The 72089-nt window shown below is 38.4% G+C and overlaps 1 protein-coding gene across 2 annotated transcripts; it reads right to left on the reverse strand.

Annotated features, from left to right (window-relative positions):
- Positions 1-19966: 19966 nt before the first annotated feature.
- LOC140518555 (uncharacterized) lies at positions 19967-53131 on the reverse strand. 2 transcript variants are annotated; one of them, XM_072630836.1, is made up of 7 exons: positions 53026-53131; positions 45437-45775; positions 44396-44803; positions 25143-25183; positions 23641-23734; positions 21765-21804; positions 19967-20602 (listed from the first exon to the last, which is right to left on the reverse strand). In XM_072630836.1, the coding sequence occupies exons 1-7, from the start codon at positions 53072-53074 to the stop codon at positions 20515-20517; spliced, it is 1059 nt and encodes a 352-aa protein (XP_072486937.1). In that variant the 5' UTR covers positions 53075-53131; the 3' UTR covers positions 19967-20514. The 2 variants fall into 2 exon arrangements, 1 of the variants encoding a protein (XP_072486937.1); XR_011971953.1 differs by lacking the exons at positions 19967-20602; positions 21765-21804 and adding an exon at positions 34543-34669 and having other exon boundaries at positions 23692-23734.
- Positions 53132-72089: the final 18958 nt, after the last annotated feature.

The following is a 72089-nucleotide window of genomic DNA, read 5'->3' on the forward strand; positions in this document are numbered from 1 at the left end:
GGCCTCTTCCATACTAATAGGGATATTTAGGTCATTATCTTGTCTCTTCAGACCTTTTTTGGCCCGTTTATCAGCAATTTTATTGAACAAAATCGCTCACAAGTGCTAGATTCATGTAAAATTATGACATAGACCCAAACTTAATCCTTGATTAATTAACCACATTACTTCATGGTACAAAGCTCCCTTCCCTTTAGACTCTCTAGACATAATACCATTCAGTCTTGACATTGAATCGAAGCAAATTAAAATCCACTTGGGCCCAACTGAAATGTCCATATGTAATGCTTTCATAATTGCAATAGATTTAGGAGCCCAGATTGATGGTGGAAGATTGAACCAGGAAGATTTCTCTCTAATTTATATATCATGTTACAGAGTGTCTTATGGGAGCAAGGTTGTCTACAGAAGCAGCTCTGGGTCCAGACTGCAGACTATATGCCCCACTTGCAATGTTCTCTTCCTGTGCGTGGCATATTTTGGAAAAGGTAGTTGGCAGTAATACTGAATTGAGTACAGAAGCCACACATAGTGAAGGTTTACCGAACATCATTAACTCAAAAGAATGAGTCATGTGCTCAGAATCACACAGTTTTTGACTCTCTACAAACATTAATTTACGTGAAATGTTCGATCAGGAAAGGAGCTAGGACTGACGTTGTTAAATTGAAGGGTAACACATGAACAGTCTAAGGGCTGCTCTGGTATCCAAAAAATATTAACAAAACCAAAGATAAACTCCTGTTTTATTAGATCGATCCTCTAGGGAGCACTTAAGGAAAGACAAGGATGAGATGCAAAGGCATAATGAGGTATGATCTGTGCCAGTAAAGGGATTATCCATAGCAATGAGACAACAGCTCCATTAAAATCAGAGAGGTAAGATGATGATGATAAAATTCTACATGGATTTCTCCACCAGAACTTTGGGGTCTGGTTTGGTTTTGATGGGTTTAGAAAATGGGGTAGCAAAATAGAGCAGTGGGTTGAGTACTGGTCCTGGAATCAGGAAGGTTACTCTTCCTGAGTTAAAATCCAGCCTCAGGCACTTACTAGCTGTGTGACCCTGGACAAGTCACTTAACCCTGTTTATCTCAGTTTAATTATCTGTAAAATAAGAAGGAAATGGCTAACCACTCCAGTGATTTGCCAAGAAAATTCCAAATAACATCACAAAGAGTCAGACACAACTGAGACAACTGAACAACAAAGTTTAGAAGATATATTAATTATGCACCTACTGTGTACATAGCCCCAGACTTAGGCCTGATGGAAAGAAAGAACATATAAAAGAAGATGTGATCCTTTCTGTCCAGTTCCTAATCACATAGATAGGAGTTTAAGAAACAAATCATTTAATGAGATGTCACCATTTAAGGGAATTATAATCACCTAATCTTGGAATGTATATCATGAAATTATCTATAAACTGCAGAGTCTGAGAAATCCTAAGAACTGTCTTAGGTCAGAGCGAGTGTGCCGTAGGGTGAGCAACTGGGACTTTGTCTTAGGGTATTGCCATCTATAAGACATGCTTCATTGCTGTGGTGATCCAGAAGTCACCATCCCCAGGCCTCATATCTTGTATTCCTCCACAGGCCTACATCAAGCAATACATAATCTAACTCTCTTACTCAACCTCCCTCTTGAGGTCCAGTTGTCTCTCCAGATAACCACCTTCTCCCCACCATCCTCCAGCAAGGAAAAAGTGCAGCTCTCTGAAATATGGGCTGCCATATATCCCAACATGACTATACATGACTGTACCTTCAGTCTCTCTGTCCTCACCACCACCAACACCATCCTACCCAACTGTTTTTACCCCAAGTGGAAGGATTCCTAATAACAGCTCTAGTCCCTCTTTTTTTATCCATCCATCATTTTCAGGATCTAAATCATAAGATTCAAAGCTAGCAGAAACCTTAGAGATTATATAGGGCCTAGATTCTAGCCAGGAGTGGGAAACCTGTGGCCTCAAGGCCTCATGTGGCCCTCTAAAGCCCTCAAGTGCAGCCCTTTGACTGAATTCAAACTTCACAGGTCCTCAAGCACCTCAAGGGCTGCACTTGGAGGCCTAGACAACCACATATGGCCTCGAGGCCATAGCTTCCCCAACCTTGTCTAGGCCAACCACTTTCCTTTTAAAGATTATGACACTGAGGCCCTGGGAGATCAAATGATTTAAGTAAAATTATGCAGGCAGAAAGTAGCTGGACCAAAACTGGAACTCACATTCTCTGATTTAAATCCTGTGTATATCGTACCATACCAGGTTCTTTTTTAAGACTTGTCCCAACAAAGGCCCCATATGCATCTGAAACAAAACATTCCAACTACTCTTCTGCCAGCAGCCATCCTTGAGCTGTGCGAAGTGTCTACATCGACATTAACATTCATCTTAGGAAGGCTCTCCTTCCCTGTCCTTCGCGTCCTCCGAGTATTGAGAGCTATTAGAGATAGGTATTTCTTTTCCAGGCTGTAGCATGTTTACAAATTTAAAGAAAGCACATTTTCAGTCTGAATCTTTTTTTCTGTTTTCAAAGGTTTCCTCCTCTAGTTCTTCACTCCACCGGGAAGTCAGCTTCTCAACTTTCTGTTTTCTTTGGAGAAAGAAAGAGCCTCCCCAACCAGTTCTCACAGAACTTCTGTTAACCTTTCATTAAGTGGGATGACAGCTGGTATCAGTTCTTCATGAATTACTCGAACACATTTCCATTTAAATATGTCCCACCTGGCTTCATTAAAGCTCCAGCCAGGTTTTCTGCTTGCAATTTCCTTTGTAAATTTAAATCTGATTTCTGAGTAAATAATAGTGGGGGGAAAGGGGTAGAAAATGGGGAGAAGAAGCCAATAAGGAATCTAGGGTTGAAGAATGAGTCCAGCCAGGGGTTACAACTACTATCCTAGAACCCCACATTCCAGGCAAGTTATTCGATCATAGTTGCCCTGTTTGTTCCTTGTTGGTTTGTCTTAAGACTTAGAAAGAGGGAAAAAAAAGACTTAGCAAGGGTCCAGTCAACTGATGAACTTTAAGTAAGCACCTGCTATGTACCAGACCCTGTGCTAAGCACTGAAGATGCAAAGAAGAAAGTCAAAGTTACTCCCTGCTCTCAAGGAGTTCATAGTATGATAGAGGAAATAATCTGCTAACATCTATACAGAAGTAAGCTAATGCAGGATAAACTGTAAATTATCAATAGAAAATAAACACTAAAATTAAAAGTAGAATTCTAAGTGGGATGTGAAGGAAGGTAGGAGGTAGAGGTGAAAGCAGCTGGTTCTATTTCCAAAATCCCAGGCACCTTCCTGCCCTCCTTTCCAGGCACTAGCAGGGACCAACAAACAGCAGCCAGCCTGCCCACACACACACACCACACATGCACATGCACATATGCATGCACGCATGCACACACACGCATACCCCACCCCCATCAGAAAGGTGGGAGTCATGCCCTGTATCAATATTTTCAGTGGGACGAGTGGAAAAAAATCCTTCGGCTTCTAGGTTGGAATCCCAGCTCCATCACAGACCAACTGTATAAGAGTAAGCCAATCATTTACTTGAGTGTCACAATTACCTCAGTCACAAAATTATGTTAATAAGGTTTGTAGATGGCTTTGGGGTGCAGAATGAGACATATATTTTTTATATGCAGACTACAGGATTTTCTCTTGACTGTAAATTTCTTACATTTTTTACACTTTCTCAATAGCATGGGAGGAGGAGACGAAATAGATTTCTATTTGACATGTCATATACATTTTCAGATGAGGTCACTATATTATTAGTTTGACTTAAATGTTTTACTTTGTTGTAGGAAATCTTTCACAAGATGGGAGTAATCTGAAAATGTATATGACATAAAAACAAAACACATCAGTGTCTACCACATGGACCACTGTAAGAACAATGCTTTTATGAAAAAGATACAGTGCCTAGATTTGAAGTCGGGAAGCCCTGAGTTCAAATCCTACCTCAGACACTTACTGATTGACCCTGGGCAAGTTATTTAACCTCTATGACTCAGTTTTCTCAGCTGTAAAATGGGGGTGATAATAATAGCACCAACCTTGCAGAGTTTTTGTGAAGATCAAAAAAGATAACATGTAAAGAGCTTGGCAAACCTCACTATCATACTAGCTATTGTGAAGTACACATTGCTGTGTAAATGTGAATGAATATTATTATTCTATTTCTGTTTCTAATAAGTATAACTCCTCCCCATCCTCTTTCTCTACCATCCCTTTGATTTACCTCCCTACCTACCTCCTGCTTCTACCATTTCTGCCATCTCCGGTTCTTCTCCTAGTCATGGGCCCCTCCTCTCTCCTCTTCTCTTCCCATGCTCTTATCCCCAACAGGCTCAGTCTTCCTCTACCCTGGCCCTTTCAGTCACGTTCATCTCTTTATTTCTGTCCGTTCTGCTGCATCCTACACAGGCCTTGTCTGCGGTACTGTGTTCAACCCTGAGGGAAACAGTTATTTTAGAAGGATGTTGATAAGTTGGTGAGTGTTCAGAAGAGGGCAGCCCATGAGGTAAAGGGGTCCTTGACTACATCATAGGCTTGAGAATCAGCTGAAGAAACTTAACCTAGAGAAGAGAAGACTTCAGGGATCATGAAAGCTATCATCAAGTATTTGAAAGGCTTCATCTTCTTGGCCCCAGAGTCTAGAACCAGGAGCAGTGGGGAGAAGCTACAAAGAGATCAGTTTAGGCTCAATGTCAAGAAACACTTCTTAAGAATTAAAGCATCTAAAAGGAGAATGGGCAGTCTCCAGAAGTAAAGGGGTCTCTCTGGGCATCTACTAACAGAGTCCAGATGACCACTTGTCAGGACTGTTAGAGTAGGGTGGGCTATCATGCCCGAGCAAGACTGACCCCAAATTGTTGGGTCATCCATCTCTGACACCTGAGTTACCTGAGACAACCCTTACATAAGATTTGCAAGGTTTAGCACAAAGCATTGGAGATACCCTTTCCCAAATGTGAACTTAGCTACATAGCCTCTTTCCAAAACCACATCCCTTTGCTTTATTCCTCAAACCTGTTTTTTGTTCCTCTTGCTACCTGATTGGTGGGCTAGATGTTAAACACACATATTCTCCCCAGTAACTAAAACCCAATACAAGCCTCAGATCCCATACACCAGCCAGGGATGGGGAACCTGTAGCCTCAAGGTCACAAGTGGCCCTCTAGGTCCTCAAGTGCAGCCCTTTGACTGAATCCAGACTTAAAGATACAGTCAAAGGGCCACACTAGAAGACTTAGAAGGCCATATGTGGCCTTGAGGCTACAGGTTCCCCATCTTTGCACTAGGCTCTTCTTTGGGGCAGAAGCCCACTATAAGCACGGTCACTTTGTGTGCTACCCATGTGATGCCAAGGGTACCAGGAGGCACATGACCCCTGTAAACCTGTAAACCTAATTAATTAATTGCCTGCTCTGTTCCCACTGATCCCAACAGTTTTGGTTGGCACCTAGGTTGCTGCCTGTCATCGGATTCCTTTAGGGTGTGGGTTGAACTAGATAACTACTGTACTATCAACTCCCAAACTCTGCAATTCAGTAAATGTCAGTTCTATAATGAACAAACTCCTAAATCCCTGACTTTTTCTACAGTTGCCCCCTTCACCTTCTATCTCCATCTGAAACCTGACTTCTCCTAATAACTCATCTTTTGTTGTAAGTTTCTACAATGGTAGCCTCTCATTCTACTCTACTACTCCTCCCGACCCACAGAGAGAAGAGGAAAGGTCTAAAGTTCACCATTTCCAAATTATTGCCACCAACCTCTCCTCTTGAAATTCATATTGGCTTCTTATGGCTCTGTCTCCCCATCTTGGTTGTAGTTTGTAAGGAATTCAGTAGCCTTCCCACTCTGCTAAATTTAAAAAAAAGGCACATAGAAGCTAAAAACCCCTGAGTCACCTTGTCAGAGCAAGACCAGCAGCAAATTCCCAAAAGCCCCTTTTCCAAAGGCAGGTAGTCTGAATATCAACTAGAGGCCAATTTCCTAGGTGAACCCCCAGCATGAGTCAACACTAGTCTCAAACCTTGATCTACACCCAAGGATATGGTGACAAATGTTTAAGAACAGACTTTCAGAAAAATGCATATGATACACTTTTAAGTTTAATTTCTATTATTATTATTTTTCCAACCCTTTTTTAAGTCTGGACAATCAACACTGTTTACCAAAGTGTAAATGCTCACACAGAAAATTTAACAATGACCGTAAGCTAGTTTATCTAGTTCCAGTGTACCCCAAGTGTGCTCCCCAGGTACACCCCAGATGCAAGCGTCCTAGGCCTTAACTCCAATGCCTTGGTCCAAATAAAAGCTCTACAAAAACCTACCTCATTTCACCTATTTGGGGAGCCTAATTCTATCCAGGAAACCAAGTGCCCAGAGCGCCAGATCAGGAGTCAGGAAGACCTTAATTTAAACCCAGCCTCAGATACTTACAAGTTGTGAGACCCTGGGCAAGTCACTTAACTCCATTTGTCTTTTTCCTCAACTGTAAAATGAACTGGAGAGGGAAATGGCAAACCACTCCAGTATCTTAGCCAAGGGGTCACGAAGAGTTGGACAGGACAAAACGACTGAACAACAAGTTCCATACAGGAACCGAAGTGGCTGATCTAAGTCTATCATCCTTGACCACCCTTCCGTATTGTGTCTCCCCTCAGTAAAGTTACTTACTCTGCTTTCTCTCTGCACTTTCCTGTCTCATGCTGCATTTTGTTTTGTAATGCTCTGACTTGTAGATGAACCAGTTTTCTTCTTAGAAGCATCAGTTTGCCCAGGACTGGTCCAAACTACATCAGCAGTCATGTCTGCCTCATACTTCAATTTAGAAAGGCCTGGGGAACACAGGACAAGAGCTGGACTAGATAGTAGTTCTTCCTTCCTCCCAAACACCATGGCTGGACCTGGGGACCATATTCCAAATGACATGTCCCTGGGGCCTTTCCTTTGGCAACAAAAGAGATTGATCAGGGAGATTGTTGTACTTCCTTCCACTGTTGTTTAGGATCCTGAGTCTTATTAAATATGTAATAAGGTACAGTTCTCTACTGACCTCTAGAACATAACTCCTGCTTTTTCAGAGACTTCAATATCCAAATCAATGTTATTCTTTACTCCCTGTCTTCTGCTATCCATTCAATTAAATGCAAGACCCTGCTGAAGTGCTAGGGAAACAAACATAAGAAACAAGCTCTGAGGATGCAATTAATAAAAAGGAAATGGAGTACCTATCCTCAACTAGCTTACAATCTAAAAAGGGAGGCAACACACAAAGGAGACAGAAAAGCAAGGGGGAGGGGGAAATCTGTGAAGTTGAAAGCAGGCAGGGCAGCAGATGCAAAGTGGAATAATCTGAGACTCCTGTTTCTGCCCACTATAAAGGAAGGCGTTGGGTGGCATTTGGTATTTTGCCCTTCAACCATCCAAACGGAGAAGAGAGGAGACTAAGGGAGGTAGAATCAATCAAGGATTGGCTTAGCTGTATGGTGGTGAGTTAAGAAGTAATGGATTTATCCTAGGAGTAGTATCTTGTTCCATGGAAGTGAAACAAGGCAGAATAGCAGATGGAAAGTGTATGTGAAATCCCCAAATAGTATTTTGTGCTAGAGGTAATTGAGAACTTCTGAAGGTTTTTGAGCAAGGATGGAAGTGACATGGATGGACCTATACAACTACAATATACACAGGTGATCCTTTCAATTCCTTGACCTCATAGTCCCTTGTCACACATACCGCCACCCCATCACCCAACCCCTGCCTTTGACCTCCCTCAATTCCAATGACCTTTCCTTCAATTCTACTTCAACAATTTATTAGCAGGAGAACACCTTCAGTCTTTTCACTACTCTCCACTGTTTCTAAGTTCTTTAACTCTGAAATTTCCCAGCCCAGACCAAGATCTCTATCTCTTTCACATCACTCCCACTCTTACTGGATCTGCTCATCAAAACCTCAGGCTCTTTGATCTTTCCCAATTGTTCTCATCCCTCTTCTAACTTTTCCCACAACCCAGACTGGACCCCATAAGCGACTATCTCAACTAGCATATACCTCACTAATATTCTATTCTCCTGCTGCCTTGACATTACACAGTTCTCTTCTTGAAACCAAATTGCCAATATCAAAAATGAAAAGGGTGAATAAAGAGGAAATTAAAACAATAATTAGGAGCTATTTTGCCCAACTGTATGCCAATAAATTTGCCGGTCTTAGTGAAATGGACGAATATCTGCAAAAATATAAATTGCCCAGATTAACAAAAGAAGAAATAAAATAATTAAATAACCCCATTTCAGGAAAAGAAATCGAACAAGCCATCAATGAACTCCCTAAGAAAAAAAAACTCCAGGGTCAGATGGATTTACAATTGAATTCTATCAAACATTTAAAGAACAATGAACTCTAGTACTATATAAACTATTTGGAAAAATAGATGGAGTCCTACCAAATTCTTTTTATGATACAAATATGGTGCTGATACCTAAACTGGGAAGAGCCACAACAGAGAAAGAAATTGTAGAACAATTTCTCTAATAAATATAGATGCAAAAATTTTAAATAAGATATTAGCAAAGAGATTACAGCAACTTATCTCGAGGATAATGTACTATGACCAGGTAGGATTTATATGAGGAATACAGATATGGTTCAATATCAGGAAAACTATCAGCATAATTGACCATATCAACAACAAAACTAACAGAAATCATATGATTATCTCAATAGACGCAGAAAAAGTTTGTGACAAAATACAACACCCATTCCTATTAAAAACACTAGAAAACAGGAATAAATGGAGTCTTCCTTAAAATGATAGGTAGCACCTATCCAAAACTATCCTCAAGCATTATATGTAATGAGGATAAGCTAGAAGCATTTTCAATAAGATCAAGGGTGAAACAATGATGTCCATTATCACCACTGTTATTCAATTTTGTACTAGAAATGTTAGCTTTAGCAATAAGAGAAGAAAAAGAAATGGAAGGATTTAGCAGAGGCAAAGAAGAAACAAAGCTATCACGCTTTGCAGATGATATGATGGTATACTTACAGCATCCTGCAGAATCAAGTAAAAAACTACTTGAAATAAATTTAGCAAAGTTGCAGAACATAAAATAAACACAGACAAATCATCAACATTTCTATATATTACTAACAAAGGCCAACAGCAAGACATAGAGAAATTCCATTTAAAGTTACTGTAGACATCATAAAATATTTGGGAATCTATCTGCCAAAACAAACCCAGGAACTATATGAACACAATTATAAAACTTTTCACGCAAATAAAGTCAGATCAAATACTTGGAAAAATATTGGTTGCTCATGGGTAGGCCAAGCTAATATGATAAAAACGACAATCCTACCTAAATTAATTTACTTATTCAGTGCCATACCAATAAAACTATCAATTACTTTGTAAACCTAGGAACAAATAACAAAATTCATCTGGAAGAACAAAATGTCCAGAACATCAAGGGAATTAATGAAAAGAAATGCAAGGGAATGTGGCCTAGTCATACCAGATCTTAGATTGTATTATAAAGCAGAAATCATCAAAACTACTTGCTACTGGCTAAGAAACAGAGTGGTGGATCACAACTCCCTTTTTTTTCTTTTCTTTGGAAAACCAAACTCTTTTTCTTGGGGATTTTTTTTGTCTTTTTTCTTTCACAACATGACTAACAAGGAAATACGTTTCTCAGGACTGCACATGAAAAACCCACATCATAGTGCTTGCCCCCTGAATGAGGTAAGAGGGGAAGAAGGAAGGAAGGGAATCCAGAACACAAAATTTAAAAAAAAAATGAATGCTAAAATTATTTTCACCTGAGATTGGAAAAATAAAATATTTTTAAAAAAGGTTTAAGTAGTTCATACCTACTCACTGCCTATTTTCAAGTGAAGGTCAAACGACCACATGACCTATCACCAAATCATGTAAAATGAGTGTGGCAATGTTGGTACTGGGAAAAGTGAAACTAAAGCCAGAAATCATAAAGAGAGGTAAATAATAATAATAATATTTGTTTACTAAAAGGCTATATTCAATGTGACAGATTACAAATTTTACCAATTGCCAATTACCAATTTTAAATATATGTCCACCTAATATTTCTGCAATAAAATTTATAGAAGAAAATCTCAGTCCTAGAAAAAGAAATAACTGAAAAAGTCAATCATGGTGAGAAACTTCACCATGTTCACCATCCACATGTTAGGAATAGACAAAACTAACAAAAACTAAAAAGAAGGAAATTGCAAAGTTGAGCAGAGTATCATGGAGGCTTAATAATTATATAGAGTAATGTTGGAAAACAGAAAGAGTTAATATATTTCTGCCAGTAAAAATAGGATGCACACAAAAAATTGATTACCCACTGACCATAAAGAAGATAAAAATTATTATTAAAGCAGAGATTATTCTTTCATGTGAATAATAATAATAATATATGATTAATAGAAATAATGGTGAATTCTTTCCATTTCTATTTTCCCCTCTGATGGTAGAATATCAGGACAGTTTTCCTTGATAATTTCTTGAAAGATGATGTCTAGGCTCCTTTTTTGATCATGTCTTTCAGGTAGTCCCATAATTTTTAAATTTTCTATCCTGGATGGATTTTCTATGTCAGTGGTTTTTCCAGTGATATATTTCATAATATCTTCTATTTCTTCATTCTTTTTGGCTCTGTTTTATAATTTCTTGATTTCCAATAGAGTCATTAGGTTCCATTTGCTTCATTCTAACTTTTAAGGAATTATTTTCTTCAGTGAGCTTTTGGACCTACTTTTCCATTTGGCCAGTTCTGGTTTTTAATACATTCTTCTCCTCATTGGCTTTTTGGACCTCTTTTACCATTTGGGTTACTCTATTTTTAAGATGTTATTTTCTTCAGTATTTTGGGGGTCTCCTTTAGCAAGCTGTTGACTCATTTTTCATGATTGTCTTGTAATACTCTCATTTCTCTTCCCAATTTTTCCTCTCCTTCTCTTTGAGTTCTTCCATGACTTAAGATCATTTCATATGTTTCTTGGAGACTTTGAATGGAGAGACTTTGACTTTGTTGTCTTCTGGTTGTATGTTTTGATCTTCTTTGTCACCAAAGTAAGATTCTATAGTCTGAGTTTTTTTCTGCTCTTTGCTCATTTTCCCAGTCAATTAGTTGACTTGTCCCAAGTTTCAGGGGTTTTGTGCAGCTGTTTTCAGAGATACTTCTAGAGACCTGTAAATATTCAATTCTTCCAAGGTGGTATGATCAAAAGAAAAGTGTTTACTCTTCTCCTGGCCTGCGCTCTTCTCTGTGAGTGACCACAAGCACTCTTTTCTGCCTTGAAACTGTGAGGAGAATTCCCTCTCCATTGCACACCAGTATTCCTCCTCACTCCAGAACTGCCTCCCAGGACTGTGACCCAGGTGCAAGCATGGACAAAACAAGAGAATACTGCCTCAGTGCCAGCAAAGAAATCCCTGCAATCCTTCTCTGATCAGCTACTCAATCCCCCCCACCTGTGGGCCAAGAGCTCCAGAAGCAGCTGCCACTACTACACCACCACCTTGGGGCTGAAACTAGATTGTGCTCCTCTCTCACCCGGGTCCAACAGACCTTTCCTGCTAGCCTTCTAAGCTGTCTTTGTCATTTGTGGGTTAAGAAGTCTGGAAACCACCATAGCTGACAGTGATTCAGTCTCCTGGGGCCTACTCCAGGTTTGCTGGGGCCCAGTCTGTACTGGCACATTTTGCACTGGACTGTGCTCCTCCCCTAGACTGGTGCAATAGAACGTTCGTATCAACCATCCAGGTTGTCTTGGGCTAGAAATATGTTTATTTTGTCATTTTGCAGGTTCTGCTGCTCAAGAATTTATTTAGGGCAATTTTTACAGATATTTGGAGGGGTTTGGGGGGAGAGTTCAAGCAAGTCCCTGCTTTTACTGCTCTGCTGTCTCAGTCCTGCCCCCCACAGTTCCCTTCTTTCAATCACTTATCTCAGGTTGTTACTATGATCTGTTTTATCTGTTGAACTTTGCCACTGAAAGTCACAAAATGATGCCCATGGCAAACACAGGAAATCCACACCATTAAACCTAAGTTGAGCTATCCCTGAGGTTTAATAATCCTCTTCTCTTATCAGCTTACTATGGAATACTACATAGCCCCTACACCGGTTGCAAACTTTTACCACAAAGTATACTCCTGACCCCTCATTCTCAGCAAATGAACTTCCTACTTTCCTAAAAAGGACTAAAGCCACTCAATTATAACTCTCTCCTCTATATCTCCATACATTCATTCATCCCTCCTTTCCTCAAGTTTTGGAAGAAGGGTCACTTCTTTTTCCAAAGTTAATCACTTTACCCATCCCCTTTGCTCCTTTAGGACTTTTGTTTCTCTCTCACCTATATCTTCAACTTCCTCTTCATTAACTCCTTCCCTTTGCCTGTAAACCTCATATCTTCACTATCCTTTTAAGAAAATATCTTCTCTTGACACTGCTGTCCACCCAAGTTACCATTTCGTCCCCTTTGTCCCTCCCAGCGCCAAATGGTAAGAAAATAGTTCATGTGTGCTGTCTCTTCATCCTTACCACTTATTTCTGCTTCATCCTCTTTCAATTTGACTTACATTCTCAATACTCACTGGAGTGCTCTCTGCAAGGTAATCAACCAATGACTTCCACAATGCCAAATCCTCTCAGTTTCAATTGTTCTTAATCTCTCTATGGCATATGACACTACTGACCATCCCCTCCCCCTTAATTCTGTCTCCTCTCTTGGTTTTCAGAACAATGAATTCCTTTGATTCTTCTCCTTCTCTGACTCAACTATCCTTTTTCACTGTCTCTTTTTTCTTTTCTTTTTTTTTTCTTTTTTTTTTTTTTTTTGCTGTTTCCTTGCCCTCACCCCAATTTCTTAATGAAGATATTCCCCAAATTTCTGGCCTTGGTACTTTTTACCCTTCCTACATTTTCTTATTTACCCCTGTGGCTTCAGTAATTACCACTTAGCAAATGATTCCATTTCTAACTAATATACTATATACCAAACTATTCCAAATTAAAACTGTGTTTCTACCGAATCTACTATCCTTCCTACTTTCCCTATTACTTCCTTTCGTTTATCTGTCACATCTAATAAATCATGAAACCTGATCAGTTCTACCCCTGCATCATTTTTATCCATACCTTTCTTCCCATTTCCACCAACACACCAACCAAGGTCAGGTTCTTCTGACATTTTTATGGACTATTAAGTCCCCTATGAACTCCCAAATGTTCTTCTCACTTTCAGGCTTTCTCCTTCTATTAATTTCTGCACATATTTGCCAGATTAATGCATGGCACAATAAAGAGGCCAAAAACCTATGTTTAAATACCATCCTGACTGTATTACCTGTGCAATGTTGGAAAGTCACTTAATTTCTCTGGCCTGGTTTCTCATCCACATAAGGAGGAGGTTGTACTAGATAAGCTGTGAGGTTCCTCTCATTTCTAAATCTATGATCTAAAATGCTCAGGTCTGATCTTAGCTCTCTAATTCTCAAAAGCTTCGATGAGGTCTTTTAGAAGGAAACAGGCAAGCAGCACCACTGTGAAAATTACATATTGAACTTGTCACATACTTTAAAATTTTGTTTTTAAAAAGTCAGTTGTGTGATAAAGATTTGTAGGTTTACGTATGATCTCTTTTTGTTCTTCTATATATATGGAAATGTTCTTTTTCTCATTATCATCATCAACAATAAGCATTTATTAAGCACTAACTATGTGCCAGGACCTATGCCAAGTACTGGGGATGCAAGAAAAGGAAAAATGCGGTCTTTTTGTGTATTTCTTGGTGTTCATTAAAAAATAATAAAATTTAAAATAAATGAAACAAAATAAGAGCCTCATTGACTCTCTACTACTTGCTAAATAAAGCCCAGCCTCATTAGCCTGGCATTCAAAGTCCTCCACAATCCAGCTCCAATTCACCCTTCAGGGCTTCCTTCACATAACCTAAATTCTGGACTTTCTGGCCTGCTTGTCATTCCCCAAATATGCTCTGTCCTTTCTTACCTCTGAACTTTTGATCACAAGGTGCTCAATGCTTTGAATGTCTTCTCCTCCCTTACTAGTCAAAACCCTTAAGACTTAGTTCATATGTCAGCTCTTCTTAGTAGCTACCCCCAATCCATAGCTGGAGGTCATCCCTGCCTCTTAAGAATTTGAATGACATTTGTACCTGAATAGGCAATGTGGGTATTTCTTTGCTTGACTATAGATGTTTGTAACAGGGGAAAAAATGCTTTTTGAAGTTGTTTTTCCTTGATTTTGTGTTTACAGAAATTATCCTCCTGATTCTGCTCACCTTAGTCTGCATTCATTCATTTTTTTAAATTCCCTGTGAAACTGACCATTTGCTGATTTCTTATGTTCCTCCACATTCATACATCACAATTTTTTCAGGCATTCCCCAATAGGTAGGACCCCTTCAGTTTCCATGTTTTAACTAGTACTTTCATTTTTGCCTAAAAGCCTTTCATTACCTAGAAAAGGGCATTTGTAGGTACTAAATAAAGGCTGGTTAAATTTAAATTGAATATCAGATAAGTGAGTCTATAAAGCCTCTGTATTTGTACCAAATGAAAAGAGAAGGTTATGACCCATGATCTCTAAAAGTTTCTGTTCTAGGTATTTCTGAAACCATGTTCAGATACCTTCTCAGACAGGATATCTTATGTTAAACTCTGAAAGAATATAATTTGAAATTTTAAAATGTATTATCTAATATTAACATAAAGTCAGAGCCATTAGTTGTTTTCTTTAACTGCAGTAAACAAACTACACAATCAAAGCGTATAGGATTCATGGTCCTTCCTACGGGGTCTAGGTTGAATTTTTTCTTTGTTCAGCAATCCCCTTCTTCACAGAGAGCACCGATTAATAGTGCATAGATGAGCACAGGGGAAGATGTTTAAAATCTTTAAAAAAAAAAAAACAGAGACTACTTCAAGGACCCTTAAGTGCTTCAGAAACACTATATTACATAAAAATAATTGTACATGCCACTTTCAAATCATTATCTATCCATCAAATCAGGTTTCCCAAAGACTACTAAAAGGTAACACCACCATTCCAAGTAGCTATGTGTTATAGAATTTATAATGATTTACTTTGAATCTACGATGTAGACCAACATTATTCCCTCACCTTTCCCCCCCTCCCCCCACGCACACATACACACAAAGGCCCACTACAACCTCTGATCAGGGGACTGATTCCATAGCAAGGCAATAGGATACCAAGATCCCAGGGCCAGCTGCCCAGTAGCTCATCAAAGTCAGGCCTAATGGTAAATCCCACTGAGTCTAAGTACCCTTATTCCAGGATCTGGGGTCTTATTTTGTTCCTTCTGACTGAACCTAATTTTATACTTCAGTTCCAATAACTGGCACTTTAGTCTGATTCCTTAGCTACTCTCCCAGATTTTCAAGAATTCCATTCAACAAGGACTTATTCATTGACTTCTCTGTTTAAGACCATAATAAATTCTGAGCATACAAAGATAAAAAAATGAAGCAGATTTTTCTCTCAAGGAATTTTTATTTTCCAGAATCTCAGATCTATCTCTGCCCTCATCTCTTCTAAGAACTGGAGTCATGTCTACAAAAATGAGAATTGGGTCTCATATGTTACTAAAAATTTTGTGACCTTAGTGATATGCCTTTCTGTGCCTTCACCTAATATGTGTTACTATGACATCCCTCAGTTGCTTGCAGTACTCCCAGGGACCTGGCTGCTCTTTCGCTAACATCCATGCCCACTTTATGGGTCAGCTAACTGACATAATGGATAGAGAACTGGACTTGGAGTAAGGAAGACCTGAATCCAAAATATATCTCAGGCACTAGCTGTGTGACCCTTGGCAAGGGTACCTCAGTTTCCTCTTCTGTAAAATGGGGATAATAAAGCTCCTACCTTTGCAAACTGCTTTGCAAATCTTAAAATTTTTATATGAATAGTAGTCATTTTAGCATATCTCCCTTAACTTCTAAGAGTATGTCAGCCTGAAATAGCATTTGACCCATTGGTATCCTTTCTAGAGAGATTAGGTTTTTCTCTAAAACTTGCCTCTAGCTGATTTGTCAGGTACATATGTATTGGTGACTTCAAGTGATCAGAGATAAGTCACTAATATGTTTGTTTGTTGGTTGGTTGGTTGATTTTGTTTTGTTTTCTTGGTTTCTGAGCATGTGTGAGTCTGCGGCTAGGCTCACCTATCCTCTACCCTGCCTCTTAGTCTCTTGCAGTATATGAGAGTTCATCCTGTGACAAAGTAAAGTGACTTAAGGTAAAGATTAATCACATGACATAAAACCCAACAAATGAATTTAATGTTAATTTGGACAGATCAACCATCATTTAATGAGATAAATAAGTGAACTCAGAACACCCCTTTCCAAAGTACTCCAGAAAGTATCTCCAAAGAGGGAGAGTAGGGTTTTAGACAAACTGCATGATCTGCATGAACTAGTGGTTCACTCTATTGCCCTGTCTAGGCAGGTACATAATCACCAGCTGCTTTGGAATGAGGGAGATGTACTCAGAACTACCTGTCCCACAATAATTAGGGGGGGAAAAGGTGTTCTCTAAAGAAGTTTCTTTAGTGTACAAGTCAGTTGAAGGAACCAGAGGTAGTGAGCTTAGAGAAGAAAACTTATGGAGAAATGAGATGGCTCTCTTCAACTATCTAAAACCCCATAATATGAAAGAATTAAATTTGTTCTGCTTATCATGATTGCCTCAGAGGACAGAACTGGGAGAAATGAAAATTGCAGAGAACAAGATTCAATTCAACGGGATGGAAAATTTCCTAAGAATTAGAGCAGCTATAAAAAAATTTAAATATAAAAATAATAGCTACAATTTATATAGCACTTTAAGGCTTGCCCAGCACTTTATAGATATTATATCATTTAATGCTCGTTAGAAAGTCCTGTGAGGTAAGTGTTATTATTATCCCCATTTTACAGTTGAAGAAACGAAAGCAGTCCAAGGTTAAATGATTTGCCCTGGGTCACACAGGGAGGAGGGATTTGAACTCAGGGCTTCCTGACTCTAGATTTAGTGCTCTGTGCCAAACTAGCTGCTATTCAAAAGTTAAGGAGATTGCCTCAAACATCAGTTGGCTCCTAAAAAATCTTTCATCAAAAATTTGATGGCTGTTTCTAAGGGGTATTGTAGAGGGTATTCTTGGTCAGATACCAGGGAACCTACAAAATCCCTCATACATCTGGGAGATGCCAGGATGCAGCTGTAAAATCCTAAAACTAGGTTGGCACTGATGCAGAATGAAGCTAGCAGAGCCAGGAAAATAATGTACATAATGACAACAATGTACACGTAAAGAACAACCACTACAGATTATTCAAAAATAAATGTTGCAAATTACAAAGAACAAGCTTAGCCCCAAATAAGAGATATGATATTCCACTTCCCTTCAGGACTTTGCAGAGGTAGGGTGTCCTTGAGTGTGGAGCACCACATAGGTTGTCAGATTTTTTTTCAGTATATTGATCATTTTTGTCAATTTTTTCCCTCTTCTTCCTCTATTTTTTCTCTTAAAAATTTCTTGACAAATAGGATGGTTTTCTGAGAGTGAAAAGGGGAAAGAATACAAAGAGAAATTTAGCAAGGTAAAAATAAAAGATATTAATAACATTTTTTAAACTATGTCAGAATTTATATATCTAAATGAGATGCATTCTCGAAAGTGGTCACCTCAAGCAACCACGTACACAATTCCCATGATGGAGTCACTCATTGCTCAAAGAACTTATGAAACTCCTCTTTAGGAACTGCTGATCAAGGACAGGTTACTTCATACTCCTTTCTCAATTGTGTCTGTGCCAGTCTTGTCCATCTAGGTATCTTTTGAACTTCTGGTTCATTTCTCAAAAACAATCCTTGCGGTAAGCCTCATTGTGAAGCAGAGTTTCCATGTTACCTTCTTTGAACTAGCAAAACCCAGCTTGATTTGGTTCAGTCCTGGCCTCCAGGAAGCATGTATGCTAAGGCTTAAGCAACCTGGAAATTGGTTGCTATTTCCACCCCACCATGAGCCAATTGTTTGCTGTGGCACAGTTCAAGTTAAGTTTCCTAGCTCTTTGTCTCCATTCTTACTAAGCAATTCAGAGAATACCTTCATACTAGTGACCCACCCTTCACCCACTGCTTCACTTTATTGATGTCAAGGAAGTTTCCTATTCGTGTCAACTCAGCTCCTTGTTTAAAATCTCTAATTTTGAGTCCTAAGTGGCCTAACACCTGTGCTATTCCCTTTGGCATCTGTTCTCCTCTGACTTTTGTGATTAAAAAAATAAAGTTATTTTAACCTCCACTCCCAAGTGACTCTGTCTCTCATTGTCCAAACCACTCTATCCCCTTTCGAATTTTCCATTCTAGCTTACAGATCACACCACAAAATCAAGCTCTTTATTTTACACCCTTACCTCATATTATAACAAAAACAGTATTCCCTAGCTTGTCGCCAGATTTAGCTTAGAATTTGAGCTCTTTCCAAAAATAGAATATGCCCTTAAAGGATGAAGTATTTCCACCAGTAAAATCACTCATCAGGTTCTAAGGAGAATTTCCAAATTGGAATCATGAAATGGTAAGGGAATTTGGAGACCATCTATTCAATCCCATTCTTTTTATAGATAGGAAATTGGGGTCCAGATAAATGAAGGGGCTTCCCTAAGCTATAGACCTAGGAAGACCCATGCCATCTATGTAGAAGATCAGAGGACTACCAAATGTAGAGTCAGAAGGAAATTTAGAGATCATCTTATTAAAAAAACATGCTCCTTGAAAGTAAGGACTTAGTTTTGTCTTTGTATGTCCATTGCCAAGCACCGTAACTCTTACAAAGTAGGCACTTAACTGCTTGTTGAAATGAGTCTAGTCCAACCCTCTCATTTTACAGATGAGGAAACTGAGTCCCAGAGAGCAAAATAAACTTCTCAAGGTAATACACATAAATATCAATGTAATCATTGTGGATTTTGTGCCACAAATCCTTGTGGCAGCCAGAAACCTGTATCTGGCCCTAGATTCCTAGAGCTGCTTTCTTACTGAGGCAGTCTTTTGCAGGGGGTTCCTGGATCCAGTCCCTGGAATCAGGAGTTTTCCCAAACCAAACCAAAAGCTACCACCAGCTTCTGCCTTCACCCTTTTGGGTCCATATTCTATGCATCTGTAGGGCATCATTTATTCATGATATAATGTAATTGTATCATTACTAAAGAATATTATATTACTTTAAGGACAAGAATATCTAAAATAGGAAACAAAAATGAAATGAGCAAATATAACAAAGCAAGCTGTTTTAGAGCTTATAGTACGGGGTTGATAACATTCTCAATGATCTGAGCCCTATGCTATCTCTCCCATAGATCTCCTACTCTCTTCCTCTGATTGGTTGGTTCTTCCTAGAACCTCCATTTTACAGGAAAATGTCCAAGTCAAATATGTCTTCATTCGTCTTTATTCTTGACTCGCTGGACATTTTCTATCATGCCCCAAGTGGCTACCTTCCTTCCCTTCCACCACTCTTTTCACCTTCCTTTCAGCTGTCGTCTTCCCCTAATGGAATATAAATTCCTTAAGGGCAGGAACTGCCTTTCTGTTCATATTTGAATCCCCACAGTTTAACATAATGCCTGGCACAAGGTAATAATAAATATTTGTTGACTTGGCTTCTTTTTAACAAATTGACTCCACAATATGTAGTTCAGTTTTGATCATTCAATTTCTGCTTACAAATAGAATGTCTACTTCTGGAAAGTCTCTAAGCCTCAGTTTCCTTATCTCAGACGAATAATAATATTTGTAGCATCTACTTTACCACGTTCATAGAATCACAGAGTTAGAAAAAGAAGACCTTCAGGGTCATCTAGTCCAATCCCTTTATTTTACAGATAAGGAAACCGAGGCACAGAGAGATGAAGGGTCATGCCCAGGGTACAAAGTAGTTCAAGACAACAGGTCACAGGTATATTTAAGCCCTAGGCCTCTGAATCCAAATGCAGTGCTCTTTGTTTTCTGCTACATCATAAAACTTAAATGAGATAATGGGTGTAAAGTATTTTACAAACTTTAAAGCCCTATATAAAGTCAGTTACTACAACTACTTTCTACTTACAGCAGTTACTTCACGATTTTAATGAATAAATGAATGTATGTCTTCATATCTGTGAAGCTTATGCTCCAACAACATATATAATCCTTTGAAAACAATTTTCTTATGACTTTGACCTGAAACGTTATAAGCAAATGGAAATATTGGAGGAGTAAGTATGATTACTTTGAATTTCATTGAGTTCCAGTATATTTTTTAAAAGCATACTTAAATCAATTTATTATCAGATCTCCAATATCATACACACACACATACACACACACACACACACACACACACACACTTTTCCAAAAGAAAGCTCTTAGAGGTTGAAAAGGCCTTCTTCGTCTTCTTCTGTCATACTAGGCAGTGTGCTAAGAGCACTTCCAATGTCTTCAGAATTATTTGACCTTTAAAGAAAAACAGAGATTGTTCATGAAGAAGCTGGGCCTAAAACATAATGTCCCTTTATGGCAGAATTGTATAAATTTTGAACTAGAAGTCTAACCTCACTCATGTAACCAACCCTTTCCATTTATGGGCAAGTAAACTCCAAGCCTGGTAGATACAAAGCTGGATGAGAGTAGGTAAGTGGCTAGGTGGATAGGGTGCTGGGCCTGGAGGCAGGAAGACCTGAGTACAAGCCTGGCCTCAGACATTTACTAGCTGTATGATCCTGGGTGGGTCACTTGACTTCTGTTTGTCTTAATTTATTAGAGAATGAAATGGCAAACCATTCCACTGCCAAGAAAATCCTAGGGTAGGTATTGGCATACTATGGTCCAGAAAGTAATGAAGAATTTGACATGACTGAATGACTGAACAGTAGCAAAAACTCCAGACCAAAGAAGGAATTCTTTCCATAGTCCATGATCTTGACCTACGTATTTATAGTGAGAAGATTGAAAGTCTGTGTAAACAGAATGTGAAGCATTTATCTGAAGGTGAATACAAAGAATTTGACCATGTGATGATAAAATCTTGTATCTCTAAATTGATCCTGGGAGATTGAATTTTATGATTTCATTGGTATAGGGAATGCCCTTTACCAATGCACACAGCACCTTGTCTGCAATTTCTCATCTTTGAGAACTGCCTAGAACACTAATAATGTAAGTGATTTGCTCGGGGTCTCACAGCCAGGATAAGTCAGAGAAAGAACTCAAACCCAAGTCTTGCCTTCAAAGTTAGTTTCTCTAGCCACTGACCATGGTATCTGCTGAAAATTCACAAAATACCCTGTTCTCCTCTCAAATAATTTCAGAGGGGGAGAGATGGTCAGAAACCCCTTTATGTGATATTTTAAGTATTGTTCAGATCAAACTGATCATAGTTGTAAAAGGGCAGAAAAGCAAAATCCAAGGACTGGAATTCTATTTTCACCCAACCCTGAAGTGGCCCATCATTTCCAACGTGCAGCTGGAAGCTGAAAGGCAAGGCAGGCCCATTTGCAACTAGTCAGAGGATAAGGAGTCATTAAGCTATTGAGTTTAATGAGTGTAATCATCACTAAAGAACTCCTGTAGTCATTACCACACACACATCAGCAGAGAGGCAGGAAAGATAGATTACCTTTTGAATGTAACTGAATAATTCTTTCTTCTGATTTTACCTAGAAACAAACAAGGTTACAATATGAAATGTGGGTAAACAAGAAAGCCAACTTCAGTAAGAATCCCAAAGTAACACTGGACTATGAGTAGAAAGAACACAGATCCAAGGGCTACCAGATTGGCCTTTGAGGATAGGGAAAGGGGGAAGGGATGGAGAGTCAGTGCATAAGAGCATTATTAGTTCTTGGAGGACCGACGCCTCAGAGGTATGCCCTCTTTTAAAGTATAACCATACCTCCCATAGGTCACCAACCTGTTCTGAGCCTACTCTAGCAGTTGAGTCCCCTACACACACTTAAAATCAAATACCCACGTTTGAAACCACAGTCATTTCTTTGTTATATCTATACCAATGCAAACATCTAACCATCTATTTGTGTAAGGTCTAACCTAAAATAGCTCAATATTTTCTTTCTTATCAACTATAAACGACTTAGAGATTCCCTGCAACACAACGATCCAAGACAATTTCAAAGGATTCATGAGGAAAAGATGCTACTCACATCCAGAGAAAGAACTGATAGAATTCGAATACAGATTGAAATATACTATTTTCACTTTTTTCCATAGTTTTTATTTTCTTTTGGTCTGTTTCTTCTTTCACAACATGGCTAATATGGAAATAAGTTTTATATGATTATACATATATGACCTGTGTCAAATTGCTAATCATCTTTCAGAGGGGAGAAGTAAGGAAAAGAAGGAAATCTAAAACTCAAAAAATTGAAATGTATGTCAAAATTTCTCTTTACATGCAATTAGAAAAAGTAAAATATTATTAATTTTTTCTCTTAATTACACATAACAACACCAAGGAGTATAATGAGATAAACAAAGTAACGCATGTAGATATTTTTGCTTATAACCAAATTAAATAAGTATTTGTTCTATCTCCTCCCCTCAAAACTTAAAATTATTTTATTCAGTTTACACTGAGTGACCATTCTCTATTCCACATACAGAATGGGAAACCATGTTATTATATTTAGCTTGAAGTCTAAAGTTTGATTCAGGAATCCACTCTTGTTGATGGACAAGCAACCTGGTATTGTGGAAAACAGACTCGGCATGCTATTAGGAAAAGCTGGGCTCAAATCTCAGTTCAGCTACTTACTAACTGTGTGACCATGGTCAAATCATTTTATCTTTCTCAGTATCAAGTTCTTCATCTGTAAAATGGGGGTCATAATCTACCCACTTCAATGAGTTACTGTGAGATTCAAATGAGATAAGGTATGAAAAGTACTCCGAAGACCTTAATTCACTATATAGATGGCAGTTTGTTGTTATTGCTAGAGGGCCACACTGTATAGCAGACAGGGAATGTGGCATCCCTCCTCTCATCAATTCACCAGAAAGGAAAGGCAGAATTTGGGTTGACTTTGGGGGTAAGTTGCATAAGTAAATGCCAAATGATATGATTTGAGAATTGAAAAGAAAATCTCTTTTTCCATATCTTCCACCTATCAGCTACCCATTATCTAAAATTCTATATTGAGAGACTCATTCCCTTTGATTTAATATTACCTTGTCTTCCTGGAATTAGCTAAAATGCAAATACTCCTCGAAATTACCATAAACATAGTATGAGGGAATCTATTAGATTTCTTTTCTACCAATTAAAAAAATAAAGAAGGTAGAAGAAGTTCAGATAACTTTGGTGAGGGGAATGAGATGCTAAAAGGAGGAAAAGTACTGTGTCCCCAAGAAAGGGGATGTGGTACTCAGACAAGATTGTCTGCCTATTTTTTCATCTCTTCTAGATACAGATTTAGCTAATGTGTTTATCATTCATTCATAAAATTATGAACATCATCTAATTTTGTCCTCCTTACCTCTCAAAATAAAAACCAGTAGCATCACTAGGATCAAAAACCCCACCAGTGGAATAATGATCATCAGTAGTTCAGGGTCTCCAGAAGCTCTCACCTAAAGAGACACAGGAAAGCAGAACAGCTCATGCTCTCAGCTAGATATTGTCTCTTAAGAGTTTTCCTGGCCCCCTTTCTAGTGTGTAAGGCACTTACCATCAGACAGCTGAGAAGTCAAGAGCTTTACTGTCCTCAAAACCCATCCCCAAGGATATCCCTTTTGTCATTCTACTCTGTGTTTCAGAATCTTTCTAAAAATCTGAGCTATAACCTGAATGAGTGAAGTTTTCAGATAGAGACAAAAGCTCTCTAAAACCTGAACTCTTTGGTCAACCCATCATATGGTTCCTAAAGTTTCATCCAGGAAATGTCTGGTGTTAGGAAATAGATTCAGGAGGTTGAATCTCCTACATGTGTAATTTTCCATTATTCCACCCCCATACTCTCACCTCCCACCCTACCCCAACTACTAGTGATTCTCAAAAAAAAAAAAAAAAAAAAAAATCTCATGTCTATGCATTTTCTCGAACTTACATGCATCTGTTGTCCACTCCCAATCAAATATAAGCTTCTTAAAGCCAAGGAATGTTTTTGTCTTTATGTACCCAGGGCTCAACAGAGTACCTGGTGCAAAGTAGGTGCTTAACAGGTAAATAAGCATATATTAAGGACCTACTATGTACCAAGCACTTTACTAAGTGCTCAGGATAGAAAGGAAAAATAAAACGGTCCATACTCTCAAGGAGCTCACAGTCTAATGAAGGAGACAATACTCAAATAACTGCAGATAATGTCAAAGGGAAGACACTAAGGTTAATGAGAACATGGAAAGGCTTTTTGCAAATGAGACTTTAATTGGGACTTTAAAGAAGCCAGAGAAATCTAAAGACATCCAGTATCCACCACTGCATCTGAGAGTTCCCATTTTTTCATCAACATTCTTTCCTGAGATCTTCCTATTTGTTTTCACCTAGACCTCCTCATCAGTGTGATAACATTTGAGGGGGCTTACGTTTCTAAAAGAAGAGTTAGAATTCAATAGAAACTTCTAGCAAGTGCAGGGATTCTAGGCTCAATAGTCTTGGAAGTCACCATATTCTCGTCACGACAAAATCAAGGCCAGGTTTGGTGTTGTTTAGTTTTTTCCTTTTTTTGGACCAGACTTAGGATTTCATGGGTATAGACAATTTCCAATGAGAAAACTCCTGTCAGTGCAGCTTGGAACCTGTTCTGCATGAGTTTAGAAAATTGCCAGAGTTGTATAAGGAATCACTTCCCCTTGCCAATCCCCCTCTCCATCTTACCACATCTATTTTGCCTCAAAAGATAGGTGAAATCTTAACTGGGTTATTTTTGTCTTTTGGGTGATGGTGATGGTGGCTGTAGTGGTGATGGAGGTGAGTGTGTATGTGTATGTCTTTTTAATTAAAATAACATCCCATATATTCCGTGATCGATTGCTTTACCTCTTCGAATTCAGAATCATTTTTCGGAAAATTTGTTGTTTCTGGTGTCCAAGGGAGACAAAAAAAGAAGACAAAAAGAGAAGAAAATTGTTATATTTCCTATGACAGTTAAATATAAGTTTCTGAGATTACATAAAGGTTAAAAAACCAGTCAGGAAGTTCAGAGAGCATACTTAATTTTTTTTAATTCACCTTTTTCCTTTCATCTTTATTGGTTATCAGTAAGTATGCATTTTTATATACTCAGTTCCAAAACTCATCTGCTTTTCATCATTACCTTATGGATAAATTGAGGCTTTAGGAGATGGAATGGATTTGTCTAAGGTTTCTTCAGACCATAGCACTGCAAATGGGCTTTTTATCAGGGAAAGGGGAGCATCAGAATGGAATAAGGAACCAAAAGGGAAATTCAACATATCTTAATATTCTGCAGCTAAGTATTTTTTTCTCTCTCTCTGCTAAGATCCCCAGGAGCCGGAAATTGTAGGTAAGACTAGAGAATTCCTGTCCCTGCTCAGTTAGAATCCTGTTTGATTACAATCATTTCAGAAGGATGAGCCTGAAATTGAAACCATCAAAGAGAAAAGCCAGCCAGGGCAGCTTTTATCAGGGCTAATATGTGCTTTAAATTGGAAATGTCTAATGTGAAAAATATTGTCCCACAAATGCAAACAATCCCCAGTGATATCAAATTATTCCCATTTTTTCTTCAGATAATAGTAAGATCCCAAGGAACAAGTCATTAGGAAATAAGGTTCTTTGTATTATAGCAACAAGAAAATGCAAATTATTGGACCTTATCCTTTAGTTTGTGAAAAGCAACAGTGTTTGAGTGACAATCAGAACCAGGTGTGACCAGCAAGCTTTACCAAGCATTATGAAATTTTTTCATCTCTTTCTATTGCTTCCCCTAGTTATTAAAAGGTAGGATTTGAAGTTAGAAGGAAGATTAGAGATCATCTACACTAACCCCCTCATTTTACAGAAAAGGAAATTGAGACCCAGAAACCTTAAGTAGCTTTCCAGACGTCATTTAAGCTATCAAACAGAAAATCGGCATTGTGAGTAGTGAATAGAAAGTTGGTTTCAGAGTCAGAAAGACCTTGGTTTGAATCTTACCTCAGATAATTCTTAACTGTGTGACCCTGAGCTAGTTACTTAACTTCTCTGAGTCTCAGTTTCCTCATCTGTAAAATGAGAAGGGTGAGACTCTATAACCTCTGAAGTCTATTCCAGTTCTATATATATGCTATGAATACAGGCCACACTGATACCAGGATCTGGTGTACTTTCCGTTACGCCATATAAATTAGTTTTTTAAAAAATAAAATTTATTGGTCTCTTTTGTTATGACATTACCTAATTTTCTTGCCGTGTGCTCTCTTGCCCCTTGTACCCTCAGTGCTTAGCAGAATGCCTGACACAGAGGAGGCACTTTAAAAAAATTAAGAGAAAAAAATCAACAAAAGTGATTACTCCATTCACGACAATATATACAGTGTTCTATACCATGAATCTCTTGCCTCTGCAAATGAGGTAGTACACCATATAAATTGTAATGGGCTTTAGGGCAAGTCAAGACCCATTTCCTCTTCTGGAAACTGCATAGTTGAACTAGATATATTGAGGTCTATCCTAGCTCTAACAGATTCTGATTATATACAAAGTTAAAAATTAAATATTCATTATCTGAATGGTATGAAGGGTGTGCCATTTTTCTCAAGCATTACCACAGAGACATTTAAAGTGGAACCCAGATGACGAGCATGAGAAACATATTAACCACAGGAAAAATACCACAGGATGAATGTATTCTCAGAAGACCCAATGAGTCAACTCACACCAACCTACATCAAATGTATGCATTTGAAGGAGAACTACCATCATTAAGCTCACGAACCTAGAGCTGGAAAGTACCTCAGAAGTCATCTCTTCCAACTCCCTCATTTTACAGACTTGGAAACTGAGTCTCAGAGAGGTTAAGGGGCTTACCCAAAGTCACTCAGATAATAAATATTTGATGTAGGATTCAAACACAGACCTTAAAGTCATTAGTCTTTGCACTGTCCCACAAATGGTATGAGTTACCTACTTATGTGTAAATAACTTTGAGAAATAATTTACCATAATTAAAAGTTTACTAATCTGGAAGAAACAAATTGAACTCCACAAATCATAGCCCAATTCACTTTTGGGGCATAGAATCCTAAGACCAAACAGAATCCTAAAATGGAATAGAATCCATTAAAAAAGGATCTCCAGAGGTTGTCTGATCAACCTCTCTTGTCTCCAAAAAGACCTGCCCTCAAACAGGACAGGAAATGGTCAATTTGGTATTCAGCGTCTTTCATAACCTAGCCCCCTATCATCTTTCCAATCTACTTATACCTAATTCCCCAACATGTACTTTTTGGTCCAGCAACACTTTCCTTCTACTTGTTTCACAAACAAAACGTTCCGTCTCTCAGCTCTGGGCATTTTCTCTGGCTTTCCCCCATTCCTGAAATGCTCTACTTCCTCTGTTCCTCCTGCTGATCTCTCTGGCTTCCTTTAAAGTCCCAACTAAAATCCATCTTTTACTGCAAGCCTTTCCCAACCCCTTAGGTCCAATCTCTTCCATCTGTTAATTATTTCTTGCTTTTCCTGTATATTGTTTGTTTTACGCATATTAGTTTGCATGCTGCCTCTCCAGTGGATCATAAGCTCCTTGAGGGCAGGGACTCTCTTTTGCCTCTTTTTGTACCCTCAGTGCTTAGCAGAGTGCCTGGCACAGAGGAGGCACTTAAATGTTTATTGATTGATTGGAAACAGTTATGGAAATTGAACTCTCCTTTGCTTCAGAAAGACTTCTGAGAGAATAATAATTAAACTTATTTTAAAACATAAACATCCCCAGGGTATTTAAATTCACTTAACTAGTGAGATTCAGGGAAGGATCTGGTCCAAATAAAATGCCTCCAAATTGGCACTATTATTAAAAATCCTATCACACTTTGTTGGCAAATCACTGAAATCACAGGCAGCTGAGCTTAACAGTTTAGAGCTTGGAAGGAACTTCAGAGATCATGTAATGAAACCCCATTATTCTACAGAGGAAGGAACTGGGGAGAGGAATCAACTCTGGGTACCTAAGGTCACATGGCTAAATGTCAGTTTTAGCATTGGGACCAACCACTGCTTCTCACTTTCCCTCAAATATTGCTGACAATGGATCCTGGCTGACTTCTAGCTGTCTGTTAACCCCTCTACATTTTGCACGCAAAATTTATTCTAGAACAAGTTATGTCAGTGACACAATCAGAACACAGACATACAATAAAAATATTTGACACCGACTCCTTTCCTTGTCTCCCTGTCTTACCCTGACCCCTGCTGGATAATCTGTGATAGGATTTTGTTGAAAGAAAAGAAAAAGGAGACAGAGAGACAGAAGAAGGAAGGAAGGAAGGAAGGAAGGAAGGAAGGAAGGAAGGAAGGAAGGAAGGAAGGAAGGAAGGAAGGAAGGAAGGAAGGAAGGAAGGAGGGAAGGAGGGAAGGAAGGAAGGAAGGAAGGAAGGAAGGAAGGAAGGAAGGAAGGAAGGAAGGAAGGAAGGAAGGAAGGAAGGAAGGAAGGAAGGAAGGAAGGAGGGAAGGAGGGAAGGAGAGAAGGAAGGAAGAGAACAGAGGGAGAAAATGCCATTTAATCAGTTATAAGATGCTACAAATGTTTCGAAAGGCTTGGAGATCATCAGTCTAACCCCCTTGTTTTATAAATGGGGATACTGAAGCCCAGTGACAGGAAATGATTTTCCCAATATCCCATATGAAATTGATGACATACATTGACAAATCTTGGCTGCTAGTCAAGGCCTTTATATGAGGCACTACAGTGCCCTGTGAGCAGCTAGGTGGCACAGTGGATAGAGTCAGAAAGTGGATAAAATCAGAAAGACTCATTTTTAAGTCCACTTGTGGGGTATACACAGAGAGTGCTATGTGAAATTTGTCCATGTGATTCCTGACACTTTCAAGAGCAGTCCTAGGAAATCATTCTTTCTGAGATCGAGGACACAAGCAACCATTTGAAAATGACTAATAGTGGGGCAGCTAGGTGGCGCAGTAGATAGAGTATCCAACCTGGAATCAGGAAGATTCATCTTCCTGAATTCAAATCTGGCTTTGTGACCCTGGGCACTTAACCCTGTCTGCCTCAGTTTCCTCATCTGTAAAATGAGCTGGAGAAGGCAATTGTAAACCACTCCAATATCTTTGCCAAGAAGACCCCCAAATGGGATTTGTTTTCTCTATACGAGGGGAAAAGAGTACCTACTTCATGTGGTTGTTGCAAGAGTCAAACAACAACATATTTAAAGTACTTTTAGAACTTCAAGGTACAATATAAAAGTTGGCTAAAATTAGAGAGTATCTTAGTCCAAATTCCTCCTTTCACAGGTAAGAGAAATGAGGGCCAGAGGGATTAAGTAATTTACCCAGTATCACATAGGAAGTAGCTAATCTGGAATTGGAACATAAGATTTCCTCATCAAACTAGCAAAAAGTATTTATTGAGCAACTATTTTGTTCAAAGAACTAGCTTTGGGACATGTTCATCCATAAAGCCCAACTGACAAGAAGAAAGGACATATGGAATATTAGTGTTTCAAGAGACCTTAGAAATTGTTTAATTTAACCACCATCACCACCATCCCCATTTTGCAGATAAAGAGCCCTAGACCCAGAGAAGGAAATGACTTGCCCAAGGCTGAAAAAAGATAGGAAATAGCAAATTTTGGATGTGAAGCCAGATCTTCCAATGTCAAACCCAAGACTCTCTCTACAACTTGCTGCTGGGAAGATTTCATTGATTTAGTGTCAAATATTTGTTTAGTGTCTGCTATGCACAAAGAGCTATGTTAGGAACTATCAGAGAAAAGGAGGAGGAAGAGGAGGAAGAGGAGGAGGAAGAGAAGAAGGATAAGAAGAAGATGAAGGAGGAGGAGGAGAAGATCTTCCTTACTCTCATGGATCTTATAGTTTACAAAGGGAATAGCCTGCAGGAAGATAATTATAACTTCCTTCTTCAAACTGTTCCAGTTATGTGACTAGATAAGAAAATTCATAAGAAACCTAAAGTCCTCTCACATAAGGCTTCTTTTTTAAGTAATCTAACTCCTAGAAGTCAGCTGTTTAGCACAGCTTTCCCTCAGTAGAGCCTGCCCATTGAAGTCAAATCTGATAGTGGTACATATGGTCCCAATCTAGTAAAACACTTCATTTACCCAAATTTGTGTAGTGATTAACTATAAAAAGAAATCCCATACCTGTCAAGATTCTCAAGATCCTCTGTCCTCAAGCTCCTCATTTTATAGAACAGGCAGCTGAGAGGGTCAGAGAAATTCAGTAATTTAACAAAAGTCAGAATAGGTAAAATAAGTGACCCAGAGAGGCCTAGAAACCTCCTCCTCCTCCTCCTTCTTCTTCTTCTCTCTCCCTCCCTCCCTCTCTCTCTCTCTCCTTTGTCTTAGCATTCTCATCAGCTGTCATCTCATAAAACAGAAAGAAGCAATATAGAGAAAACAAATTTATAGTCAACTTGGCGAGAGACTCAAATAAGCCATATCTTCCCTAGAATATTTAAGATAAAAGTGGAAGGAGAACAGATCTAAAAAGAAAAAAAAAATGAAAGCATCTGCCAATATTACCACAATAATTTTTTTTCCAATGACAGTGAAGCTATCACATTTGGACTTTAGAATTATAGTACCCAAGGGTGGTACATGAGAAAGTAGGAATGATACTAATGAGAACAAAGATGCTAAATTGCTAGGCAGCAAAAATAAAAATGGCACAAGCAAAGGAGCCAAATCTGAACATGCACAGAGATATATGACATCCTGCCAGAGATGATATGATGTTGAGGGTGTCAAGGGATCAATTCTAAAGATATCTGAAATAAGCAAGGATTCAAAAACCTTGGGGGAAATTGTAGACATCATTACTGTGTTTAAAAAGCAAATCAGGAGAACAACAGTGACTGCTAACCCATATGTCTACTTTCTTTTCTCTACAAAATCTTCATGAGATTATTTTCACATGAAACAATATCCTTGAGAAAGGTTTGAGAAGCCGGATTTTCACAAACGATATTCTTCACAGACCAAATCTTTGCTGTGACAAAATTGCATTGAAAAGTACAGCAAAAACATGATCCTACTGTGCCTATTTATTCTTCATAAAGAATGTTAAACGAGAAAGAAATATTCGATTTGGTATAGCAAGGAACAACATGACAGGATGTTCTCCAGTAAGTTGTCTGCCATCCATATGTTAAAATTATTCAAGTTTTCTTGAAAAATACAACACATATAACTTGGGTGATTCTCTAATTATTAATATCAAGCAATTAAAGCAGGGAAGCTCATGTCCTCCAAAAGCATTTGCAGCTATTACGGGGAATGTTTAGCAGAGTATGAAAGGAAGAGAAATTCCCTATATATTGTGAAGTCCTCCTGACGCTATTCTGTTTGCTAATGGCATTTTGGTGATGGCAAAGCCTCAGGAATGAGAATGATAATTACTCAAAGGAATTCAGCCAAACTATCCACACTAGGAAAGCCAAGTGGATAAAGAAAATCACCGTGAGCAAGATAGAAAATCAACTATAACTCACAAAAGACATTGGCTCTGAAATTAATTGCGTCTTATTTCATTCTGACTCTGGTTTCAAGTGAAAACAGGGATCTTTCTGCTGATTTCCTATCTTCCTTCTGCTTATCTTTCACCTAGAAGAATCATTCCTCTTGCGATATAATGCCCTTTATAAAATTATTCACTAAAATATTATTTTTCTATATTAGTTTTTGCATTTTTAAAAGCAGCCAATTACATTAGATAAACAACAACATGAGATTAGGGTCTAGGAGCCCTATATTCTAGACCCAAGCCTGCCTTCAGGATTCTGGGCAAGTCATTTCCTTTGTCTGAGCCCTGTTTTCATCAGTTATAAAAATGAGGGGGTCAAACTGAATGATCCCTTAGTTCTGATCCAGTTCAATGAATTTATCTCCATTTAACAAAGTCAAATTGCTTAGCTCCCAACTTCTCTTTCCAAAAGAATTCTCTTCTGAAAAATCAAAAAGCACTTTATGTTATTTCCATGGGTCCAAAGAAAACACCAAAGTGACAAAAAAAAAATCCTGACTTCTCTAAGTGATCCCTTTACATTTCATTAATGCATTTTATTCTTGGTACCAGAATCATTTCCCAATAATCTGCCTCCTCCCTCTCGTCCTGAAAATCTTTAAATGATCCTTTTAAACCCGGGAAGGACTAATATATTTGACATTCTGAGCCCTAAAATACTGTCTAGATTTACAAAAAGCCAGGACACAAGAAGGAAAAGTAAATTTCCTGAAACTGTCCCTCAGAGGCCCAGAAAAGGCTGTGGTAAGTATCTTCGGGAAAAGATGGATGTTATTACAGGCAATGTTCATTTTGTCCAGTTTTGCTGAATTGATCAAGAAGTCTTCATCCTTCTGTTTATGTCCATTTAAATTGGAAATCAGTCTCCAGCTTGAATTAATGCCAATGACAGGATAATGATTCATTTGGGGACCTGCGTCAAAATCTTTCTGAAGCTAATAAGACAATCTGTCCTTTTCCAAGAAGTCCTGTATTCATATCTGGACCATTTCATCCTATTTTTAAAAATCATAGAGATATGACATTCTATTCTTGTCAATATCAAAGACTTTCTTCAGTAGCAACAGAGACCTTTAGGGAACCATCAAGGGCCTACTTTTGTAACTTCTACTATTGTGCAAAAAATTACATCATAGTGTTCTGAAAATCTGACTCCTTAAACATCCAACTTACTACTCAGAAGGGCTTTGAAATGGGAAGAGAAATTGGTTCAGAAGATATTTTTCCACCAAATGATGAACATCCAGATGTGTCTCTCCTGGGCTGCTGAGAAACTTGGGAAGTGACTCTTACAAAGTTTTTTCTGGGACTACAAAAAGGCTTTGACTCCAGAGTTAGAGAATCAAGGTTTGGATTTTACTTCTGCCATTGAGGAGATTATGTGACTTAGGGCAAGTCTCAGCCTCCCTGGATCTCCATTTCATCATCTATTATATAAGGAGGTTGAACTACATGGACTCTGAGGTTTCTTTCATGTATCGATCTAAAATCCTATGATTTCTAAGGTCCCTTGCAGCTGTAAATCTATGAACTTATTATCTTAAGTTATATGAAGTAGACAAAAATAATGCACTCTTCCCAAGGACTGATGACCAGTGACACACATATCTACAGATGACACAAGAGCTCATTTTCAGGGACACAGAATACCAGAACATATAATCTTCCTACCACTTTCTCCAGTTCCTGCTTGATTGCCCATGTTCACACTTTCCCTCCCCACACAGCCCTCCACAGTCAATATAATTCAATTCCTGATAGAAGAAAAAGGACTCAGAACCTTGATATCATAATCTAAACCAGAGGAGCCAAACACACAATCTGGGTGTTGCAATACTCCAAAGTGCAGCCTGATCCAGATTAAAACATAATTGGGAAATATTTGATAAAACAAACAAAAATGCAATAGAACATGGATAATGTTAGTATGTAATTTTCTACATCAATATGTAGCTGTCAGGAATCTTTATATAAGTGTGATTTAGTGGTCCCTTTTCTTATTGGAGTTTGATACCACTGGTCTAGACTCTCCATCTACAACCAACTGTCTAACTTTAGCCAAGTTACTAAAACTCTCTTGGCCTCCATTTTGCAGATGACTATGTTCTAGTGTTCAGAGCTCACCCACCAACCCTCATTTGTCTCTTCTAGTTTCATTTCTGGCCCTCACAGATAATTTCCAATTTCTTACTCTTACTGTGGTTGTTCAGTCATGTCCAACTCTTCACTTCTCTATTTGGGGTTTTCTTGGCAAAGGTTATGAAATGGTTTGTCATTTCCTTCTCCAATTCATTTTACAGATGAGGAAACCGAGGCAAATGGGGTTAAGTGTCTTGCCCAGGGTCACACAGCTAAATGTCTGAGGCCAGATTTGAACTCACAAAAATGAATCTTCCTGACTTCATGATGAAAGATGATATTCTACTCCTTAAAAAGAGTTGACAGATTCAGGGGTACAGACAGAGACATATTTTTGGACATGGTCAATGTAGGAACTGGTTTTTCTTAACTTTGCATATTTTTTACAAGAGTTCTTTTTCCTTTTTTTTCCAAAGAGGAGGGAAGTACAAGAGAGATAAAATAGATTTTTGTTAATTGAAAAAAAATTATATTTTGAAAAAAACTTTATCCAGCATAAAATGGATAGAAATACCTAGTAACAATCTGCCTCCACAGATATTTAGTGCATCAAAAAAAAAAAAAATCAAGGTGACCTAACCTGTAGAGAGTGGAAGACTACATCAGGCCTGAAGAAAAGGAATTAGCATCCAAAATGGGTCAGTGGAAAGTGAATTCTCCATTGTAATAGAAGATCGAGGCAGCTTTAAAGTCCATCCTTGGTGGACCTGCCATCAAAAGGAAGAAATGAGAAAGTGAATGATAAAAGAATATATGGGGAAAGTAAGTTAAAATCACCAAAGATCTCAAAAGAAAGAAAACTCAATTAAAAAATATGAACACAAGCAGGTAAATCAACAACAGCAATAATAAAAAATAGAACAGAAGTAAAGATGGTCTCCAAATTACCTAAATGAATCCAAACATCTTTGAAGAAATTTTTCGAGATGAAGGAAAATGAAAGAATACCTGATAAAGCAGAAGATCCTATGGATTTCCAAAAGAGCACAAAATCTCAAGAAGATGTTCCAGAATGTTCCAATAGAAAAATAAGAATTATGGAAGCAAAATTTATGGTGTATGCACCAGAAGTAATTGGCAGAATAGAAGAATTAGAATCCACAGAGGTGATTTTTTCCAGAGAAATGGAAGAGAAAGCATCAATTTTGGAACAGAAATACAAAGAAGCAAAGAACAATCTGGGGGGAGGGAGAGAGGAAGGAACAATAATGAATGTTTTAAAAAAAGAATATGTGATCTCTTTATGAGAAAAATGTTGATCTCAAGGTCAGGATGTATAAATACAACTTAAGGATCATAGGTCACTCAGAAGAACATGACAAGTCAAAAAATCTGAACATCATAATGCAAAAAATCAAACAAGAAAACTGTCCAGGATTTCTGAACGCAGAAAACATGACACCAATCAGAAGAATGCATAGGTTACCTCCAAAAATTCTTTTTTAATGCAGCAGACTCAAGATGTAAAGTGGTTAAATAGACCAATTCCAATAAGAAACAACAAGTTCTACAAATAACCAGGAGAAAGATCTTCATACATAAAGGAAAGGAAATTTGAATAGCACAAGATTATTTGGTACCCAGAAACCACAGAAGGGAATGGAATAATGTGTCCCAAAGAGCAAAGGAGCTCAAAATGCATCCCAAGGAATACCCCCACCAAACCTGACACTAATGGTTAATTAAAAAGAAATGTTCACCAAAAAAGTTGCATTTGAAGCATTCTTTCTCCCTGCAAAACATACACACACACATATGTATACACACATACATAAAAAAATTTGATCTGAAACATCCCTAGAGAACAGAAATATAAGAAAAATAAATGCATCTACCCAGAAAAGTACAAGTGACAAAACAAATTATCCCAGAAGAAAAATTAAGGAAAAAAATCTTAATTGAAAAAGATGCCAAAGGAGTTAAAAATAACAGAAACAACAAGGCAACAACATAGGAACTATTAAGAAATTTCTCTTTAAAACTGCACAAGGAGATAAAGATGAACATGGAACATAAACAAAAAGTGTATTGGTGCAGGAATAGGTCTAAAACATCATGGGTATAATAACACCCTTCCCACAGATGAAACAACTTGTTGGATTTGGGTTTGAATTTCGGTGGGACTAAGCTACAGAATAGGAAAAGACATGACTGGAGGAGAAGTGAGGCTGGTGACCTGCACAGCCCTCCCTCACTCAAAACAAAGTCAAATGCAAGTCATATCGTTATTTCTCTGATGGTGTGGTCTTCTTCGGCAATGAAGGATGAATACATACATACCATTTGTCAGATTTATGGAGAATGGAGAAATTTTTGACCAAACAAGAGATAGAAAACATTATGAAATGCAAAATGGATAATTTTGATTACATTAAATTGAAAAGTTTTTGCACAAACAAACCCAATGCAACCAAGATTAGGAGGGAAGCAGAAAACTGGGAAAGAATTTTTGCAACTAGTGTCTGTGATAAAGGCCTCATTTCTAAAATATACAGAGAACTGAGTCAAATGTATAAGAATACAAGTCATTCCCCAGTTGATAAATGGTCACAGGCTATGAACAGGCAGTTTTCAGAGGAAGAAATTAAAGCTATCTATAGTCATATGAAAAAATGCTCTAAATCACTATTGGTTAGAGAAATGCAAATCAACACAACTCTGAGGCACCACATCACACCGATCAGATTGGCTAACATGACAAAACAGGAAGATGATAAATGCTGGAGAAGATGTGGGAGAGTTGGAACACTAATTCATTGTTGGTGGAGCTGTGAGCTGATCTTGTGTTATGCTTTGTTTTGTTTTGCTTTATGATTTCACCCATTCATTTCAATTCTTCCATGCAACATGACTAAGGTGAAAATGTAGTTGATAAGAATGTATATGTAGAACCTATGTAAGATTGCACACTGTCTCAGGGAGGGAAGGGGAGGGAGGAAGGAAAGAAGGGGAAAGAGGAGGAAAAAATCTAAGATGTATGGAAGTGATTCTAGAAAACTGAAAACAAAATAATTTTTAAAAAAGAATTGTAATACATGAATGTGATGAAACACTACTGTACAATAAAAAATGAACATAATGAATACATTAACCACAAAACACAGTAAAATGTTGAAAATTTATAAGAAACAAGCTTAGCACCAAAGAAAAGATATGAAAAGATACCTCTTCCCACCTCCACCAACACCATTAAACTCTCTCCATTCCTTTCTAGAAGTGGAGAAGAGGAGGTTCCACAATTACGAAACATTACACGTAACATTAGAATTTTTCAATGTGTTCTAAATTTTACTAAATATTTTGTGTTACTTTTGTCTTTCTTTTCTTTTTTAAAATTTATTTGTTATAACCTAAAGCTTCTTGAGAAAGGGATCAGGAGGAAAAATCCTGGCAAATCTAGGTGATATAAAATTTTTCAAAGTAAAAATCTGGTTTTTAAAAAGAAAATTTGGGAAAAGGACCCACATGTACGAAAATATTTATAGCAGCTCTTTTTGTGATGGCCAAGAATTGGAAATTGACCAAATGCCCATCAATTAGGGAATGGCTAAACAAGTTGTGGTATATGAATGTAATGGAATGCTATTGTGCTATAAGAAATGACAAAACAGTCAGATTTCAGAAAAAACTGGAAAGACTTATATGAACTGATGCTGAGTGAAATGAGCAGAACCAGAACATTATATACAATAACAGCCACAGTGTACAAGGACTATTTCTGACAGACTTAACCCTTCACAGCAATGCAAAGATCTAAAATATTTCCAAAGGACTCTTGAAGCAAAATACCATCCACATCCAGAGAAAGAACTATAGAATCAGAAGTACAGAATGAAGCAGACAATTTTCTTTTGTTTTGTTTTGATTTGGTTTGGTTTTTCTCATGGTTTCTCCCATAAATTTTAATCTGTCTGTGCAACATGACTAATATGAAAATGTGCTTAATAAGAATATATTGTAGAACCTATATAAGATAGCATGCCATCTTGGGGAGGGAGAGGGAGGGGGAGAAAATTTAAAACATAGAAGTGATTGTTGAAAACTGAAAACAAATAAATTAATTAACTTTTAAAAAGAAAAAAAGAAAATGTGATTCTTCCTTCTCTGGTTCAATAGAGAAAACTCATGTCTCCCCATTGAATGGAAAAAATATATAGCCTTCCTTGGTAGAAAAAGGGTAATAAGAAAGATGTGAATATAAATAATCAGAAAGAACATGGCTTAAGTATATGTGACTGTCTCAATCCAAGTGTAACCAGCTCCAGGAAGAAATGTGAGGGGCAGCTGTAGCAGACTATGAGCTGCTCCACAGTGAATGGGAAAGAACCCACATCAAGGACTTCAAGTTGGATGGAACTCCACTCATCCTCTTTCACAGCTTCCTGGAAAGCTGAACTGAGAAGTAAAGTTGCCAGTCCTTTGAAAAACAGAAATTGCTTCACTGTCAACTTAAAATATAGAAAGTGGACCACTGAGTTCGGTCACCTCCATGCTAACACCTAAAAAGATGCAATGAGATGAGGGAAGTTATGCTCCTTAAGAGCATCAATAAAAGGGAATTACAGAAACTTAATTTCCAAATTCAATGGCTTCTTTTAGTCTTCATCTTTGACCTCTCTGCACGTTTTAACACTGCTTATCATTACTCCTTCTTGATACCCTCTCCTCTCTTAAATTCCATGGTGCTTCCCTTTTCAAGTTCTCCCATTTGTCTGACTTGTTTCTCTTCTGTCCCTTGCTTTATTCCAACTTCCCAGCTTCCAAGTGTAGATGACATCTAAAGATCTGTCCTGAGAATTCTTTTCTCCCTACATTCCTCTTTTCTGACCTTGGGTCTTATATTTTCAACTGCCTATTGGACATTCAAATTGGATGTCCTATACACATCCTAAACTTAACATGTCCAAAACTGAACTCATTATCTTTACCTCAAAGCCTTCCCCTCTTACTAACTTGCTTATAACTATCTAGGGTAACAGCATTCTCCAGGTACCATCCTTGACTTGTTGCTTTCTCTCTCCCATCTATATTCAATTAGTTGCCAAGTCCCGTTAATTGGACCCTCTTTCTTCTGACACTGCTGCAGCCTGGTGCACGCCCTCATTAATTCAAACATGCACCGTTAACATACATAGATTCCACAAGTCTTTTCCCCTCCCAATTCATCTTCCACTCAGATGTCAAATTGTTCTACCTAAAGCATAAGTCTAACCATGTCATGCCCTTTTTTGCAATAAACTCCAATGGCTTCCTATTTCTCCTGGGATCAAATATAAAATCCTCTCTTTGGCTTATAAAGTCCTTCATAACCTGACACCTTTCTACTTTTCTAGTCTTCTTACATTTCATCCTTTTTATACATCTTCTACAGCACTATATGATATTGGCCTCTCTTAACTGGTGCTTTTTCATTCACTGTCCCCCATACCTGTAATGTTCTCCTTTCTTGTCTCCACCTTCTGGTTTCCCTAGATTTCTTCAGTCCTAAGCTAAAACCTCACCTTCTACAAGAAGCCTTCCCTGGGATCCCTCAGTGCTAGTACCTTTCCTCTGAAATTACCTCCAATTTACCATGTATATAGCTCATTAGCACAGTTATTTGCACATTGCTTTCCCCATTCCATATTCCTTGAGCCTTTCCTTGTAGCCCCAGAGCTTAGCACAGTGCCTACCATATTTTTTTGTTATTGTTCAATTGTTTTTCAGTCATGTCCAATTCTTTGTGATGCCATTTGGGATTTTCTTGGAAAAGATAAAGGAGTGGTTTACCATTTCATTCTCCAATTCATTTTACAGATGAGGAAACCAAGGCAAACAGGACTAACTGGCCTGCACAGGATTACACAGCTAGTGTCTAAAGCCAAGCTTGAATTCAGGAAGATGAGTCTTCCTCACTCTAGGCTGGCATTCTATATGCTTCACTGTGTAGCTGCCACTATTTATTAAGATAAATGCTTGTTGGCTTCTCGTTGACTTCCTTGGTGATCTTATCTACTGTCATCAACAGGATTTATCAACTTTATTCAGACAGTTCTCACAGCCAACCATATAGCTTTTATTCTACCCTGATCTTCACCCCATATTTCCAACTCTCTCTTCCACAGGACAAGTCTCTATATTCTAAGAATGACAAAGAGAGCAGAAATTGGTATCTTGACCTAAAGACAAGAGCACACACCCTGGGCAACTTAGCATGGAAAGTTGCTCTAACTGGTGGTGACTCAAATACTTGCTCTTTCTTCTAAGGCTGGTACTGGATTATCTTCACGACTATCTCTTTTGCCTGTGTTCCAGCAATGTTGGCCCAGTGGGCACTTTATTCACAACTTAGAAAACCAAAGTTCTTGCAGCAAAATGCAGACCAATAAGTTAAAGAAAGAAGAACAAGACCGTTAACCAAACTAACTCCCCATCCAGCGTTTTGGCAATAGTTGCTTATACTTATAATAGCATAAGTTATTTAAGGACCATGTAGGGTAGAACAATTCACTAGGGCAGTTAAGTGGTACAACAGACAGAGCACCAGACCTGAAATCAGGAAGACGTGAGTTCGAATATGGCTTCAGACATTTAATAGCTGTGTTACTTAACCCTGTTTGCCTCAGTTTCCCCATCTGTAAAATGAGATGGAGAAGGGAATGGCAAGCCACTCCAATATCTTTGCTAAGAAAACTCTAAATGGGTTTACTGAGAGTTCAACATGACTGAAAAACAATTAAACAGCAATTCACTGATTTTGAAAGAAAGGGGAATGAGTTTTGTCATAGTTCAACAAGAGGAATGAATAAATAGTGAATACACTGGAATCAGAAGAGAAGTTAGAATTCTGTAATCATCTGACAACCAGGATTAGAAAGGCGTTATAACTACCAAATATGAGCAAGACATTTAACATACAGTGTAAGAGATATCCTCAAGGATATTTGTAATCAAAAAAGGAGGTAGGATAATCAAAGAACAGGAGTGGATCTTAAAGCAGTATGTGGATAGTCCAAGGGTTTCATCAATATCCACAAAATATTAAAAGAACTCACAGATGATCTCTAAAGAATTGGATGGGGGGGAGGAGCCAAGATGGAGGAGTAGAAAGATACACATATGCTAGCTCCTAACCCACAGCCCATAAAATACCTGTAAAGAACTCCCAACAAATTCTGGAGCAGCAGAAGCCACAGAACAACAGAGTGGAGGAGATTTCTGTTCCAGAGAGCCCTGAAAAGCCGACATCAAAGGTCTGTCATGCACCAGAGTCGGAGCAGAGCCCAGCCCCACCTTGGCCATCAGGCACTGAGGGGAGCAGATCCAAGCAAGCTTCAGGGGCAGAATCTCTAGCAGCAGCACAGATTCCCCCACCCACAGCGCCAAAGGTCTGTGAGAGGGTCGTGTCAGCTTGCCCAGAGGGGAGCGGGGTGTCCCCATAACTCAGGCCCCCTCAGGAGGCAGCAGCAGGAGTGTCAGCAGACAGGGGCTCCCAAAGCAGGCAGGAGTTCAGATCCATTGTTGAAGGTCTCCACATAAACACCCTGAGGGAACTAAGCCCCCACCTGAGCACCTGAACTTAATCTCACACTGAAGAGCAGCCCCACCCCTGCCGAAAGCCCTGAGGCTGGGAAGCAGCATTTGAATCTCAGCCCCCAAGCACTGGCTGGGCAGAACTGGAGGCGAGGTGAGTGTGGAGAGGAAACTCAGAAGTCAAGTAACTGGCTGGGAAAATGCCCAGAAAAGGGAAAAAAAATAGACCAAAGAAGGTTACTTTCTTGGTGAACAGATATCTCTTCTCATCTTTTTGGATGAGGAAGAACAACGCTTACCATCAGGGAAAGATATGAAAGTCAAGGCTTCTGTATCCCAAACATCCAAAATAAATATTCAATAGTCTCAGGCCATGGAAGAGCTCAAAAAGGATTTTGAAAATCAGGTTAGAGAGGTGGAGGAAAACTGGGAAGAGAAATGAGAGAGATGCAAGAAAAGCATGAAAAGCAGGTCAACACCTTGCTAAAGGAGACCCCAAAAAATGTTGAAGAAAATAACATCTTGAAAAATAAGCTAACTCAATTGGCAAAAGAGGTTCAAAAAGCCAATGAGGAGAAGAATGCTTTCAAAAGCAGAATTAGCCAAATGGAAAAGGAGGTTCAAAAGCTCAACAAGAAAATAGTTCTTTCAAAATTAGAATGGAACAGATGGAAGCTAACGACTTTATGAGAAACCATGAAATCACAAAACAAAACCAAAAGAATGAACAAATGGAAGATAATGTGAAATATCTCATTGGAAAAACAACTGACCTGGAAAATAGATCCAGGAGAGACAATTTAAAAATTATGGGACTACCTGAAAGCCAGGATCAAAAAAAGAGCCTAGACATCATCTTCCATGAAATTATCAAGGAAAACTGCCCTGAGATTCTAGAACCAGAGGGCAAAATAAGTATTCAAGGAATCCACAGAACACCGCCTGAAAGAGATCCAAAAAGAGAAACTCCTAGGAACACTGTGGCCAAATTCCAGAGTTCCCTGGTCAAGGATAAAATATTGCAAGCAGCTAGAAAGAAACAATTCGAGTATAGTGGAAATACAATCAGGATAACACAAGATCTAGCAGCTTCTACATTAAGGGATCAAAGGGCGTGGAATAGGATATTCCAGAAGTCAAAGGAACTAGAACTAAAACCAAGAATCACCTACCCAGCAAAACTGAGTATAATACTTCAGGGGAAAAAGTGGTCTTTCCATGAAATTGAGGACTTTCAAGCATTCTTGATCAAAAGACCAGAGCTGAAAAGAAAATTTGACTTTCAAACACAAGAATGAAGAGAAGCATGAAAAGGTAAACAGCAAAGAGAAGTCATAAGGCACTTACTAAAGTTGAACTGTTTACATTCCTACATGGAAAAACAATATTTGTAACTCTTGAAACTTTTCGGTATCTGGGTAGTTGGTGGGATTACACACACACACACACACACACACACACACACACACACACACACACACACAAACACACACACATAGCACAAAGTGAATTGAATAGGATGGGATCATATCTTAAAAAAATGAAATTAAGCAGTGAGAGAGAAATATATCGGGAGGAGAAAGGGAGAAATGGAATAGGGCAAATTATCTCTCATAAAAGAAGCAAGCAAAAGACTTTTTAGTGGAGGGAAAAAGAGGGGAGGTGAGAGAAAAACATGAAGTTTACTCTCATCACATTCGACTACAGGAAGGAATAAAATGCACACTCATTTTGGTATGAAAACCTGTCTTACAATACAGGAAAGTGGGGGAGAAGGGGATAAGCAGGGTGGGGGGGGGGGTGATGGAAGGGAGGGCAATGGGAGGAGGGAGCAATCTGAAGTCAACACTCTTGGGGAGAGACAGGATCAAAAGAGAGAATAGAAGTGATGGGGGGCAGGATAAGATGGAGGGAAATATAGTTAGTCTTACACAACACAATTATTATGGAAGTCATTTGCAAACTACACAGATATGGCCTATATTGAATTGCTTGCCTTTCCAAAGGGAATGGGTGAGGAGGGAGGGATGAAAAGAAGTTGGAACTCAAAGTTTTAGGAACAACTGTCAAGTACTGTTCTTGCAACTAGGAAATAAGAAATACAGGTAATGGGGTATAGAAAGTTATCTGGCCCTACAGGACAAAAGAGAAGATGGGGACAAGGGAAGGGAGGGATGATAGAAGAGAGTGCAGATTGGTGATAAAGGCAATTAGAATGCTCGGTGTTTTGGTGGGCGCAGGGGACAAATAGGGAGAAAATTTGGAACCCAAAATTTTGTGAAAATGAATGTTAAAAGTTAAATAAATAAATTTTAAAAAAAAGAATTGGATGGACTTTTATGGTCAAGAATTTCATAGGACAAAGTTTTGTTTGGTGAGAAGTGTAAGAGCAAAGGAAAGTATTCACACATGAGATCACAGATGCGTTGACTTATGTCAAACATTTAAGTTGGCTAGTCACTCTGAGGCAGGGTAAAACTTGTAAGAAATCTTTTGTATTGTCATATGAGCATTTTTTCAATGTTCTCAAACCAGCATGAAATACCAAAACATGATCATAGCTTTGAAATAAATCCTCTCAAAGCTACAGAACCTAAGAACTGAATACTCCAAAAGATGGTAGAGATGAAACTTCTAATCAGTTCAAGAAGAGCAAAGATTATAGATGATAGAAATGTAACAGAATCTAGTGATATTTGGGAACCTCCATACTTAGGCTTTTGAGATATATGTCATAGAGGAAAACCATATCATCCCATAAACTATCCCTCGTTCTTTTATGTCAGAAACAACTCTGTCTCCATAGACCATGGCACTAACAAAGAGGCATTTCTAAGTTTCCTTAACAACAGAGTCCTTCTGGATTCTTCCTAGTTCAACCTAAAAAGAAGAAAGGAAGATTTTCTGGTCATGTTGTATACCTGTAGTCGCAGGGGCCATTTCTGTCAGTGGGAGAGTGGTCAGAGCTGGAGTTATCATTTGATTAGAAGCTGATTTCTGAGGAAGAGATGCTGTTGTCGATTTGAGAGTGACTGTAGTCAACTGGTGTGTCACTATAGTTGTTAGGTTAGGAGTGGCTGAAGTGGTTATTTGGAGATCTGTTGTGACTGTTGTAGTTGGACAAGTTGTTGCAGTCAGATGGGTAGTTGTACCAGGAAGAGTAGTTGTAGCCAGGTAAGTTGTAGCAGGAAGAGGAGTTGTAGCCAACCAAGTAGTAGGTTGATGAGTTGTAATTGGATGAGTTGTTGTAGTTGGAGGAGTTGTGGTAGTCGGATGAGTAGTTGTAGTTTTACGAGTAGTTGTAGTTTTACGAGTAGTTGTAGTTGGAGCTGAAGTAACCAAATAAAAAATACGTCTGACACCAAATAAAGTTCAAGAGAAATACAGATTTAAAAATAAACACAAAAACAGAGAATATACTTAGCTAATAATGTCAAATCTTTAGTCCTAGAAGATTCCACTATGTAAAACATTAAGATCTGATTAAACTGGCTATGATTTTATAATATAGACCCAGGTTTTTATTACATGTGTAGATTTTGCCTAGCTCTAGTAAGCTAAAAGGGCTAAGCTTATTTTTAGTGAACATGGAAAGTGGTACATCAACTGCTGAGATTAGTAAGTGAATTCAAAATTTGCAGTGGTATACTCAATATTAGTTGAACTGCATACTTTACCCTACATACTATAAGCTCATATATAAGTAACCTATGTATATACTTAAAAATACAAATAACCAAAATTGCAAAAGATATGAAAGTGAGAAAAGATTTATCAGGTGTAATTTTGTCTCAGGAAATTAAACTATGTCTCCTTCGAAAGTATACTTCAGTTCAGCGCTAGTCTTTGCTACTCCATATTTAATCTTCATCTCCCACTGTTTCTTAAGAAAACAATCTCTAGCAACACTGCATTTCATAAATCTGAGAATCTCCTTTCCAAACACACAAGTTTGGGCTTACCTTTCTCCAGCCGCAGAAATATTTCCTTTTTGATATCATTAAACCAGCCAGGTACCTCTATCCTGCAGCAGTAGGTGCCAATGTCACCTATATTTGTGTTTTTGATTGTCAGGGTCACATCCCCTCTCCCAAGATTTCCTTGAAGTTGATATCTTGAAGACTTCGACCATGTCACTCTACTTCCATCAGTTGTGATAATCTGTGCACCACATTTGCTATTGGGACATGCATCCATTCCCCAGCACATCGCATGAGTCTGTCTGTTTCTAACACTGTAGGAACAAGGTAACTGTACAGAGTGACCCAAAAACCCAGTCACCGTTATTGATACAGCTTGGGCTGCACAAAAAAAATAAATAAACAATAGTCAAACACACTAAATTTCCATATCTTCTTTTCTACTGTTTCTGTAATAGGAGGAAATTGAGGCGAACAGGGTTAGGTGACTTGCCTGGATCACACAGCAAGTAAATGTCTGAGGCCAGATTTTAACTTAGAAAGATGAGTCTTCCTGACTCCAGGCCCAGAACTTTATCTACTATCCCACCTAGTTGCCCTGGGAGTATATTAGACAGCCTCCAAGGGCCCTTACACTCTTAGATCTATCTATGCTTCTCAGTCCAGTGTACTTCCCTCTATAACACTCTGCCTTGAACTACAAAGGGTCTCAAAGCTTATTCATTTGTTTTAGAGTTGTAGTCTCCAAACTTTTATGTTTTTGAGCACACAATTCCTGTTTTATGTGTATTTTATTTGTGAATTATATACATGCACTAACATACTAACAATTATGTGTGCTATACAAAAGAATTTTTTAAAGAACTAAATAAAAACAAAATGACATTTTATTCTAGAATCAATAAGGAGCTTGGGGTTTATTAAGTAGAAGAATGTTGTGTTCACCCCTTCACTTTTAGAAAATCACTTAGGCAACTATGTAAAGGATGGATTGGAGCAGAGATTTGAAGAAGGAAGACCAATAACGTGGCTAACCCAATAGTCCAGGTGAAAGGTGAGAAGGGCCTTAACTAGGATGTGGAATACATTATTTAACATAATTTTAAATAATAACATTATTAAAATTTAATAATTAACATAATAATAGAAATGATCATTAATAAATAATAATAATTAAAGGCCATCTGTTCCAACTTCCTCCTTTTGCAGCACAGAGAACTGAGGCCCAAAAAGGTGCTGTTACTTGCCCAAGATTACATAGGTAGCAATAGAAGCAGGATGCAAACCCAGACCTTCTGGCATTCTTTAAAATTACATTGTTTTTTCAAATCATTAAAATAACATAGTGTTAAATACATTGGGGGGAGGAAGATCTTTTTTTTAATTTCTATTTTATTTTTAATTTAGGGAATAAAACAAGTATTTCCATACCATAGTATAAGAAAAAGATGACTGAACATGAAACTGTAAATCTATTATGTACAACTTGCTATTTCTTTTGAATATATAATAAAGTTATCATGTAAATTTCTTTTTTCTTATTTTTCTCCCTTCCCTCTCATCCCTCCCTAAAGATGACTATTAGACATAAGTAAGCATATATATATGTATATATATACATATATATATACATACACATATACATAAAAATATAATTATTCTTTACATACTTTTTTTATCAATTCATTCTCTGGATGAAGACAGCATCTTTCTTCATATGTTCACAAATTACATTAAATGAAGTTGTGCAAACAGAAACCAGATTTGACGCCTGATTGGATGTGAAACGTGTAAGACAATGAAAAGTCTAGTTATGGAACCAACACTTTGACTGAGGGATTGTGGTACCCTCAATTCTCTGAAAGTGCTCGTGACTCCCCAGCACATCACATGAGTCTGTCTATCAGTAAAGGAAAAACCCTGTCACAGTCTTTGATATGGCTTGGGCTGTGCACAAAAGAGAGAGAAAGTCATGTCCAGTACACTAAGTTTCCATATTTTCTTTTTCTACTTCATTACTAATGAAATGAGTAAGTTTGGAAGAGGAGTGGTTTGAAAAAAAGAGAGAATAAAATGAAATCTGTGATATAGATCACATTCTGTTTCACAGAAAATGGGAAAGGGTACAAGAAGATGGAGAAGGACTTTTACAAATCAGTGCATAGGAGTATAGAACCTGCCCAGCAGAGTGCCAGAAAGTGATATGGAAAGAAGTATGCGGGTACACAAAGGACAGTGGGAAGGGGATTTTCTTTTCCTGCTCAATTGCTTGTGTGGTGCCAGTACAGGGTTAGATTTTAAACACTTTGAGAGGCTAACTCCCTATAGACTACAGGAGGGATTTTCCTAAAACTTAAATTCGATCAAGTCATGTCTGTGTGCTCCTCTCTCGTGAGTGTATGTGTATGAGTGAGAACACACACACCCACCCACACACACACGCTCAATAAATTCAAGTGTCACCCTACTACCTCCAGCATCAAATACAAAATGATCTGTTCAACATTCAAAGTCTTTCATAACCTCACCCCCTCCTCCCTTTTCAGGCTCCTTATACTTTATTCTACAACACATACTCTCTGAGCTAGTGACGCACTGATCTCCTGGCAGGTCCATGAACAAGACACTCCATCTCTCAGCTCTGAGGTTTTTTCCAGCTTTCCCTCATGGAGAGCCTGAAATGTTCTCTTCCTTGCTTCTTTTAAGTCCTAACTAAAATCTCATCTTTTACTGGAATCCTTCCCCAAGGCTTCTTAATTCTAGTGCTTTCCCTTTGTTAATTATTTCCTGTTTATCCTGTTATGTGGTCTGTTTTGTATATATCTGTTTACCTGTTGTCACTCCATTATACTGTGAGTTCCTTGAGAGCAGGGACTGTCATTTGCCTCTTTTTGTATCCCCAGCCCTTATCACAGTGTCTGGAAGATAGTAGGAACTTAATAAATGTTGATTGAGGTTGGGAACTGGCTTATTCATAGAAGATGAACAGTAGGATTGGGGTTATATTAACTGATATGGTTTGGAGGCAGAGGTGGTTGTGTTGGAAACAAGCCTTGCCACAGGAAACAAGGACTGCCACAGGGAGAGTGTAATGTGATCCCTCATCCCCTCTTCCAATTATTTAATCACACATGCCTTGGGGTCATGCTAGTCTCCCCAAGGGATAGAATCCCCGCTTTGGGAAACACTGTACTAGAGTGTAGAAGACCCACCCATCTTCCACTCAATTCTGTGAAAGTACTCGTGACTCCCCAGCACATCACATGAGTCTGTCTATCAGTAAAGGAAAAACCCTGTCATAGTCTTTGATATGGCTTGGGTTGTGCACAAAAAAGAGAGAAAGTCATGCCCAGTGCACTAAATTTCCATATTTTCTTTTCTACTGCTTCTCCAGTAGGAGGAAATTGGAGCAATAGGGTTAAGTGACTTACCTGGATCACACAGTAACCCTCAGAGTAATAGAATTATGGACCATATACTCAGAAGAGATTTTAGTGGCCATCTAGGCAACCACATGGCTCAGTAGACAGAGTGCTGGGTCTGGAGTCAGAAAGACCTGAGTTCAAATCCAGCCTCACACACTCACTGTGTGTTCCTGTGCAAGTCAGTTAACCTCTCTTTGCCTTAATCACCTGAAGAAGGAAAGACAAACACCAACCCGATATCTTTGCAAGAAAACCCCATACAGAGTCATAAAGAGTCAGACATGACTGAACAAATTAGAGGCCATCTATTCCAATATCCTCGTTTTACAGAGGAGAGAACTGGGGCCCAAAGAGGTGCTATCACTTGCTCAGGATCGCATAGGTAGAAACAGAAACAGAATTCAAACTCAGGCCTTTTGGCATCCAATCCAGCAATCTTTCCATAAGATTATATAGTAATATCCTGCCATCTCATCACTCCTATCTCTTTCCAAGTATCTGGCTGACAAAAACAACTTCAGGGATTGGGGTTCCTCGTTCTAATAAAACATTAAACTCCCTGACTTCCAATGAGTTTAATCATCCAGTCAAATGAGCCAACCAGAAGAATATTAAATGTAACAAAACTACCCCATTGCCTCCTGCCTGGGAGAAAAGAACACAGGAGTCTCATTATTGCCTACATATACATAACCAAATAAAAATAATTGCTCATTGAGTTTGAAGAAAATGACTGCTCATGTAAAAGTACAACTGGATTCTCACTTGCCTTCTTTTGTTGTGTTTTTCCACTCAGACTTACACAAGATGCTCCTTGTACCAGAGTTAGAGTAGGCATAAGAAGACACCTAAAAAGTGTGTTTTGAGGGCACTGTAAGATATTCCTTTGGTTTACTCCCCTTCCCTTGTCTGAAAGTCTTCACCACTGAGATCACTCTTTTGAGTTGGCTAAAAAAGATGAAACATGATCTTCAAAAGGATACTTAAAATTCATTCACTCAAAAAGCTTTGGAAGAACCTACTGAGATCCAAGTATCATTCTAAGGGCTACGGTTACATAAGCAAAAATGAAACAGCTTCTGCCCTCAAGGAGCTTATATTTTATTGGGGGAGACAACAAGTAAACAGAAAAGTAATACAAAATAAAGGCAAAGTGTTATGGGAAGGTAAACTGACAACTGGGGAGGGATGGTGAAGGAAAAGCAGCATATGCTACCTGGAAGAGGAAGAAGAAATGAGACCGAGTCAGCTAGCCCTCTCCCTTTAAAATGTGAGTATGGCCCATGGATGGGAGAGTGCAGGTGGTGCAGGGAATAGAGCACAGACTTGGAGTCAGAAAAAACTCATCTTCCTGAGTTCAAATCTGACCTCAGACACTTACTAGCTGTGTGACCCTGGGTAAGTCACTTAATCCTGTTGGCCTCAGTTTCTTCATCTATAAAATGAGCTGGAGAAGGAAATGGCAAACCACCCCTATATTTTTGCCAAGAAAATCTCAATGAGAGTCACAAAGAGTCATGCAAGACTGAAAACAACTGAACAACAATGATGGATTAGGAAATGGAAAAATTATAGTTCATGAATAAAATGGAATATTATTTTGCTATAAGAAATGATCAATATGAAAAATCCAGAGAAATACGGGAGATATATAAACTAATGCAGAGCCAGAAAAACAATATATACGACATATATGAAAAGAACTTTTAAGAAGAAACTGAACACTTATGATCAAGAGATATGAAAATGCACCTTCTTTCTTTCTTTGTAGAAGTTGGGGATAATGGGTGAGGGGCATGCATACACTGTCAGACTTGGGTAAATGATGCATTAGTTTTGCTGAACTACTCTTTTTCTCTTTCTTTTTTATTCTTTGTTACAAGAGATCGCTCTCTGGGTTGAGGAGGGAGAATATAACATTTAGAAAAGAAGGTCTCATTAAAACAAATGTTTTAGCAAATAAACATTTTAAACATTGTCCTGGATTCAATGACTGTCCTGGAAGGGAGAGACTTTTTATTTTTTTTTTTAATTTTTATCTAGTATAGCGATTGACATATATTCTGTCCTAGGTAAATGCTTATTCAATTCAATTAAATTGAATCCTTTATCAACTTAACTAGTTTCTCCCTTATAAAAGCAGAGAATAGAGTCCTATGATATAAAATGGATAGATTTAGATTGGGAGTTTGGAAGTTGGGATAGGTGGAAAAATGTGGAACATAAGACAGTTCTTCAGAAGTGTCCCCGGATGAGACTTTCAAAGAGGGGTGAAAAGACTTTCTCTTTCCCCACGACCTACACACACACACACACACACACACACACACACACACACACACACACTAGAACCCAAAGCAAGGGCAAGGTCCAGAAAGCAAAATTTACCTAATTCATCATTTTATATTCTTATATGGTATTGGCTGAAAGAGGTCAATGGACAAAAAAGAAACATTGCCCCATTGGGAACTCTTTCCACCCTTAAAAGTAAACCTGAAACACCTAATTTCCTGAGTCCAATTTGCAATTAGAATCATAAATAAGGACTGTTTCACAGATCTGATTTGGGACAAAGATGTAAAGTATGATACAGGTAAGGACACATCCTCTAGGCAAAAAAGTGGCCCATGGAAGCTACTGTTCATATGGCTATAAAGACCCTAACCTGTTATCAAAGACAGATTTAACAGTTTTCATTCTTCACATTACTATGTGAAGAGAAGGGAGAATTTTGTGGCCAAAACCAGCGATGCCATTGCCCAGGATAGGTGACTCAAAAGATTTTTACCATTTTCAGTAAACCAGAATAATAGGTATGCTTTGTTAGCTTCACCCATAGCTATGATATGTATAGACAAAAAAGAAAAATCCTCTTTTTAAAAATCTTTGTTTTCATGAGATGGCTCTCTGAGTAGTAGGGGCAAGGAGCCATATTTGAAAATAAAGGTGATTTAAAAAAAAAAAGATGTCATTTTTTTAATAAACTTTAAACATGCTCTTGAAAATACTAAACTTCTGGAACAGTGCCTACCAATCACAGATTTAAACCTGGAAGGGATTTAAGAGATTATCTATTAAAACCTTCTCATTTTTAGTTCATTTACCCAATATCTAACTTGCTTAAGATCACACAACTCCTAAGGAATAAAATTAGAATTCAGGGCTATACCTTCTGACTCCATGGCTAGTATACTTCCCACTAGACCTCACTGACTCCATAATATTTATATCATAATATACTTGAGAATTACTTCAACTTGTGACTTTGCCTATTAACAAGTGATTTGACCAAGCTCATACTGACAGAGCTAGGTCAAACTCCTAGATCTGTTGAATCCACCTTTTCCCTTTTCATTACCCCTTGGCAAAAAAAAAAAAAAAAAAAAAGCCAGAGTTATTTGCTTAGTTTAATATATAAAGCTGCAATCACAGTCTGTGACAGTTGGAATGACCTTAGAGGCAATCTAATCCAACATTCTTATTTTTCCCAGATAAGGAAACCAAAGTTCCCAAAATGAAAATTATTTGGCCCAGATCATAATTAAAAGAATTAAGATTTAAATTGAGGTCTTCTGGCTCCAAATCCTGTGTGCTACTTACTACTTCATCCACACCATTCAGACCATTTGCTATGTCCTTTTACCAGTCTCTAAGAGCCTGGACTAAAATCCTTGTCTTTAAACTTCTATCCCAGTGTTCTCTCCTCTCTACAAAATGTTGTCCTTTATGCACCACCAAAAACCATAAAATATAAAGTGGAAAAAAGAAAATCTCCTAAAGCTTCACTACCTCAGCAAATGTCCTCTGACTACAGCAGGCAGGAATGGAGTTAAGAAGACTGATAGGAACTTAGATCTGAATAAATATCCCAGTGACTATGGGACTAAACAACACCTACCAAAGTATTTTCTGCTTTCCATTTATGTCAATCCCTGCCCCTGTGTTTCCTTTTAAATGTTTCTGCCTCCAACATGAGCACCTCCCACAAATTCCCAGGCCAGCAGCTGGGTAACCCCTTAGTCTAAAAATTTTTTTAAAAACCAAGAGAGGACTCATAGAAAAAAGAGGGGAACCCCTTGATTCTTCACTGAGAGATGCATCAGTGGTTCCAACAATCCATCAGAAGCATTCCATTCGCTAGAATGCGAATCGCCCTCTGGGGAGCTGTGCCCTGCAGACCTCAGAACACTTACTCAGAACACTTACTCAGACAGAGCTCAACAACCATCCAGAGAAGCAGCACTCCACTGGTCATTTTGGCTGGTTCCCGATCCTGAGATTCTGTGCCTCCTTTCCAAATGTATTGCTTATAAATGCTAGAATGCTGACAGAGTTGAACCCTTTGAGTTTCATTTCTCTTTTTGCCTCAAACATTTTTTTTCACCTCCTCTTAGATGGCCTCTCAAGATATGGGATTTGCTGAGCACACTTTCCTAGATACTGGGAGAATGAGGGGGTTGAATCAAGGATGCCTGTGTGTGCATGGTTGCATTTTGCAATCTTTGCATTTGCTCAGGGTTTTGAGAAAAGACAGCCTAAATGGCCAAAATGGTGGGGTTTTTCTTTGTTTTTCTTTTTTTTTTTTTTTGCAGTCTCATGGGAGTCTAAGGGGGGTAAAATGGAAGTTTGCTTCCATCTGACATCTAAGTGACAGCTTTCATCCTGATTTCTTGCAAATTTTTTTTCTCTAAGTACTTGAAGTGAGAAAAAGACTTGGGAGAAAATCCAGTCATCTAAGCAGAAATGGTCACAGCTGAACAAAAAAGAATATGGGACAGGAGATCCTTCCTCATGGTGGTCTTGATGATGGTGATGATGATGATATATGATAGAATCAAAGGTTAGGAAAGTCCATCAATATGGTAATGATTAGGCAGGAGGTGGGAGCAGCTAGGTGCTGCAGTGGCTAAAATTCTGGGCCTGGAGTTAGGAAGACTCATCTTTCTGAGTTCAAATCCTGCCTCAGATGCTTGCAAGCTATGTGTTCCTAGGCAAATCACTTAACCCTGTTTGCCTCAGTTTCCTCATCTGTAAAATGAATTGGAGAAGGAAATGGCAAACCACTCCAGTATCTTTCCTAAGAAAACTCCAAATAAAGTTAGACATGACTGGAACACAACAAAAGATAGTCTTACCTCCGGGTTAACTTTTATGCTGCTTACATCTATTTGCATTGCAGAAGCAAAGAATACTGAGTAACCCCACAAAAATCTATAGAGTCTGCCTACAGAAATCTCTGAGATTTTGTGACAGAACTTCCTTGAAATGAGTTTAAGGTCACAAATAAATATCAAGTTATATAGGCTTTTTTATCCTAAGCTAGAGAAAGGTCTCTAACAGAGATTCAGGTTTTACTGACCAGGAAATAGAAATTAAAAAAAAAAATAGAAGAAGAACCACTCACTCCTATGGAAGCTGATAAATAAGGCATGTGTCCACCGAGTTTGTATTGGGGCAAAGTATCTCCTTCTAAAGAAGAAATCCTATTCTGTCCAAGGCTCAGTAAAGCAGACAGACCACTCCTTATTGGGAGGAGAAAGCAGAAAAAACTCTTCCATTGACTGGGTGTGTTAGTTTCTTTCTAAAAGAACTATAGAAGAAAACCTATGGTGCTATCCATATCTCAACGGAGAAGTGATGACCTCAGAGTACAAACTGAGATTTTTTTTTTTGACATGACCGATTAAAGAATTTGTTTTTCTAGACAATATAAACTTGTGATGGGGGTTTTGCTTTTCTTGCTTTCTCAATTGGTGGAAAGACATTTGAGGAAGGAGAGAAACAACTGGAACCTGAAAATAAAATAAAATTTAGTTAAAAAAGAAGAAAGAAACCTCCAGATTACGATCAAGATTAAACTTGAAAAAATGGACTGTGTCAAAGGTACACTTACTATACAAAGTGATAAAAGTATAGTTTAATGATGAATTCAATATATCTTATAAAACAATGTCAAATTATTCAAAATAAAAGGATATTGCATACTTTAAGATTAAAAAAAAGACAACTATAGTAGGAAATGCTTCAGGATTTTAAACTAAAGGACACTCTATTCTCCCCACACCTACGTTCATCAGAAAGAGACCTGGCTAAAGACTCCAGCTAAACCAAAAGCTGGAAGCCTGGGGAACTGCAAACCTGCCCCTGGCACTGAAGACACCAGGGACATTCCCTATATATTAGATCCTCCCTGCGTGTGTCCTGCCAATATTTGGGTGGGGGTTCCAATTCTGTCACTTCAGTAACTGAATGACCTTAAGCAAACCACTTTTTCTCTGTAAGCTTCAGTTTACTTTTTTTGTCAGATGAAGGTTTTAGACTCAATGAACTCTAAAACTCTTTTTAGTTCTAATATACAGGATTGTTGTGAAGGAAAGTGCTTTGTAGACAGCAATTTCATTAGTATCAGGAACTCCCAGGTGAGGAAACTCCCTCCACCAATTCAAGCAGGCACCTTCTCTCGTTGTCTGAGTCACTTGAGAAGTTAAATCACTTTCTCAGAGTCACATAACAAGGATGTGTCAGAGGTGAAGTTTGAACTCAGATCTTCCTGACTCTGAGACTAGCTCATATATCACGCTGCTTTGATAGTACGATTATTACTACCATCATAATATTGTATTATATCATACATTACTGTATTCTACTTATAATTTTAATTTAATATAACCATAAATACCTATAGGAAGATGTATTCTGAACACCAACTTAAACTATCATGAACCCACCTCCAACCAAATAGCAGAAGTCAGAGCTTTCCTTTCTCTATTCCTTCACCAAGCAGTAAAGAATACCTCAGTTTCATATTACTAGAAGAGGTTGCCCCAGGCCTTGGTGCAAGAGCTCCAAGGATTGAATGGGGGAAAGTGGGTGGGGGACAGGAAAGGAGGGGAATCTAAGATCAAGGACAGTGGCTCCAGAGGATAGAGCTAGTTAGAAGCCAGAATCAAGACCTCCAGCTATTACAACTCCTCTTTATTTTCTTCCTTGGACTGGTCCAGTCTGTTGGCTTCCATTTCCATTTCCATCTCCTCCCAAGCCCATTATAGAAAAAGATATTGCCCCACAGATTCTCCATCTTTCTATAGCAAGTGTCAATCTTACTCAAAAGTGAACCATGGAGGAATGGGTAAGAGAGGAAATGGTACCATTGGGAGAACAAGAATATATCCTGTGGCTGGAGTAGCTTTTCCAAGTTAGTCATTTCTATATAAGGAACCTAAGAATATGCATGGGCAGTTTTCAAAGAAAGAATAAAAAGATTCATATTTACAACAGCATTTGTAGCAGCTCTATTTTATAGTAGCAAAGAAATGGAAACTAAGGAGGTATCCATCATTTGGAGAATGACTAAACAAAGTACAGTAAGTATATGGATGCAATGGAATACATTTGCACTGTAAGAAATGACCAAATGGATGATTTCAGAGAAACTTGGAAAGATTTCCATGAACCGATGCAAAGTAAAATGAACAGAATAAGGAGAAGAACCACTATGATAACAACGTTAGAAAGAAAAATAGCTTTAAAAGATTTGAGAATTCTGATCAATGCATTAACCAATCACAATTCTGAAAGACTCAAGATGAATCATGCTAACCATTTCTACAGAAAGGTGACAAATAAGAGATATACAATACATTTTCAGACTCAAGTCAATATAGGAATTTCTTCTTCTTGACTATGCATATTTGTTACAAGGGTCTTGTCTTTCTTTCCCTGTTTTATTTCAGTATTGGAGAAGGGTAGGAGGTAGAAGTAGAGTGTCAAAAAAAAAAAAAAAAGAAAAGGAAAGAAAGCAAAGTGGATCACTGAACATCATTTTTTTCCCCTTTAATCAGAGAAGATAACAGAAAGAAGGCCAAAAAGAGCATAGACAAGAAGGACAGTCTTGAAACGTATAAGTTAAATTGAATTTATCACATACTTTGAAAAGAAAAGCAAACCGTATAGAACAGAGTTCTGTAGTCTCATGTACAATCCTCTCTTTCTGTTCTAATATATTTGTGGAAGTACTCATTTTATTGGGTGTTTTTTAATTTTTTTAAACAAAAGTTTTGTTTCTCTTCTTAATGGGGAGTAGGGATAGTGGATAAGAAAGAAGAGGGAGTTAGAGATAGGAAAAGAAGGAAGGAAGGAAGGAAGGAAGGAAGGAAGGAAGGAAGGAAGGAAGGAAGGAAGGAAGGAAGGAAGGAAGGAAGGAAGGAAGGAAGGAAGGAACAAAGGAAGGAAGGAAGGAAGGAAGGAAGGAAGGAAGGAAGGAAGGAAGGAAGGAAGGAAGGAAGGGAGGGAGGGAGGGAAGGAGAGAGGGAGGGAGGAAGGAAGAAAAAAGCAGGAGTCATCGAAAATTATTTTTCAAATACACAATAGAGAAGCAGAAGTAAGGCCAGAAAGGATCATGAAGTAAGTCAACTTTGAAAATAATATGTTGAATTTGTTATATTTTTAAAGAAAATCTACACATAATAGATTTACAGTTTCAGCTACAACTCTCTCTTCTACTATGTAAATGGAAATACTTATATTAGTTGATATTTGTCAATTTCAGAATTTTATATTGTACCTGTGTAAGCCAGACATACCTAAGTCTGAGGCTAATAAGTGATTGCTAGAATTTGATCTCATCAGTAAGGAGAGAGTCCCATACAAATGGCCTTTGGGCAGGGGTTGCATAGAGAGTTCTTCAAGGTTTTCAAAACATTTTATGTTTGATCTCATGAGATTTCACAACCCCACGAACAAGGTGCTCTCATCACCTCATTTTACACATGAGGAAATCGAAGCTTAGAGAGATTGGGGTTTTTGCTCAGGGTCACACTACTAGGGAAAGTCTGAGTCCTCCTAATGCTGGCTCTAACATTCTATCCACTGCAACACTGAGCTACCTTTGAAGAGAGAAGAGTAAACCCCACTCATGGCTGTAATGGGTGTTTTCTCTGAGTGGACTCCACTGTGTGGATTTGGGCTCTGAGCTTCTAGGTATTCCTATAAAAAATTAGTAAATCAACAAATATTTATTGGGCAGTTCTGTATAAATAGTTCTGTGAGAGACAGTCAAAAGGGCAAGAAAGATCCCCGTCCTTAAGGAAGTTCAGGAGAAAAAGAATAAAGCAGGAAAGGTTATATAATGATACAAAGAAGTGTTGTGGTTCTTCTAGTTGGGGAAAATTGATAAAAGTATAGATGTGGATATGAAAGTGATGAAATGAAAGTGATATAAATGAATGAAAGTGATATAAATGAATGAAAGTGATATAAATAACAACAGTAAAAACAATGTAATATAAACAGAATGTGCACTATAACATATAACTGAATATGTAATGTAACTGAACATGTAACTGAACTGAACTGCACATGTAACTGAACGGAACATGTAACTGAACCACTAGATGACAGTACTCAAACACCCAAGTTTGTCCCAAATGCTTTTGATAAAGGGATTTTTTGGTGCAAGACATGAAAGAGAGAATGAGCAGAGAAGAAAAACAAAGGGAGTAGGATAGCAAAGGAAGCATCAAAAGCAGAGAACACAGTTGCAGGCAGGGGACCATTCATGAGCAGCTACCATAGGGAGATTCTGTTGACAGATTAGCTACAAAAGTCAGCTGGAAAATATCACCAGTTCTGGGCTATGATTAGGCACCAGTGAGGGACAGGATGCCAAGATCAATCCATCTTGTTCACTTCAGGTAAGAGTGACGTTCCTTTGATGCACCTTCTCATAATCCTTTCCTCCATGTCTGTATACTATACTCCTCTCATGAACTTCAATTACAAGACATAGCCAGTTCCACTCCCTTCTTCCTCCTTTCTACAATCAGGCATTCATGGTTTTATCCTCCTTCTCTTTGCTCTCTCTAAACCCTCAGAACAAAACTAGTTCACTTTTCTTTCAAGTATATCTGCTTCTGTTATTTAACTCTCTCAATACCCTTTTAAGACATTAAGGTTCTGAAGGTTATTCATTTCTTCTCCTATTAGAAAGTTATCACCATTTCATCATAGAGCTCTTCCTAATTGCTCAAATAAATTTACTTTCCTAAGTTACTCTGGCCTTTTGTATTAGTATTTCAAAGTTCCCACTAAGCAATAATCTTTTCATAAGGAATGTTTGAAAGTCCTCTAGTAGATTAAAGATCAATTTCTTTTTACCTATAGGATTATACTAGTATCTGCTTCTTTATAAGACTTTATATATATATATATATAAATATAATATATATGTATATATTTGCCTTTCAGGACACTTTATTACAAGACCTACCCCTATTTAAAACAGAAGTTGCCAAGTCTTGTGTAATTCAATCTGTGATTCCTTGGTACTTAAATGCATTTTTTTCTTTGACATGGAAGTACTGAATTTTGGCTATGATATTGCTGACTCTTCTTTTGGACATTTATTTCAAGTAGTAACCAGAGAATTCTTTCTATCTTTACTTTGCCTTCTGATTCTAATAGAACTAGGAAATTTTTATTTATGATTTCTCGACAGTGTCCAAGATTTTTATTGTCATATTTTCCAGGGGGTTTGATGATTCTTAAATTATCTCTCCTTAACCTGTTTTCCAGGTGAGTTTTTCTTTTATATGAGATGGAATATGTTTTCTTCTATATTTCCAATTTTTTATTTTGTTTTAAAGTTTCTTACTAGGAAGAAGGAAGATGGCAGAGTAGAAAGATGCACATATGCTACCTCCGAACCCACTGCCCATAAAATACCTGTAACAAAAAGAACCACGGGCGAATTCTGGAGCAGCAGAAGCCACAGAATAGAGCGGATGAGATTTCTGCTCCAGAGAGCCTGAAAACCTCTCCCAAAATGTCCCTCGAGCCCAGACCCGGAGCAGAGCCCAACCCTGCCTCGGCGGCGCAGCGCTGAAAGGAGCAGATCCGACCAGGCTTCAGGGATGGAATCTCTGGTGGCCACGCGGGTCCCTCCACCCACAGGTGACGGGGGTCAGTGAGAGGGTCTCTTTGGAGGGTTGAGAGGGGAGTGGGGTGCCCCCATGGCTCGGGCCCCCTCAGGAGGCAGCGGCAGGGGCGGGGGCGGACCGGGGCTCCCCAAGCAGGCAGGAGCTGGATCCATTGTTGAAGGTCTCTGCATAAACTCCCTGAGGGAACGGAGCGCATGATAAGGCCCTGCCCTGACTTGAGCACCTGAACTTAATCTCACACTGAACAGCAGCCCTGCCCCTGCCCAAAGCCCTGAGGCTGGGGAGCAGCATTTGAATCTCAGACCTCAAGTGCTGGCTGGGCGGATCTGGAGGCGAGGTGGGGGTGGAGAGGACACTCAGAAGTCAAGTCACTGGCTGGGAAAATGCCCAGAAAAGGGAAAAAAAATAAGACTATAGAAGGTTACTTTCTTGGTGAACAGGCATTTCCTCCCTTCCTTTCTGATGAGGAAGAACAATTCTTACCATCAGGAAAAAACGCAGAAGTCAAAGCTTCTGTATCCCAGCCCACTCAATGGGCTCAAGCCATGGAAGAGCTCAAAAAGGATTTTGAAAATCAAGTTAGAGAGGTGAAGGAAAAACTGGGAAGAGAATTGAGTGACATGCAAGCAAAGCATGAAAAACAAGTAAACACTCTGCTAAAGGAGACCCCAAAAAGTGCTGAAGAAAATAACACCTTGAAAAATAGGCTAACTCAATTGGCAAAAGAGGTTCAAAAAGCCAATGAGGAGAAGAATGCTTTCAAAAGCAGAATTAGCCAAATGGAAAAGGAGATTCAAAAACTCACTGAAGAAAATAGTTCTTTCAAAATTAGAATGGAACAGATGGAGGCTAATGACTTTATGAGAAACCAAGAAATCACAAAACAAAAAATAAAATTTCTTACTAAATCACGGACATCTCTTACTTTATATCTTTTTAAGCATTCAAATAGTTCTTCTGGAAAATCCTTTATCCACCATGTCCTTTGAGTTACCACTTACAGTTATGGTGTTCAGCGTATCAGTAAGCACCCCAACATACACAGGGGGGCTACTGTCACGTGTTCTTAAATTTATATTTGGATGTTGTGTTTGTCCTTCATTGTCGAAGAGAACCATGACATCAAGATGATGACATAACTTGCAGTTGACTTTGATTTGAGTGAGGAAGGTAAAAGGAAAGGCAGCTTTTGAGGGGTTAATAATCACTTTAATCAAGCATATGCATCATTCACTTAGTTCAGGGGGAAAAGTCAGCACCCTGAACTTCAGAGAAAATACAGAGAAATCTAAATCAATAGAAAGAACTTCCAAACTGTCTGACAGTAAGCAATACATAGATCACAATTCAACAGACAGATGCAATGGCCTGACCATACATACATAGTTACCAGAGAGGGAAACATCAACATCTAGGTTTTCAAAGCCAGGGGACTGTTTAGTGGCTTCCCAGAGTCTCATCTCACACAAAGCTTCTTCCACAAACTAAGCCCCAAAGTAAAACCACGCCTCAGAGTCTTTATACACTTTTTAAAGTCAAAGGGCATCACAACCCTTGAGAACAAGTGCCTCATTAACAAAAGGTGTGAGCCTTTCTACAAATCTTCCCAGGCCCATTAATGGGTGGGGAAGATCTTCTTTAATCAGTTATTCAATCAGAGGTACTTTATACTAAAACAAAAACAGCAAAAGATCCTACTTTGCTTGCCCTTACATTCAGTTATTTCTTCCTCTGAGAGATCTTTAGACCTACAATAATTTTTTATACTACTCAGCATGTTGATTTGCTTATGTATGCAGCTTTTAGTTCCTAAAGTTAAACTTTGTGAGCCAGGATCTTCCCCTGTTGTAATTTTGGGTGGGGCAATTGATCCCCTCTTAGTATCTCCCTGTGTCTCCTTAGTTTCTTGAGTTCTTGTACTAAGTTACAGCTCTCAAGTTTAGTGCCACCCTCCCCTTGTCCCCAGATCTATGAGGTTCAAGGAATTATGTCTTCAGGTTCTATGACTTCCCAGGACAGAGTGCTAAGTGCCTCAAAGCCCCTGGGCTCTTGGTGTGTCCTGACCTGAGCACTTCTATGCCACTCTAATTATGGCTGCTCTTCAGGGTCACTGAGACTTTACATTGGTGTTTTCTAAGTATCCTGTGTCTTTCCAGTCACACTGGGTCTTTCTCAAGGATCTCTCCACTGTTGTTACCATCAGACATAATGTTTCAGGCTACATATGTTTCTGGTCCATCTCACTGAAAGGGTGGGCTTGTCTGCTATTTGGGTTTGGGTCCAGTAGCATGGGTTTTGCTTCTATCCCCTTTCTTATCATCTGTGGCCTTCTGGTGACTTCTTGTGCAGTCCTAGAGTGAAAGAAATCATTCTTACTACACTTTCTCATTGCATAGTTTTATCATTATTCTGTCTTTTTTCTAATATAGGTATATGAGAAAACTGCTATTCTTCATTCCATCTTGGTCAGAGAAGCCAACTATGTCTTTTGTATGTAAGAAAGAGGTATCCCCCTAGTACAAGTACTCATATGGATAAGTGATGCACCTGTGTGAGTGACTGTCCTCAGGGCTTTGGTGCCTATGGTTTGTAAGATATTTATTCTTCCCTTCTTTCTCTATGTGATATTTGATCGAAATCAAGTTATTCTGTTAAGCCTAACCCAGAAGCAAAGAGAACCAGGCCCAGCTCTGCCACTAACTAGCCTTGGATACCTTACAATACTCCTGGGTGTCAGTTTCCTCTTCTATAAAACTAGGACCATTTAGAGTAGGCGATCTCTAGAGTCCCTTCCAATTCTCAATGAGTAAAAGTTTTAAGTCAACTTTTTCAAGTAAATTTTTGGAATGTCCAAATAGCCTCAACAATCTGGATGTGGGAGGGCTGAACAGAACCAGTAGCAAGTGCCAGATAAACAGAAGAACTAGGATTGCATCAATTCATGATACAAGTCAAAACTACTAGCCTCAATATGAATGCTTTCACAAATAGAAAGAGGAAATGGGAAACACGGGTGGACTCTGGATTCTGGGCAAGGATTCAAGAAACTATTATTACATGACTTTCACCCCCGAAAACGAAAGGCAATTTCCAATTAAAGTAATATGAAAATATTGAAATTATGAAAACATAATTTGGTATTTCTGGGAAGTAAATTCTATGCCTTTGAATCAAAAGTAATCAGGGCTTGTTCTTGTGAAAGGCTAACCTAATTGCACAAGGAATGAAAAATATTTTGTTATACAGCATGGTTGTGCAGATGAACCATGGAGAGAATATTTGGCTTTTATGGCAGATCTTTGGATTTAGCATCCAAAAATCTAGATTTTAATGTCAGTTCTGCTACTTACTAGCTGTGTTGACATTGGGCAAGTCACTAACATCTCTGGGCCCCAAATTTCTCATCTATAGGATGAAAGGGTTAAATTCCATGGTCTATATATGGTCCCTCTTGTCTCCAAATCTATAATCTTATTATCATATTAAATTCAATAGACTCACAAAAGCTATCATCATATAGAATCAATTTATTAAGAGCCCACTATATACCTAACAGTGTGATAGGCAGCATTTTGTTTCAGTCATTTTTCAGTTACAACTGACTCTTCATGAGCCTATTTGGGGTTTTCTTGGCAAAGATAGTGGAGTGGTTTGCCCTTTCCTTCTCCAGCTTATTTTACAAATGAGGAAACTGAGGCAAACATGGGGAAGTGACTTGCCCAGGATCACACAGCTAATAAGTGTCTGAGGTCAGATTTGAACTCAGGAAGATGAGGCTTCTGACTTCAGGCCTGGCACTCTATCAATATACTTGCCCCAATGCTAGATGCCTTAGCTTATATATACTTGACAAGTATATATTATCTGGAACAGTTAAGTGGCTATAGGAATTTCTCTTCCTTATAGTCTATCCTTTCCTGTACACGTATCCTTAGAACTATACTTTTAAATTCCTTCTGTTTCCCACTCAACCAATTATTACCTAGACAACTTCCCCTCCACATCACCATTCCATTTTTCATTTTTCACTTCACCCAAGGACAAATGCTGGCAAAACAGACAATGGTAAAACTAGTGATGTCAAGAGGAAAAGGAAGGGCAGGAAGAAAGATAGTCTCTATGGCTTCTCCTTTTACATCCTCTACTCCAAGCCAGTGTCCTCAGTCCCGAACTTTATAGCACCTTCAAATAGTTTTTTGTTCTGTATTTCACCCACTTCCCACACTGAAATCTGTTGTGACTTGTTTTTGCTTTTATTTGTTCCTGAAATGTAGGTAAATGACCCTTCAGTCCCGGTGTGTCAAGATTCACCGTCAGCATCTAAATGAAAAAAAGGGAAAGGAGAGGCAAAAAGATTGAGGTTTGTTTGTTTTTATTTATCCCCTGTCTGCTTACCCTTTCTTGTATTTTTCCAATTCAAATCCATGACTTGGATACTCTTTCCTTGCTAGATTTTCCTGACTCTGTCTTTTACCTCATTCTCCTCCTGAATCTCTTACCAAGCCTTCTCAGTCCCTTGTATTGTATGATCACCCACATACCACTCTCCAGATTTGTGTGTCCCCCAAGACTCTTTCCTGGATCTTCTCTTTTTTCTCTGATTCATTCCATTAGAGCTCAAGGGTTCAAATATCATCTTTATGATGGTTTCCAAATCTATGTATTCAGAAGACCTAGCGTCTCTCTTGAACTGCAGCTTTGCAACACCAACTTCTCTTTGGATATCTCCAACTAGATAATGTATAAACAGCTCAAATTCAACATGCCCAAAATGGAATTCATTAACTTCTCCACCTCTCAACTTTGTCCCTACTCAAAACACTTCTTTTTCTAAGGATACCACCATCAAACAGACTTACAACACCAAAATCATGCTTGACTCTCCACTTTCCCATACCAATCAGTTGCCAACTCTTATGAATTGTACCTTCGCAATGTATATCACATAACCTTCACAGCATATCACAGCATAGCTCATATCTATGTTCTTTTTTCCACTTTTCTCCACTCAGTCACTGTCCAAGTTCAAGCCCTGATCATATCTTGTCTGGACTACTTCAAGAGCCTTCAGTAAGAACTCTCTGCTTCCAACCTCTCTTCTGTGCAAACCATTATTGACACAGCTGGCAAAATAATTTTTGTAAGGGTGTGTATATACAAAAAAATATTTATAGAACCTTGGCTTATAGTGTCAAATAACTGCAAACCAAAGGAGTCTCTAACATTTGTGAAATAACTAAATAAATTGTGGTATATCAATACTCCTATCCCATAAGAAATGATCAGAGAGAATTTTAGAGAAACATTGGAAGACTTGTATTTACTGAAACAGAATAGAACAATTTATATAATAACAATTTGAAATACTTTGAAAGACTAAGGCACTCTGATCAACGTAATGACTAATGATGAAGCTTGCTACCCACCACCTGACAGAGAGGTGATAAATTAGATACAGAATGAAATGTGATTTTGGACATGGCCAATGCAAGAATTCATTTTGCTTGACTATATATGTTTGTTACAAGAGGGGGTTTTTGTTTGTTTTTATTTAAATAATATGGGAAGTTAGGAGAGACAGAAAATAAAATTTTCTTAGTTAAAAAATAATATTCTGTAAGCCCAATCTATGTCATTAAATTGCTGGAGAACTTTCAGTGACTTCTTATTGCCTCCAGAAGTGAGATTATTAAGCTTTTTTTATGTCATGGACCTCTTCGTCAGTCTCGTGAAATCTATGACCCCTTCTCAGAATAGTATTTTTAAATGTGTTAATAATATGACTGTCTCCTCAATCCACATATACCACCCAAACAAAATCGTGTCAGCTGCTGTTTACAGACCCCTTAGGTCTCTGGTTCACAGTCTTCCTCTCTCACTTCCCAAGATCTACTTCTCTGCCCTACCTCAGTCACACACAAAGATAATAAACCTGATCTTTCCATCACCCACAAATGCACCACTTCCATGTTCATGAACTTTGAAATTCCCTTATCTGATCACAGTCTATTAGCTTTTTATGTCTCATTTTGCCTTCCAGTACTAAATGGTGCTCATCATCTAGATTTCCAATCCCTTGATTCCTTACTTTCCTCCTTTCCCTAGCTCAATTTCTTAATGAACCAGTTCAATTTTACACTGTTCCCTTCTTTTGAGTCCCTTGACACTTTATCATATCCCTGATGGTGGCCTACCAAGACTCAGCCTTGGATTATACTAACCACCCCACTGCCTTTCCTCCTATACACATACTGTTGAGCAAAGGTGGAGAAAATCATACAACCGTTCTAATTGGGTCACTACAATTTATTTCACAAGACCTCAACTGAGTCTTCACTGCTATTAGTCAATCCTTCTATACCTCCCTAACTCACTATCTCACTGTCCACAATAGCTCTTCTAAATCGTTTCATCCATCTCAAACCTTACATGGCTCCCCCTCCCTCCCACCCTTTCAGTAGAGAATATTTCCCTGTATTTTACTGGAAAAAAATGAGACCATTCACTGACATCTCTCTCCTCTTCTCCCACTCCATATCCTATCATTCTGTGACATTTGCCATTACCTCCTCCTTCGATTCTGTCTCAGGTGAACAGGTAGCCCTTCTTTCCAAGGCAAACTCCTCTACCTGTACCAGTCATCCCATCCTATGCAGATACTTCCAACAGGTTATTCCCTTTATCATCCCCAGTCTCTCACTCATCTCAGTCTCCCCGTCTATGGGTTGTTTCTCTACTGTCTATAATCATGCCCACGCCTCACCCCATTCTCAAAAATCCTTCATGTCATCTTTTCATCCTTGCTAACTATCATACTATATTTCTCCATGACTAAATTTCTTCAGGTGATCTACAATAGATGCCTCCATTTCCTCTCCTTTTCCCTTCTTAACTTTCTTCAGTCTGACTTCTAATCTCATCATTCAAATGAAATGGTCCTGTCCAAGATTACAAATGATTTTTTAATTGCCAGATCCAATGGCCTTTTCTCCACCTTCATCCTTCTTGCTCTCTCTAGGCTTTTCACACTGTCAGTCAACTTCTTCTCCTTAATATTCTCTTTTCTCTAAGATTTCTGGATATTACTCTCTTGTAGTTTTCCTCTACTATCTGAACACTCCTTCTCAGTTTCCTTTGCTGGATCTTTATCCAGATAATGTTCACTAACTGTGAGTGTCCCACGGAGCTCTGTCCTGGGCCCTCTTCTCCTTTCCATTTATATTATTTCATTTGGCAATCTCATCAGTTCCTGTGGATCCACCTATCTATGTTTATGATTCTCAGGGCTACTTATTCATCCCTAAACTGACCTCCAGTCTCACATCTCCACCTGCCTATTATGCATCTCAAGTTGAATGCCCTCTAGACATCTTAAACTCAACATTTCCAAAAGTGAACTCATTATCTTTCCTTCTAAACTCTCCCACTTTCAAAATTCTCCTTTTACTGTCAAGGTGATCACCATCCTCCTAGTATTCTAGGCCCACAACCTAGGGTCTAGGGTCATCCTCAACTCCTCACTATTTCTCATCTCCCATATCCAATCTGTTCACAAGGTCTGTCAACTGAACCTTTGCAACATCCTTCAAATATGACTCCTTTTCTTCTCTGATACTGCCACTATTCTGATCCAGGCCTTGGGGCATTGTAATAGCCTGATGATGGGTCTGCCTGCCTCAAGTCTTTCCCCACTCCATTCAGTCACCAAAGTAATTTTCCTAAAGCACAGGTCTGACAGTGTCAATATCCTACACAATAAACTCCACTAATTCCCTATCATCTCCAGGTTGAAATATGAAACCTACTATTTGGCACTCAAAGCCTTCAAATACATAAATACCATTCCCCAACTTTTCCAGTTTTCTGACATCTTACCCCTTTCACATATTCTTTGTTCCAGTAACACTGACCATCCAAAAATTTTCTGATTTTTCTACTTTTTGACTGTGGTGGCCTGTTGGATCAGGGCAGCTGAGTTTGATACAAGTTTAGTATTATTTTCTTCAAGAATTAACTCATCTTTTTGGGCTTGAGAAACAGTACAAGCAATACAGTGTCATCCGCGTTCTTTGGATAAGATTTTCACCCACAAAGTTTCTGATTTCACACAATATTAATGGGGAAGTGAGCATACACAGACCTCACCTCATAACCAAAACCCAAAGGGACGCCTTTGATTGTATTTTGTACATGTTTGGTTTGGTGGGGGAGGTACTGTTTTGGGGAGCTAGGTGGTGCAATGGATGGAGCACCAGGTCTAGAGTCAGGAAGATCTGAATTCAGGTACTTAATAGTTATATGACTCTGGGCAAGTCATTTAACCCTGGTTGCCTCAGTTGCCGCATCTGTAAAATAAGCTGGAGAAAGAAATGGCAAACCACTCTAGTATCTAGTCCAAGAAAATCCCAAATGATTCACAAAGAGCCTGAAAAATGATTGAACACTAACATCACTATTGTTAAATGACCTCCCCTTTGGACCCTAAATTAAAAACTGGGAGAAAGATAAATAATCCATTGTAACAAATAAACATATTCAAGCAAAACAAGGCCATGTGATATCCTATTTGTGTTTTACATCCATCATCTCTTCATCAGGGCTGAGTAACACGCTTCATTATAAGTCCTCTGGAAGCATGGTTGGTCATTGTATTGAAGAAGTCTTTCATAGTCATTTGTCTTTCAAATGTTGCAATTCTTGCATGAATTGTTCTCTTGATTCTGCTCACTTCAGTCTGTGTTATTTCATAACTAACTGTTATTTAAATTATAATAGAGCTTAGAGGTTAGCATAAGGGCATGACTCCCATGACCATCACTGAGGACTGTGGGGTTTTGGAAATGAATGGGGAGTGACCAAAGTTAATCTAAGGAAATGTTATGAAAGACTGTACTTCTCCAAGTAACAATTCAGAACATTTATCAAAATGCTGGCTTAGGAAATGGGTAGCAGATATTATTCTGATCCCACCACTGGCAATAAGCCAGAATTAGTCATAGAATGAGTGACTAAGAGCATGCATTACTGTTTGGTCTTCCTGACCACAATGACAATGAGAAACTGATGTCTTTGCAGAAACATTCTAAGATATTCCATTTGTAAGAGCGACTACCCTGGCCCAAAGGCCATATAAGTTATGTCTCACTCCTGATTGGTGCATTTAAGTGAGGGGGAGGAAAGCTTAGTCTCTGATATTGGCGCAATCCTCCATAAATTGTATTCCTTCTATTTTAGGGAGTCTTCAGGACCCTTGTTCCATTTAATCACTTACCAGTCAGATTAGCTTTTATTATAGAATATTTACCTCAAAAGTATATCAAGAAAAAGCATACAAACATCCCCGCAGCCCCTGGAGGCATAATCTCTCCTCTTCCCCTCAGTCTGGGAAGGGGAGAGGGATTAGGTTTACCACTTAACTCAGGTCCTACATAGCATGATTCTACCAAGTTTCAAGTCCAAAACCCCATTGGACTTGAGTCCCAGTACCCTGACTTCTTAGGGTTTCCTTGATGTACTGGTAGCAACATCAGGCCTGGAGTTAGGCCTAACTTCAAGTGATTATGGTTTGAGTTCAGGGGTCCAGGGACTCCATGGTCTATCTAGAACTAAAAGTACATATGAAACAAATCAAGGGGCCTGAAAAGATAGTGATAAGGAAGATGGACCTACCCCCACATCCAGTTTAATATTTGGTGCCCATGATGTGGGTAAACAACTCATTTTTGCCTAGTCAGGCCTGGAAAGACTATCCCACCCTCTTAGTTATGAAGATGCATCTCATTACCAAAATCACAGTCAATAGAAAGAGGCTTTTCCCTAATTGGGAAAAAAAGAATGTCTTCTCCTAGAAGTGGGTTCTAAGTGTCTCCAACATGGTTATCTCTCTCTTGGGTGATCTGGGCATAACCCCATTACACTCTGAAACTAAAGCCAAATGCATGAGCATTAATTGGCCCCTTTGCTTCACCAGGGCCTGGAGGCATCTGGTATGCAATAGCTAGCATTCATATAGAGATTTAAAATTTGCAAAGCACTTTCCCAATATTATCTTATTTGTTCCTAACAAACTCTCTGCGAGGTGAGTGCTATTATTATCTCCATTTTACAGATGAGGAAATGGAAGCAAAGGTTCAATGACTTGCTCAGGATCCCACATCCGGTAAGTGCCTGAGAAAGGACCGTCCTGGGTACAAAATCACTAATTCACAGTCTGAAGTTGGAGCAATGAGTAGATCAAAGAAAATATAACCCAGTATCAAAAGTTATTGCAAATCTGACATCATAATAACTACAAGCACAGAATCAAAGGAAAAAGTGAATTTTCCCCCATGACTGTAACGAAAATACATCAAGCAAAAGATTTTTAAAAACTGAAATAAACATTCTTGAGGAAAGAATTGTAAGGAAAATGAGTACATTAGAAGAGAAAGTGGTTAAAAAAAAAAAAGAAAAGAAACCTATAAAACTATACCTAAGTAATGGAAAGCCAGCTACGTGGCACAGTAGCTAGAGGCTCATTTTCCTGAGTTCAAATCTAGCCTCAGACACTAGCTGTGTGACCCTGGGCAAATCACTTAACCCTGTTTGTCTTAGTTTCCTCGTCTATAAATGAGCTGGAGAAGAAAATGGCAAACCACTCCACTGTGTTTGCCAAGAAAACCTCAAATGGAGCCACAAAGAATCAGACATGACTGAACAACTGAACAGCCAACCCAAACAGGAGAGTACAAGGAAGAGTACACTAGGGTAGAAAATAGGAAGAAAGACCTTTCTTTTCCTCATAATTTGGGTTGCATGGGAAGAAGAATATATAAACATGAAGGATAGGATATTGAAAGAAGGCAAAAAATGAGCCTCACTCTAAACTGAATCAGGAAAAGGAAGGTAGAAAATGAATGTGTGGGCAGTTTATTGTAGAAACATATCAAACAACAGGGAAACAAGCAGGGCTTGGGGAGGGGATCAGAGAGAAAGAGAAAAAGTAAAAGAGAGAATAATTAGGAAAAAAGGAAAAGAAACTATATATTCTAAAGTGTTTATAGCAGCTCTCTTTGTGGCAGCAAAGAACTACTAATTTTAGGTATGCCTGTCAACTGGAGAACATCTGAACAAATTGTGTACATGGTTGTAATAGAATACCATTGTGCTATAGGAAATGATGAGCTCAGTGATCTTGGGAAAGCATGGAAAGACTTGCATGAAATAATGAAGAGCAAAATAAGCAGAACCAGGAGAACATTGTATACAGTAACAGTAATATTATTTAAGAGCAACTTTGAATGAATAAGTTATTTTGACTATTATAAACACCCAAATTAAAAAGACATATGAAGAAAGATCAAGAGAAAGAATTGATAAGTAGAACTACATATACAATAATTTTATAGATATATATAGATATAGATATATATGTATATGTATATGTACATACATACACACACACACAGACACACACACACACACACACACAACTATTTGTGTTTAATGGTAGCCATCTCTAGGGTGGGGGTGAGGGGAAAAATTTTACATGACAATTTTGTTACATATTTAAAAGAAATGACAAGTTATGCATGGTAGATTTTTAGTTTCATGTGCAATCATCTTTTTATTGCACTGCTATGGAAATGCTTGTTTTATTCCATAAATCAAAATTAAAATTGAATAAATAATAATAATAGTACCAAAGATGGAATAGTCACAAGTAAAGTGAACTTCTTGATCCTGAAGTTGAGATTTTTTTTAAAGGAGAAGGAGAGAAAATCAGACAGCTAGAATTCAAGGGAGCACCTTATATTACCTTTTAGAAAATTGAGGGATGTCTGAACAAACTGTGGTATATACATGGATGAGAATATTGATATACTATGAGAGAGACAATTTCAGAGAATCCTGGGTTGTATGAACATAGTGAGCCAAGCATAGTGAGCAGAACCAGAACAATTTATGCAAGGAAGAAAAACCACTTTGAAATGTTTCAGAACTCTAATCAATGCAATGACCAACCATGTGTCTGGGACCTATACTAAGGCATGCTGTGCATAGCATGTCGGAAAGGTGACAGATGCAAGCAAAGAGATGTACTGTATTTTTGAACATGGCCACCATATTGATTCATTTTGCTTGACTATGTATGCATATTGGTTACCAGATTGCCAATGTTGTTCTTCTCTCTAAGTTTACATGGATGAGTTGTGGGTAGGGAGGAAAGAGAGGGTCAAAGGTTGCAGGAACAATAGTGCTGTCCGAAAAGAGAACCACTATAACACTTCGTAAAGTGCACAGAAAATAATCGAAGGCAGTTCAGAAAGAAACAGGAAAGTTGTAACATATAAA

This window comes from Notamacropus eugenii, chromosome 1, assembly GCF_028372415.1.
Source record: "Notamacropus eugenii isolate mMacEug1 chromosome 1, mMacEug1.pri_v2, whole genome shotgun sequence".
Taxonomy (NCBI): domain Eukaryota; kingdom Metazoa; phylum Chordata; class Mammalia; order Diprotodontia; family Macropodidae; genus Notamacropus; species Notamacropus eugenii.

Excerpts from the sequence above, each read along its gene's own strand:
- LOC140518555 (XM_072630836.1), bottom strand. The coding sequence starts at position 53,074 with ATGACCAGTGGAGTGCTGCTTCTCTGGATGGTTGTTGAGCTCTGTCTG. Across the intron at positions 45,776-53,025 it reads GGTTGTTGAGCTCTGTCTGA|CCCAAGCTGTATCAATAACG; the intron begins GTAAGTGTTCTG and ends TTTTTTGTGCAG. Across the intron at positions 25,184-44,395 it reads AATGGCCCCTGCGACTACAG|AAACAACAAATTTTCCGAAA; the intron begins GTATACAACATG and ends CTTGGACACCAG.